The sequence below is a fragment of the Chelmon rostratus genome, chromosome 6 (genome assembly GCF_017976325.1).
Source record: "Chelmon rostratus isolate fCheRos1 chromosome 6, fCheRos1.pri, whole genome shotgun sequence".
Taxonomy (NCBI): domain Eukaryota; kingdom Metazoa; phylum Chordata; class Actinopteri; order Chaetodontiformes; family Chaetodontidae; genus Chelmon; species Chelmon rostratus.
The window spans coordinates 17,732,995-17,804,903 of NC_055663.1; the positions used below are offsets into that span (position 1 = coordinate 17,732,995).

At 40.6% G+C, this 71,909-nt stretch overlaps 4 protein-coding genes across 4 annotated transcripts; 3 read left to right on the plus strand and 1 right to left on the minus strand.

Moving 5' to 3' along the window:
- The first annotated feature begins 6,079 nt into the window (after window positions 1-6,079).
- On the plus strand, window positions 6,080-16,962 carry smad3b (SMAD family member 3b). The gene is made up of 9 exons (XM_041938473.1): window positions 6,080-6,512; window positions 10,723-10,916; window positions 11,009-11,143; window positions 11,378-11,452; window positions 11,550-11,600; window positions 12,949-13,161; window positions 13,284-13,421; window positions 13,560-13,704; window positions 15,173-16,962. Exons 1-9 carry the CDS (start codon window positions 6,310-6,312, stop codon window positions 15,294-15,296), a joined length of 1,278 nt encoding a protein of 425 aa, XP_041794407.1. The 5' UTR covers window positions 6,080-6,309; the 3' UTR covers window positions 15,297-16,962.
- On the minus strand, window positions 16,878-20,502 carry aagab (alpha and gamma adaptin binding protein). The gene is made up of 10 exons (XM_041938474.1): window positions 20,347-20,502; window positions 19,828-20,018; window positions 19,636-19,732; window positions 19,454-19,543; window positions 19,273-19,356; window positions 19,085-19,170; window positions 18,823-18,919; window positions 18,557-18,661; window positions 18,295-18,344; window positions 16,878-17,935 (listed from the first exon to the last, which is right to left on the minus strand). The coding sequence occupies exons 1-10, from the start codon at window positions 20,438-20,440 to the stop codon at window positions 17,858-17,860; spliced, it is 972 nt and encodes a 323-aa protein (XP_041794408.1). The 5' UTR covers window positions 20,441-20,502; the 3' UTR covers window positions 16,878-17,857.
- A 605-nt stretch (window positions 20,503-21,107) lies between these two features.
- Window positions 21,108-42,093, plus strand: iqch (IQ motif containing H). The gene is made up of 21 exons (XM_041939508.1): window positions 21,108-21,158; window positions 21,759-21,881; window positions 21,986-22,083; window positions 22,249-22,324; window positions 22,443-22,562; window positions 24,632-24,734; window positions 24,906-24,992; window positions 25,329-25,525; window positions 25,672-26,211; window positions 27,823-27,889; window positions 28,801-28,884; window positions 28,999-29,180; window positions 30,142-30,414; window positions 30,578-30,766; window positions 35,240-35,360; window positions 35,600-35,886; window positions 39,041-39,193; window positions 40,501-40,623; window positions 41,238-41,299; window positions 41,761-41,869; window positions 42,010-42,093. Exons 1-21 carry the CDS (start codon window positions 21,108-21,110, stop codon window positions 42,091-42,093), a joined length of 3,129 nt encoding a protein of 1,042 aa, XP_041795442.1.
- A 1,469-nt stretch (window positions 42,094-43,562) lies between these two features.
- On the plus strand, window positions 43,563-44,919 carry c6h15orf61 (chromosome 6 C15orf61 homolog). Its single transcript, XM_041939707.1, has 2 exons — window positions 43,563-44,300; window positions 44,398-44,919. The coding sequence occupies exons 1-2, from the start codon at window positions 43,958-43,960 to the stop codon at window positions 44,523-44,525; spliced, it is 471 nt and encodes a 156-aa protein (XP_041795641.1). The 5' UTR covers window positions 43,563-43,957; the 3' UTR covers window positions 44,526-44,919.
- Window positions 44,920-71,909: the final 26,990 nt, after the last annotated feature.

A 71,909-nucleotide genomic window follows, 5' to 3' on the forward strand; every position in this document is an offset into this window, starting at 1 on the left:
TGAAACCACTTTGACAGGAATGGAGTTGGGCCTTAATGGAGACGTCACAATTAAATTAAATTTCATTACTACATATATCAGTCTCTAAAAACTTGACAGCAACTTGACGACGTCTTGAGAATGTCTTGAAACTTGATTGTGTATCCAAACAGGGGAAAGATGTGCATGTAAAAAAATCTTCTCAGGAACCTGATCGAGATGACTTAAGTGTTGTTTTTGTGTAATTACATCTTTTACTGGCAGCCCCTCGGTGTCACAGACATTCTTCACTTCAACCACTGAATGAAAAGAGGCGCTTTGGTTGTGTGGGAGTTTTTTAAAGACGCTATTTTATGTGACACATAATTAAGGCAGTTTGGTCCTAATCTGGTTGCCCCTCCACCCCCTTCAGACTTAATCCCCTTTATCCCCAACATCTGCGGCTCCCAGTATGCATCCGCTTTTGAGTTGAGAAACAGTCCAAACACATTTGACAAAAGAAGTAAAGTAAGCTGTCTCTTATAGACAGCTTTTCTCTGACTTGCTACATCACTTGCTCATCAAGTCCCAGTGGTCCAGGCCTGCAGGTATGATGTCAAGTTCTAAAATTATTAACCCCCTGTGGACCGGGTGGCAGGTAGACAGAATGGGGAATGGCTGCAGCGAAGGACACAGATGATGCAAACAAGGTTTACATAAAAACAACAGCTGAGGGACAGGAGCAGTCTCTGCTGTCATCGGCCAGTCCTGAGGAATGTGTCTATTTACTTCCTTGAAACATGTCCTGTGGGAGTTAATGCAGGTCATTTGGCTCAGAAATGACTGCCTGGAGGTCGTTCACCAGCTTGTTGGAAGTACTGGTCACAATCACAGGAATATGAGTTGAAAGTGTAAAATGCATTTACACAACACTGCTGAACACTGACTCCAGCATTATAGGCATCAGATTAAATATCTTGCTATGACTTGTTACACATGTGTACAAAATAATACAACACTTTTGTTAAGAAATTTTAGGACAATTGTATTTCTTGGTAGTTCAGAAAACCATAGAACAAAATAAAAAGTTTAATGAACTAAAAAGTATTTTCATGCACGATTAGATATGACTGAATCAATCCTTTCAGTGAGGTGATACTAATACGCCATAGTGTGCAGCTGAAAAATGTATGTTTAAAAATGTTTTGCAAAGATTACAACTGTTAATATACTTCCACTAATGAAAACCCATTTTCAGGGATACAGTAAAAGAGAGATCAAAAAGTTTACAATTGCTCGCATACTAATGCTAATGAGAACACATTATAGGGAAACACCAAAAATAGTGATGAGTCCAATAAGAATTCTCCGCTGCCTGCAGCTCTCTGAAATAAGCAAGTTTTAATGTTCAAGTGTAATGCTTAATTATCCATACATGGCCATTTACAAGCATATTGCCACAGGGCTCCAGCTTCACAACAGTCCCCAATCTAATAGAAGATAGCATTATTGCATGCAGTCAGAATTATTCACTGCATTACCCACGATTCATAGCATGTATTAACACAAGCAATTTCATGCATATGGATACAGTGGGTCTTAGCAGGGGAGCTCCTGATTGCTCTGAAACTAATTTCACAATCATTAGTTTTGGTGGTGGTGTGAGTGACAGAGTGTATTTACCAGATCTCAGAAAATGACAAGTTCCACAAGCTTCATGGAGGAAGTTGGAAGGATGAAAGTCTGTTCTGTGCGATGCTTTTCCAGAGAAACTGTGCAGTGCCTGTTAAAGGAAATCTGCCTTGAGTTCCAAACTTTTCCTTTCGAAACACAAAAATAGACAAATAAATCATAAATAATTATCAAGAATCTATCACTGATGATATCAATGTTCACCCATAAAGCAGAGTCGCAGCCGGGGGGATCCTTTGTAAATACTGGGCTAAGTACTTGAGGTACAGGCCATACAGAAAGCCATTTTAGCCTGGGGGTGAACTTAATGAATCATGGCCAAGTGCTGCATTCCATCCATATGTAAGATGAGGAGATATTCTGCAAAGCCTCTGAATCAACTTAATGCTGTTATGGGCCATTGTTCACAATAAACATGTAAATTGTGTTTATGGAATAGCATATAAATCAATTTCACTGATTCACAAATAAATTATAATCACAGTGAGTCATAACCGTACTTGGGCAAAGGCCAGAAAACAAAACAAGACAAAAAAAACAAAACAAAAAAAAACATACACAGACAAAGAATGTCCTGTGGTTCATAAACTAAACTAAGAAAATACTGTATATTTTCATGATATAATAGGCCTTTTTCTCTTTTTGACCTGTCAGAATAAAGAAAAGCACTGGTGTCCCTCATAACAATAACAATGGCTCTGTTCTATTTAAGGCTCCCAGTAAACCAGTGGTGGAAAGTAACTAAGCACATTTACTCATTTGCTTAGGTACAAATTCAACGCACCTGTATTTCACTTGAATATCTCTATTTTCTGTGACGTTAAACTTCTACTCCACTACATCTCAGAGACAAATAATTTACCACCAGACACAATATATTAAAGTGATATACACTTGATCCATCAATAATTATAATCTGATAATATATTATACATTATTCTGAAAACATGGGCCATTCTGCATTATGAGTACTTTTGTTACTTTAAGTATATTTTGAAGCTAATACTTTAGCACTTTTACTTACAGTGAGTCAAGTTGTGAATGCAGGACTTTTACTGCACTGTGGTATTGCTAATTTTACTGAAGTCAAAGATCTGAGCACTTTTTCCACCACTGCAGTAAACTATGACAGAGACAGTGAAGCATTATGCGCAGTAGCAGGACGCCAAAACTGAAGCAGCTAAATGGAATTCAGCCATCAATCATTTATTTACACCTGTGCTTTCCTACTGTAACATGCCAAAATATGAAAGAGGAATGTTCCTTCAGACATTTAAGATGGTAGGTGTGATACATGATGCACTAGGACCGCACACATCAGCTTGGTGCCTTGGTGTATGAAAATACCGCATTGAATGCTGTAGTAATACTTCAAAGCCACTAGGTGGTGATATGTTATCTATATTATTGATGTTTGCTTGCATTTCAGGCAGTGTACCAACTTGTGAATGCAGTGGATTGACGTTATAAATCAATCCTACAGTACAGATATTTTCGTGCAACTTTGGAAAATATATCATCAGGATAATATTTTAGATAATAACTCACTCTTCTTAGGTCTTATGTGTTTATGGTAAGGCAAACTCGCCAACTAAAGTCACTGTTATTGGTTGATAAATCATTTATTAATGCTTAATAGATCATTTAGAAGCCAATAAAAATAGTTAGTTGTTACTAGTAGTTTAGGGTTGTTAGGCAATAAAAAATTTCTTAGGGTTATGTTGTTAGGCTGGAAATCTGTTAATAAATTCTTCATAATAAATGGATTCTCACCTTCTAAAAAGCTGTCATGTTGGCATGTGTAAATATTGCTGTTATGTTGTAAATAAATGGCTTTTGGTCCACATGGTCTGCCAAGATGTCCCTGCAGTTAACAGTCCACTGGAGGGGTCTGCCTGATAAATCAAAAAATGAATGATAATAAGCAATAAAAAGCCAAAGCATTATGCTGGACTGTTTTCATAAAACTGCCAACCTTAAAGTTGTTTATGTTGTCACATGACTAATACATAAAACATTAGTAAATAATTATTAGCCATTCATGAGTGATGACTTGCTAATCCTTTATAAACAATAAACAAACTTTATCAGCAAACTAATATCTGCGTGTCAGAGGCTTTAAATATACAGAATGGAAAGAAACACAGTAGTGTATCACCTCCATGGGTCTGCAGCCATGAGGAAGAGGATCTGAGGGTGCTTTGGCTCAGGCCAGAGGGAGGGAGAAATCAGGGAGGTCACTCCTGCCCCAGATTTGGAGGTGCCACTGTCTGGGGAGAGATTGATGGCTGCAAGCAACAGATAACAGCTTGCAGTGTGAAGGGTGATTAAAAAAAAGGCATAGATTGTAGGGAGAGCTGGACCCCGCCCGTTTGGGGCTGTGCTGAACAGCCACGTCTGATTCTGACACACTGCAATTAGCTGCTGAGGCAATTACAGGTTTGTGGAGGGTAAATGTGAGCTACTTTTTTTTTTATTATTACACAATACGGTGGAAGATATCATCCATCCTACAGAAAGTGTATTTATAGCAGAACTGCTATCACAACTGGATGAACAGTTGCTTTAAAAGAAGTCAGCGGTCTTATAACACTCGAAATGTCACAGCAATTTGTCCATATGGACACACATAAAGCATATTTACTCTTAATTGCTACTCCATCCTTGTCTAAGTATTGTTGTGACAGCAGCCCAGCTGATCAGGCCCCTGCATCACATCCCGCTTGTTTCCCACGTAACCTATGAGTGGTCCATCACAATGCCATTGTTATCCATCAAATTGTCTGCAGTCATTACTTATTCAGCCAGCCTTCGTGCCTTTTGTCCAAAATCATTCTTCACTCTGTCCCCAAGACCTTCTCCTGCCTGCTGCGGCCCATCTGCCCCCCTGTCTGACACATCCTACATGAACCCCCCATTTTTTCTCTTTCTCTCTCTCTCTCTCTCTCTCTCTCACACACGCACACACACACAGACACGCAAAAACTCTCCACGCCAGCTGTCCAGCTCGTGTCCCCCGGCAGTAAAAGGTGCCGACCGGCCCTGAGGCAGACCAGCAGTACACAAGAAAGCAGTGCTCACCGCTCTCCAGCCTGTTTCCTTCACTGATGACAATTTTAAACATTAAGTAAGCCACTTTCAACGTTAAAATGATTTGAGCAGTATGACCAAGATAAACATATAAGGAGTGTACCATATATGCAACTTAAATCCTCTACTGTGAACAGAAACTCAGCATATTATATTCTGTCTGTATCATTATGTGTCAGCACTATCTTATCCTGAATAAGTAAGATTGAAATTGAGTTACAGCTGGAACATTGGTGGACTAATCAATTCACTGAAAATATAACTGTCAACTGTTTTGATTATTGATTGATTGTTTAAGTAATTTCTCAAGCAGTAATGCCAAAATTTCATTAAAATTGTGAGGATGTGTTGCCCATCTTTGGATTTCAGACTGCAGTTTACGCAAAAAAAAAGAAAAAAAAAGAAATTTAAATACAGACATTGCTTTGAATGGGGGCCTAGTTTTAGATGCACATAGTTACCAAGTGGCTGTTGTGCAGAGAGCTATGAAGTGTCCTTTAATATTAATTTTCAGGTACCACTGCCAAGATAGCTATAATATTTATTTAGGAAGAAGGAAGTAAGAAGCCATGCCAAATACTTGCTTAAAAATAGACAGCAGTCATTGATGGAGGTTATAAATAGGGAAGGAAAAGGGGCTGGTCTTGGACAGGGATATTTATAGCACTGACACACTGCTGTTTACTGGAGGCAGCAGCCAGGGGTTTGCTTATCAATAACATCATAAAACCCCCAAAAGCACTGAATGAACAGTCACCTCCCTCGTCCATCTCTGGAGAGATGCATCTGAGGGGAAATTAAATCACTTTTATGAGGGGATCAAAGGGATTACTCCTGAGGGTCTTCTATTCATGGACACAGTAAATGCAAAAGTTGGATCACTTCTCAGAGTCGACATATCTCTCATTACAACATTTTTCCCATTTCTTGCCTCTTGAGTCTGACTTTTGACTCCGATGTGACACCGATTGCTCAGCATAAAGAAAAACTGAGTTAAGGAGATACATTCCTCTAAAAGATGCAAGACATATTGTGTCTTAATTTAGAGTGAAAGCAAATAACCACAACCCAGTGGCGTAAAAGTTATTTATCAGCGATAATGCTTTTATCCCTGCATTTTGGTTTTGCTGTTGTGCAGTTTATTTTCCCCTGCAGGCTAGTCGGGGACATGGACTTGAAAAGTAGCTGGTGTGTGTATTTAGTGGGGATGCTGTAACGTGTAGAGAAATAGACATAAGCTGCATATGTTCTGCACACTTGCTCGATACAGGTGGAGGACAGACCAGCTGACTGAGGAGCAGGAGGAGGGGCAGACACACAGCCCGGCTGGCGGAGGAGCTGCTCCACTCCGACAGACGGCCAACTTGATCGGAGGGAACCAGCGACGCAAGCCGCTGCTGCCGAGTCCCCGGCAGCAACCAGCCACTTGTCTGTCTGGGAGTTTAGCTAGCTAAGCTAACGAGCTGACTTAGTCTTGGTTATACAGGGGCGACAGATGTGCTGTTAGAAAATCTGGGCGGTAGAGTTAAATCAGAGTACTGTAATATTTTTTTTAAGTTTCAATTTAAAATGTCTATATTACCGTTCACTCCCCCAATCGTGAAGCGGCTTCTTGGCTGGAAGAAGGGAGAGCAAAACGGGCAAGAGGAGAAATGGTGCGAAAAGGCTGTCAAAAGTCTTGTCAAGAAGTTGAAGAAGACGGGACAGTTGGACGAGTTGGAAAAAGCCATCACAACACAGAATATCAACACGAAATGTATAACCATACCCAGGTAACGACACAAACAGAGCTAACTAGCTGCCTCTTAGTTAGCTATGCTGGCAAGCTAGGGTTGATGACAGCTAACGTTAGCAAAGTTGCTTGCTAGTTAGCTTGAGCGAATATTAGGAGCACATTGCTTTGTTTGTGCAGCTGTTTTCTTTGTTAGCGTATTAACGCTAACTTGTACAGGTTAGTTACCATATTTGTTGGTGAGGAGATGATAAGTTTGATGCTGTGCAGTGGGTTTTGATTGCATTGGTAGTTAGCTTTAGCTGCCATAGTAAAACAAATACTTCATAGTAGAGCTAATATTAGCTAATGAGTACAAACTTAACCTGCTTTTCGGCTTAACGTTATTTGTCTCATTTTCTTGTGCACACGAGTAACTGCCAAATGTCATTTTATCAGTCTGACATACCGGTACATGGCAAACTGAATTTCAGTTATCGTTACTGTAGATGTGGTGCGCCTCTGCCTGTCAACCTATACATTTGTATTAACGTTATGTTTTCTGTCGTTAGTTTGCACAACTAGCATGACCTGCGGACGAACTGTGCCCTGAGGTGTAAACACAGCTGGAAACTGTAGGAATGCCCAAACTGTTAAGTTTCACCTGCTGACGTTGTAGCTGTGGGACATCTAGTGCTACATAAACAAGTGTCCACATTTCACACGTGTGACGAAGAGGAGAAGGGGTGGTTTGGCGAGGCAGATCTCTGACTCATAGAGGATGTTTAGACTGGAGTTTGTGTACTCTGGGAAAAGTTGGAATAAGGTCTGAGTTTGGGATTCCCCATATGGGATACCCATCTGTCTTAGACCAGTTACTCATAGTTTTGAGGTAGATTTTTTTTTGGGTGTGATGCAGAACTGTGCATGCAAACAGTTGTATTCCCACAGGTCTGAATGAGTCAACAAGTGTTGATTGTGTGTTTTCACTTGGTTGGATGCTGAATCAAAGTATTGTGCAGTTGAATTTGTTTACTTGTTTGACACAGTAACTCTGTAAATGAGACTGTACCGGGTCTCAAATCCTTATTTTCATCTGCTGTCCTGGCTTGACCTCAAAATGTAACTTTAAATAAAAAGGACATTTCTTTTAACCAAAAACTACAGTGATCACTTAGTGAGAAAGTTATAAAGAGACACAACATAGAGTTGACTTTAAATATATATAGTATAGTTTCTTTAGTGTGAACTATTGCTGTTGGCATGACTCTTTTCATTTTATTGATTTTTTTTTCTTTCTACCCTTTATTCGTAAATAAAATAAATGAGGCAGGTACATGTCTTGGCCATGCTGATATAGGCAGTGTAGAAGGAAATAGAATACACCCCTCAGTGACTTCTGTAATTTTTAAGTATCTTTTAGCCATTGAATATTCAGTTAGCTAGCTTATAGGTCTGATTGCTAATAAGGATAATACTGAGTCCCCCATGACGGTGTGTAGAGAAGTCAGAGCATGGGTGTTAACCTACACTAATAACTTTTTCTCTGTTTATGGGAATGTGCTCTGGGCTCTATGGAGGGCGTGGGCCACTGTTTGGATTGTGGTTCAGTTGGTGGATCCAGGGACTGTAGGTTTACAGAATAACAGCTGTCCTGCTATCTGTTGGAGATACAGAGATTCAGGAATTTTGTGCGACAGCAGTCCAACTGTACTTTTATCACCTCCTGTCATGTGACTCAGGCAGAAAGGGGTTGTCACCATTTAAAGGGGTCAAATGCAGGCCTGAGGCACTAGAGTTAACTCAACCAATAGAAAATTATGTACTACAACATCTGCATTGTGTTAACTAAGAGCAGATCAATTTTCTGTATCTCATGCAGTGTGTGTGTATGAGAGACTTATTACACCAATGACGTTCATGTTTTGACTTTTTTAGTGAAAAGAAAAACATGCATATTCTTGTTTCAAGCTCTCCGTGTTGACTCTTGATCGTAAAATATTTATATAAATTAAATGTTTTGCCAGTGTTTCATTCTGTAATTTCTACAGAAGGTAATAAGGCATTGAGCTTGGACCCTCCATAACTGCCTATTGTAATCTATGGTGTACTGGATAATTTACTGGCTTTAAACTTTAGTGATGGACTGAAGTGATGTGGTTTTTTTTTCTTGGTCCAAATGAACCAAAATGATTAAAAACAGTTTTTTTGAGGCTTTTTTTTATCTTGAGGGGAGGGAGAAAAAAGGAACAGGAAGCGACAGAGGTTTCCAGCTGGAGTCAAACAGGGGACATTGCAATCAGAGCGTGTGGCATGTGTTTTGCTGCTAGTCAACCAGATTCCCGAAAAAAAAACCAGTGGTTTTACCATTTTTCATATGTTTCTCCATATGCGGGCACTGGACAAACACACACAAGTGCTGGTAGAAACTCTTTAAATGGAAGTGGTTTCTTTCCCACTCAGGATAATCACAGGATAAGAGGTGCTGCATTGGTGTTCAGATGCCTCAGTCCAGCTGGGTGTCAGAGTGGTCCTCATGTGGCAAATCTGAGAGACAGGACATAGCCCAGGCCAGTCTCAGCCGAGGCATGGGACTGCTGACCTCAGCTGACCCAACAAATACACCCTCTATACAGGAGGCAGTGCTGGAAGATGAGTCTGAACCCATCTCTTTTGCGGTGGTCTCTGATGCAGTCTGAAAGCTTGAACTGAATTGTTTGAATAGCAGGTAGAGGTGGTTGTGGTCTCTGGTGCACTTCCCACCTAGTGCCTTTGCTTGCCTGAGGTAGATACATGTTTTGTTTTTTTGTTTTTTTCATTATGGTGAAAATTGTGTCAATACCTGTTGTTCATTTAAAACACAGCATTTGAAATTTAAATTGTTATCCATTGCTTAATTTGGCTGTTGTTTCCAATGCATGAAACTACATAAATTTTTCATATACAAATACTTGATTTCATGAACCACTAGCCAGCACTAACAGACTGAATAGAAGACACCAACACCAACCAGACTAATGGGCCAATCTTAATGTCTAACAACATCTGACCATGCAAATGACATACAATTATGGCATATTATTTAAAACAGTATATATATTTTGAGCTTTAAACCTGTGAGTTAAGAGATTGTGTTTTGTCTTGGATCATTTTGCCAGTTTGTCATTGCAGGTGTCTCTTATCGTTGAAATGAGATTGTCTGACAGGTCTGCACTATAATTGTAATTTCAGCTGCAATGTATCTCATTCCCTCTGAGACTAAAATAATGGATAAAGCTTATTCTAATGTTGTCCTGATTTTTCTAGATTTTGTCAAATGTTTGACCTCATTATCAGCTTACTCTAAGTATATATAAAGTTAATGATTAGAAATGATAATATTTTGAGTGTCATTCTGTAAGTTGCCTTGTTGGTCACATGGAAAGTAGCACCAAGCAAGTTTTAACTTGTCTGACTTAAACCCCAAGTCCTCTGTGACATACTTTGCAGGAGGCCAAGCCCTTGGTAAAGAATGAGAACCATATGTTTCTTGTCTGACAGCGCAACAATGAGCTGTGAGCTGGAGTCTATTTGAGGGGAGAGCTGCAGAATCTGCAGTTCCTTCTTTCCTTTTTTTTAGTCATGTCACTTTCATGATGGTATATGTGGTATGTGACTGCACTTCACAGGTACAAAACACCGTTAATGTGAGGTCTCATCACTTTGCTCTCTTTCTGTAGTCACTGCAATTCTAAAACTTGATAGTTGGAATGTATCCTGGCTTTATTAAGAAATACAGCATGTTTGAGTAATAGTAGACAACTTTTGTATTTGAACATTACCACCACCAATTGCCATCAGTTTCCATAGACTTTGTAGCTAGACTGTTGTTTGAAATGATTATTTGTTGTTGGTGTCTGCATCTTAGGGTGGTTCAGACAGCTGATGTTTCCCTGCCCAATGCTGCTGTGTGGGAAGGGCTGAGGGAATGGTTGGCAAAAATACTGTCTTTCATACTTAAAGTATTTTAATACAGTAAATGAAAAAGCAAACATTGCGTAAGCAGTATTGGAAAAAACAGTTATTTTGAACTGGTCTGACGTCAGTCAAATGCTTTTGGTGTTCTGCTCTCAGTTAATTTTAATTTGGAACTAGGAAATATTTTAAAGGTCAAAACTTATAAATCAAAAACACAGTTTCCATCATAGTCAGGGCATAGAGCAAATCAATATATTGACTGATTACATTTAATGTGCATGTACTGCTACAATCTTTTTGGTGGTGTCTTTCAGATCTTTAGATGGCCGTCTCCAGGTCTCCCACAGAAAAGGTCTTCCTCATGTCATCTACTGTCGCTTATGGCGCTGGCCAGACCTGCAGTCCCACCATGAGCTGAGGGCTGTCGACCACTGTGAATTTGCCTTCCACACCAAGAAGGATGAAGTCTGCGTCAACCCCTACCACTACCAGAGGGTGGAGACACCAAGTGAGTGCAGTTAATAGCTACATGATCCAAATGACTGTATTTAAAATAATGCTTTTGCATGCAGTCTGTAATGAATATCTGCATGTCTCCAGTTTTGCCTCCTGTCCTAGTTCCACGACATACAGATATCCCAGCAGAGTTTCCACCGTTGGATGACTATAGCCCATCCATCCCTGAGAACACCAACTTCCCTGCTGGCATTGAGCCCCAGAGTAACTATATTCCTGGTAACAGCCCCATTATTTCTGTGCACGGAACTTAAATGTCTGTAAACTCATTCTTTGTCTCATTTAATGCTAATTGCATTGATATTTTTGCCTCCAATATTCAAGGCTGGCCTAAAATGCAAAGAAAAAACAAAAGGCCACAAAGCAGTCATTAAGTTTCAACATCTTGTTTCAGCATTTGAAAATTGGAATGGAATGCTGAGATCAGGAATATATGCTTAACCTTTGTTATAGAAACTCCCCCACCAGGGTATCTGAGTGAGGATGGTGAGACAAATGATCACCAGCTCAACCACAGCATGGACACAGGTGAGTCACATGACAGTACACACAATTCAAGCACATACTGTTCTAATTATGCCTTATCGGGATCATGAACCAGTCCTCTATTACTGCTCTATTTTAGGTTCACCCAGCCTGTCGCCCAATCCTGTGTCACCCGCAAACAGTAATCTTGGTAAGCAAAACCAGAGGCTTCAGCTCTGCTTACAGAGCATATCATTCGTTAAGTGCTCTTATTTGGTTGATAGCAATGACACTGGGTAAGGTATGATACTGCTTACACCATGTCCTTTTCCCAACAAACTGGCATATGTAATGAAATTACATGTATTAGTCATTCATTTACTACGTTATTTATTTTTGTTCTTGCTTTTCTGTTTTATATATCACAAAATATAGGCTGTGTCTGAAATCACTGTTTACTCTTTCACTACTTTCTATATAGTGGTGATGAGCAGTAACTTGAGATTTTTAACACTTACTTATCAACATCATTTTGCATCATCACTGACAGTTGTTAAGTTGTGCAACTGGAATTTTCTCAATTATAAAACGCAGTGCAATGTGTTGTGGGATTGCAAGCAGAAAGTAGTGAACATGCCACGGACACTACTTTTTTTAATTCCATTGTAAAATTTTTTAGTGCACAGTGCAAACTAAACAACACAAAGTCATAGCTCTTTAGCTAAAAGCCTAAACTGTAACTGTCGTTACCTACAGTTAAATACTGGTGCACTGATTTAAAATGTCAGAAATATCTGTTAGAGGTGTCTAGTTGTACTGTCTTGTTACTGGAATGGCATGACATGGACATGGCCATGGTGGACATAAGAACTCATGTTGGTGGTATCCTGGTGGCTCAGCTGGCTAAGATACTTACTGCATACCATGTACATATGCTGTAGACAGTGAGAGTATATATGTAGGACCAGCTCTGCAGACCGTTTAATCTGAATCATCCTGCAACAATGGACCCATCCCACCATAGTGATGGTGCTGTTCATATAAAGTGCTCAGACAGTCAGATTACAATATCTTTGTATGGCTGAGCGTGTTTGTGTCTGTGAGACACAGAGGTGCAATTTACAAGAATAGTGGACTACGTCTGAGAGGCATAGCCTCAGGGCAGTAACAGAGTATGGTATGAATGGACTCTTTGTCTATGGTCTGTCCTTGTCTGTGGAAAAGCCAGCGACTCAAAGCTCAAGGTAATGCAATAATAATAATATCCGGTTGCCAGGTTATTCTATCTATGTGGAAAGCCACCAGGAGGTCATCGTTAAAAAAATAAATACGTACGTCATGTCTTGGCCATTCATGGCTGGGGCCATGAGGGTCATGGGAAAGAGCTCTTGTAGAGAAATCAAAGGAAATCTTTATCAGCAGTGTGCATCTTCACAATCAGATTGCTTGTTTGACTACAAAGCCGTTTACCTGTTCTCATGATCTTTATTCTTTCACCCTTTTTTCTTGTGTTTCTGGCAATGTCTCTCCATCTACCCCCCTACCCTCTGCTCACACAGACTTACAACCTGTGACGTACTGCGAGTCTGCCTTCTGGTGCTCTATCTCCTACTATGAGCTGAACCAGCGTGTAGGAGAGACCTTTCATGCCTCCCAGCCCTCCCTCACTGTAGATGGATTCACAGACCCCTCCAACTCTGAACGCTTCTGTCTGGGCTTGCTGTCCAACGTCAACCGCAACTCAGCAGTAGAGCTCACGCGCCGACACATAGGTACTCATTTGATTGCAGAGGGGCCACATATGCTCTGACCTGATTTGCCTTTCATATTTGAGCTCGACATAATCAGCAGGCAGCTGTGAGCTGAGTGAAAATCTTCTCTCTTCCCTTTCCAGGACGGGGCGTGAGGTTGTACTACATTGGGGGAGAGGTGTTTGCAGAGTGTCTCAGTGACAGTGCCATCTTTGTGCAGAGTCCCAACTGCAACCAGCGCTATGGCTGGCATCCTGCCACTGTCTGCAAAATCCCACCAGGTTAGCATGAGAGGATACACACAAACACATGAAGCCATTAGAGGCTAAAGGACAAGAGCACCACTGTGTTCCAGTGACCCATTGACATTGATATCTTTTTTGTTGTCAGTGTGAGCCAAGTACATCTTTATTTTGCAGGCTGCAACCTGAAGATCTTCAACAACCAGGAGTTTGCTGCTCTGCTCGCCCAGTCAGTCAACCAGGGCTTTGAGGCCGTCTACCAACTCACAAGGATGTGTACCATTCGCATGAGTTTTGTCAAGGGTTGGGGAGCTGAGTATAGGTAAATAAATACATTTCAAACAAATTAAGATGTTTAATACAGTTACATGAATGCATTGCATGTGTTTTGGAAATGTACTTGTTATTGACTGAACATGTGTTTATACAGTATACACCAGTTAAAGGTGTAAAGCATTTGAGAGGTCAACCAGTTCATGCTCAAATGATTGAGGGCCTGTATAAGTTGATAAGACTTGCTGTTGGCTAAAGATGCCATATTAACGTGATTCAGATCGACTCCATATTCAGTGAGGTAACTTCCAGTTTAATAAAAGTCAGCAATGTTTCTCAATTCAGCTAAAAGTATTTCTTACTTTTATAATATAGTACTTGAAATTCCAACAAAAATGCCAGCATATAGAATTTGGCTGGCAGATTCTAGACTTAAAGCAGAGGCCAAAAGGCTCGAACAGTAACATTGAACTGACTGAATAAGTGACCACAGCCTCCTTCTGTCACATTTGCTTTTTTACTTTCTTATCTCATACGGTGTTGTGTACTTGGATAAACACAGAGTGGATGTTGAGGGAGGCTGTCAGGTCTGAGTAATCCCCAGAGTGTGGGAAGGGGGGCTGAGAATTTAAGGGGGTCTGAAGTGAGCCCTCTGTGAACCGGCACTTCTCTGCTTAGGGCTACTCTTGGTAGAAGACATCATGCTGCAGACACAGCAGCACATAAAACCATTTAAAGCCAAGACAAGACACACAGTGTACCCTTTCCTTCTCACTTCTTGTTCCTTGTGTAAAAAGCCCATCCATATTTAAGTGTTCACTTTGCTGTTCCTGTATCAGCTTTCCAAGGTGGAATAAAGTACACAGGCCCTAAAGTCAGCCTGTTTAAAGTTATCATTAAACAAAAGTTCTAAGTCTGTTGGTTTTAAGGGCTCATCACACACACGTAGGATGCAATTGTTTCATTACGCTGTTTGCCCCAGACTTAAGAAGAAAGGGTAAGAGGGCCTTGATGTTTATGGTCAGGATAATTAAATCCAATTTCGGGGGTGAAAAAATGAAGGAGTGTTATGCACAGACGGGAGCAGACTTGGAAAGGAGAAAGAGGGTGATGGGGGAGGGTGCTGCTGTGAGTCTGCAAGAGAGGGTTGAGTAACAGAGGAAGAATGCAGGGGACATGGAGTGGGAGGTGAACACATTTCAGACACTCTTTGCAAGGGGGATTCCCACGGACCGTCAGTGGCACGTGTTAAATTTCTGGCACCAAACACCTTGGAGAAAAACATCTCTGATAGAAACTTGAATGACTTCAGAAATAGCCTGTACAGTTGGCTTCAGTGCTGCTGCTAATTCTACTAAGAAAAGTAATACTGAGTAGACTCTTTGGATCGGTTATAACGAGGTTACATTAACAGTGACATGTCTGAGGGATTTTAAACGTATGGTACGATGATGTAGTATGAAAAGCTGTCATTAATGACAAACTGTGTTGACCCTCTCTGTCTCTGTCCCCTGCAGACGTCAGACAGTGACCAGCACCCCCTGCTGGATAGAGCTGCATCTCAATGGCCCTTTGCAATGGCTGGACAAGGTCCTCACACAGATGGGCTCTCCCAGCATCCACTGCTCCAGTGTGTCGTAGGAGCAACACATGCTTCCCAGAAACCCCTTTTCTCCTCCAAACACTTATACACAAACCACATAGGAAAACTCAAGCATCTCTTGGTAATGACAGAGAAAGAGACGCCATTCATCAAATCAGCAAATCACTCTCCTCACTCGCTGTCTAACATTTCACCTCACATCTAGAGCACTTTCCTTAGTACCATTTAGTGTCTGCATTTGATGGTAATTTTAGGACTTGTACATGTTTTGTTTTCATGTGTTCAATGGCAGCAACAGGGTATTTACAATAGGTTTCAAAAGACTAACCACATTTTCATCATTATTCATTCAGGCATCATGTCTATGCTTACTGTTGTATTTCTTTTTAATAAGGGAGATTGAAATGTTTGTCTCCCAAGTTGAAGTTATGGTGCATTTTCAGCTTTGCCACCTTTTACATGTTTCAAAACATTTTTGATTCTATGAATTAGCTAAAATTATGAATACACTATCATCACTGGTGTTTTCAGTGTCCCAGTACCACTCTTTGTGATCGCTGAATTGGGTGGCTTATTTATCAATTGAACCATATACTAACATTAAAAATGCAATTCTGAGTACCTATTAAATAGAATATATTTAATTAATATTTTAAGTACATGGTACTTTGCCCATACTGATTTATCTGTATTGATGAAAGTGTCAATTATCTGATTGATCATGTAATTGGTATTTTATCTAACAAAATATAGACATTAGCACCATTGTTTCTTGAAAAGAACCCTTGTATGAAAACTATTTTGCTCAGTGAAAGAGACATTTTATAAGTTATTTTTGCATACTGTCCTGCATGGGAATATATTTTTTTTAATGCCTCAATATGATTGTACATAAATATTTATAGCTTGTGATTTCTTGTAGTCATGCATTGCTTGAAACAGTGGACCTGACTGACCTCTGGCATGAGTAGATTCACAAAAGGACTTTGCTTTAATGACCCAAAACTTGGCCTACTTAAATGCAGGCTTTTCTAACCCGGTTCAACTGATTCTTAAGTGTGACACATAGGATTACAATACCAGCTATTACTGTTGTGCATAATAGCGACATAGAGTACGAAATACAGTATGAGTGATCATAGTGGACTGGTTGATTGTGTGACTTCAGTGTGAAGGGTACTCACTAGCAGTAACCAAGGCTATGGTAAATGCAGGTCTTTTCACATATTACCAACTATTAGCCAGTAGTACACTGTGCTCCTTGTAGGTACATGATGCACTTCCGACTTAGTGTGTTGATCAGTGTAAAGCTTTAGTTCTAGTGGTAGTTTGCTTGTCCAGTAAATACTGTATATCACATGTACATTGCTACAATATAAGGCATGTAATATGCTCGCAGTCTTTGGTCATTGTCTATGAAGCCACCATATTTATCCTGCACTTACTTATAGTACATAAGTCTGAGTCACCATGTAATCTACTTTAAACGGTTACATGGTGCTAAACTGAAATACTGTGTACTACAGTGCATTAGGTAGTTGGTAGATCTGTATCAGTACATGTGTTCCTTGATATTTTTAGTTGGTGGTATTCAATTCCAAGTCTTATGTACATGTTTGTTCATGTAGCCTAATATTTGTTCTCAAATGACCATTGTTTTGTTATCTGTGAAAATTTAATAAATTGCAACTGAGTAAAAAAAACTTTTAAGCCAGAGTGTTTTTAACCATGACTTGTTAATACACAGTGACCAGGACTGCCATCCTGTAATAAATGCTGTCATTGTGCAACTGTAAGAATTAAGGATTCAACCCTAAGGCAACTTTTGAGGTTGTAGTTTGTGGTGGTATTTTTGTTGGATGGCATATTGTAAGCGGCACATACATGACAGACAAAATACTTCAAACATCCTTCAGTATAATTCTGTCCAATACAGCAATGGGAATGAACATTTCATTTATTGGAGAGGTACTCCATTGGAGCATACAGGTGTTCCTATTTTTCTGCTCTGCATATTTTTTCTTTATAAGAATGAATTAGCTGTCTGTAACCATGTAGTGCAACAGTCTTGCGTTCACAATAAATACGCCACACTCACAATACAGAGCAGAAAATTTAAAATTACAAGTCTTTATGTTGATTGAACAGAATGTGCATTAAATGTCTTACAACTCTAAGGATAAGGCACATTATGTCACTTGCAAATATACATGACAACTGTACCTAAAGGACGTATACATAAATCAAAGCCCACATCATTTAATTTTGTTTTTCCACCTGCATCACCATTATGTGTTGAGGTGTACTCGGGGCTTAAAGCATAGCAAGGGAGCCAGGGGAGAAGACTGAGGGTCAGGGCCATCAACTGGCTCTCTTCTCTCCCTAATCAAGATATTCAACTGTTTTTCACTATACATCAGTATTGCAATCATTTCATTGAAGGATCAAAAGTTTCTAAACTGATTATGCCTACAGTACCATCTGTAAGCATCTCCACCTTCCAGGTGCAAAAAGCAAGTCAAAGGGCGCTGGATCTTGTGGGAGCCCCGGGAGAGGAGGATGACGAGGAGAAAAGAGACCGAGTCACAGGTAGATACTTTTAGCTTTCCTCACCCGATGATAACCCGTCTATCTCATCATCATCGCCACCGATGGCCATCCAGAATGCTTTTGCTACCTGGAAAGCAGATTAAGTGTAAATACTTCATATGGGATATACATAAACATGTTCACCAACACAATTCACGGAGTCACTCAAGGATTCACACTGAAACATAGCAAAGGAAACGTGCTACTGCTCCAAAAATTTGATTTGAACAAAAGTAACATTTTTATTTGTCATATTTGTTTGCCTTATTTAGGCATGAATTGACTAGAATGGCAATGATGGGAGGTTGTAAAGATACTATTACCAGTCTGTGATACACATGGGACAGTAGATGATTACTATTGAATACAACCAGGATACACAGACTACGAACATATACAGGTCCTAGTCTTGGTGTCTTAAAATCAGGGGTGAATACTGTTGCTTACCTTCTCTGCATGAACCTTTCTCTGCTCATGAGGTAATGAGGACGCTTTGTCTGCAGGTTGAAAATCAAAGAAAACCAAAACATCATAAACAACATCAACTGTAAAAATATTTGACCTCCACAGCAACAATCAGAGCAAGCTACACATCAACACATCAAAATCATTAGGTCGTGTTAAAAAGGGCCATCAGAGGCTGTGGGGTTGTTTTGTCTCTGAGTTTTTGCAGACAAAGATGCACAATTGCTTTTCATTTCTCAAGTACCTTTCATCTCTTTCAATTTGGTAAAGAGACGTTCAAAGTTGTCCACATCTGCATCTCCAGCTGTGAGATTCGCAAGCTCCTGAATGTCCAAATCAGTCATTGCATCTGAGAGACAACACACAAGTGAATGTTAATAACTTTACAACATAGCACCATTCCATCCCCAGTCATTAAAATATCCATCCATTGGGTGCACATACTGAGGAAAATGTACCAGCAGGATCAATCTCAGTAGCAAAAACAGATTTCATCCGAAGTTCACTTACCAACTACTGTGTCTCCCTGTGTGTCTGTGTTTGTACTACTCTCTGTATGGTTAGCCTCCTCACTGACAAGTGAGCCCTCTATTGGCAAGCTGGAAGACTGCAACAGAAAATCAACTGGGTTTGCATACTTCCTCAAAAACAGTCAGACTGATAACCCTGTTTAGATAAACATGGATTGATATACGTGAGGAAAAAGTAAGAAAACATTGAAGGACCGTTGCAATTATTATAATGAAAATGGTTACACAAAATTGCCACTGACTGGAGGATCTTGACAGTTGTGTGGGCGTGGGTTGTTGTGTCTGGAGGCCACCAAACTACTCATCAGACCAAAGCCCTGATTGTGCCCTATCAAGCAGAGATATAAGCAGTCACTTAGCATACATGCACAGAGATAAATTAAATTGTCAGAGGAAAGTGCAAAAGCTAAACATATTGATGTCATCTCACCATCCTTCATCTCCACACTGGTCCACACGTTGGCATTGAGGGCCTGGACAATCCTCTTTACTCCTGTGGATTCTGGAAAGTCATCTGATAAGGGCAACAAAGACAGTGGGAGTGAGAACACAGAAATTAGAAAAATGAACAACCAAAATCTAAATGTGTGCAGTGCCATTGTAGAACTCACCATCCTCATCTGGCAGCTCCTGCGGATTGAGCTCCACCAGCTCAAAGGCATGAGCCAAACACCACTGTTGTGCTTCGTGCCTGGTGACCCCTAGAATACAAGTCAAATTTCAGATGCTATATAGTACCCTGCAGAATTGTATTGCAGTAATGTCTGCTTTCATACAGAGCTGGACAATTTACCATTTTCAGAGACTCTGTCACACACCAGAATAAGCACCTCTGGAGCAAGATCTTCCACCACCGATATCCAAGGACGCAGCTGTTCCAGACCATCCTTCTGCAAACACCATGCACATATAATAAACGTTACACATGTATCACAGAATATACTGCCGAGATTTTCATGCTATACCTCGTTGTTAAGTCGCATACCACTGTGCTGTCAAAATAAGCGATGAAAGCCTGCATGGACTGGGCAATCTCCGATGACATTTGATAAGTGCTTGGTACAACACATAGCCCGACATCTGCTGTATAATATTTGTTGTTGATGGTCCATGGGTACCAGGTTACTGATTCTTCTCTCTTGATCGGCTCAGGTAAAGTCTTCGAATTGAGGATCTCTGAGGTAAAAACCACATATTATAAATCGCACATACAAATATAGACATTACGTTAGGCTAAGTTGCTCAGCTTGCTTTCATTGTGATCGACGCCGACCTTTAGAAATAAGATGTACTTAACCTCCGTTAGCCTAACTATTGCTGATTCTATAACAACCCCACAGATGAAATCACTGAACTAGCTTGACAACCTGAGACAAATGGGTTATTAACCCGTATTAGCATCAATCGGCGCTATCAAATGTAATCTATCGTGCTAAGAGTAAGTTAGCATCGTTAAGGGTTAGCCTGTTTGCCAATCCTGCACGTTAAGTTTAGTTAAACTTACGTTGTATCAGCTCTTCTTCTTTAAAACCACTGTCACAGCTCGTGATGACCACGCATGGAATCGCAATCTCTGTGTTTTCTTCTGTATCTGACATGTTTACAATATTTCAGACAAGCTTCTGCAGCTGCTAGCTTAGCACAACGTTAACCAACTTTGATAACCTTTCAACTTTGACTGAGCCGCTGCGAGGGTCTCTTCCGGTGCATCGTTACCTTGAAGAAACGATGCTCACGGCTTGTTTTAATAACAACTTTCAATACATTTTGTGTGCATTTCCATTACATTATTTATTCACATAATATAGATACTAAAATGTGATTTTGTTTTTACATTAATTGCGCTTCCTGTACTGAAGTGTTTTAGATATATTCAGGGATTTACCCCCTTATTGTGCCTTACAGGCAAAGCACCACCCCCGAAATCTCCACCAATATATCGTTAATGTAAGTTTACGTCACTGCCTAAAGTAAGATTAAAGTAAGGCCATAGTTGAAATTTGATCCGCTAATTGTAACAGACGTTTTGGTGGTGGTGTGCACACAGGCACTGACTGTCTGACAGTTCATACTCAGGGCAAAAAAAACTAAAGAGGATTTCTGGGTGTCTTTCCGTTGTTATAGTTACGAATACTGTTTGAGTAATTTTCATCGATAACTTGCTAGCTAACTGGTTTGACAACTGTAGTTAATGTTAGCTATTACAAGAATTCATTGTTGATATCGTGACATGTTCTAGTTCTATTACACCCAATGCTAAGAAAAATGTCTTACACGGTTAAAAACGAAGATAAATTGGGAGCAATTTTATTCCAGGTAATGTTGTCTACCTACCTTGGCTAAATGTTAGCTAAATTAGTGACTAACTAACTACACGCTTCTCTAGAGAAAGGCTACTTTGCCTAGTGCATTTATCTGTCTTTGGATAATTATCTAGTTTTAGAGATTAGGTCAAGTTAATGTTATTATTACCAGAGTTATGACTACAGCAGACAATCATAATAAGATCTTAATATGCAAGAACACGCACCAAAATAAAAGTTAAATTCATGGTTGTTGGTAGTCCCACATGTGATCGCACGGGTCTTAACTATCTCCCCGGGATAAGAACATCTTTGCGCATGTTTACATCTAGTATTTCTATAAATTGTGCCCCAACTTTTCAGAAACAAAACTACAAACATGGCCCCACTGTTGAGTAATTCGTTGTACGCCTCCATTGTCCATGCCGATTAGAGGCCCCGCCATCTCTGGTCGGCGGATGCATTACACTTTTCTTTAATCCTTCAAAAAAAAAAAAAAAAAGGTTAAGCCTGTAAAACCAATGGTAGAAACAAAATAAGTGTATTGATTGGAAGATTCAAACCACTGTCTTATAAGGTTAAACAATCCACATCACAGAATTATATGTTACAGGTTCAGGATGATCTGAAACAACTCAGATGTAATCTTGAGGAAATCGCTATCAGTGAGAAGGGAAAAACACTGGACGTTCAAGCCTTGGACACTGCCATTCGCAAAACGGAGAGTAGCATCAGGGTGAGGATGGTTCATGCAGAATGAGCACTGATAACAATAAATATACATCAGAAAAAATGTAGCATCTTCTTCTTCTAACTTTTGTGTTTTTCAATTGTAAATAGAAACATGCAGAGGATTATCTGAAAACAGTGACTAAGCAGGTTCTGGTTCTCCCAAGCATTGAAGACTTACAAAAAAAGACAGTGCAGCTTCCCAAATGGTATGTACAGGTAAGCAGAAGCTGACATGTGTTGTTACTGAATAACTTTCTGAATTGGGGACAGTTTCATTCCCCACCTCATGGTTAGAGCCTGAAGAAATGTGTATAGAATTGCATAAATTCTGGTGATGGGTATTGTGAGCCTAAAAGAGACTCATTACACAGGAAACCTGCTCTGGAAAGTATCCCAGATATGCATCCACAAAGAGAAGACATTCCAGGTGCTTCACCAAGGGAAAAGGTAGATTGTTATTCATGCTCACAAAGGAATGCTCATTTTTTTGCTTAGAAATATAGAGTACAAGCTGTCTTATTATAATCAAAGTTCTGTTCTGTTTTCCTCTATCTGTCTTGTGCAGCACAAGTCAGCTTTGACCATGCGTTTGCTGTATAATCCTGGTCACCCAAACAACAGAGCCATTATGCACCAGAAATTTGGGATATCACTACCTAATGTCCACAAGAGGAGCAGAACTGCTGTAAGTAATCTGGCTAAAAATGCAGATAAATGTTACTTTAGGATAACATTTTTCTATGCTTTGTATGTTTTTCACAGAATTGCACTTTACAGAGAAGTTTGATTAAGTACTCTGAAAATACAGTATGTTTTTTGGGCTGTCAACATCATGATAGTTATAAGTATTGTTACATTTATTACTGTTAGAAATAATGTTAAAAGTATACTGTGATTTTCATAAGAAATCTATGAAAAACACATTACCTCATTGTGATATACTGTGTGCTCCAGGTGAGTTTAAAGTAAACACTATAAACTAAAAAAGGTTCTTGAGTCAGGTCTGCTTTGAAGCCCTTCAGGCCATCATGGAACTGAGGTAATAGCTGACTTTCCCCCCATAATTGTGTACTGCAATTTGATGTCAGATTGAGTAGTCTACATGAATATCACCGAGCAGATGACAGTTAATTCAACTGTCTTTTTGTAAAACTGAACACCCAGGAGGTCTTGCGGAAACCAGGCCACATCTGGTATTTTGGTTTCCTTAGGTATGTAGCGAATGTTCTCATCATACTTTAGTCTTACTGTTTGAAAATACTATAATCAACTATAATAATAAACTATAATCAAAATAATGCCATGTCCTGCAGTTATTTGGTTCATGCAGTGAGAAATTGATTCCTCTGTCCTGAGTCTTTGTTGATATTAATTGTAACATTCAGCACTTGCCTCAGGAAAGGTTTGATTAGGAAGCATTACAAGAGATTCTGCTCCAACTGAGATGAATTGGATATCATTGTTCCTTTCTCTGATACTCACTCCCTTAATCCCCAGAATAGACACTTTATGCTGGAGTGAAGAGTGATGGTACAGGTCTGCATTAATAGATAGATCTCATGCTCAGAGAGACAGTGACATAAAGGTCACTTGGCTTAGTGATGACAGCCAGCACTTATCACAGAAAACAAATTAATCTTTGCAAAGGTCGGCATTAGTTTTAGATATATTTTACGCACTTTCTTTTCCAATATGTTTTTGGGAATCTATACCTGACATGAGAAATAGCGGCCAAGACTGTCACTCTGATATAGGAGAGATGGAAGTGCTGGCTGCAGAAAGCGGAAAGCAGCAGATTGCAGCACATCAGCATTCTTCTAAAGAAACAGGCGCCTGATTGCTGTGCTATGGGCTACTGGTTTACAGCTGTCTCAGGACAGAAGTGGGTACCTGGTCCAGCATGCCAATAAGACAGCCGTAGCTTCTCCAACTGCTAACCACTGGCTCCCTGCCTGCCGCCTCCTCCTGCTACTCAGGCCAGCTCTTCTCCACTCCATACCCATGCCAGGGAATGAGCTTTTGCATTTTAGCAATTTCACAAAAGGTGCCACCTTTTCCCAACCCCATCTGAAACAGATGTGTGCCTTTGAGGGGAGATTCTCCCAGCACCTGGCTACTACCTGTGGTCTGTCAGAGAGCTCAGTGGTCTGAGGAGAACGAAGGAGAGGACATTAGGTGACAAGTCTGAAGGATCAGCAGCACAAACTTTGTGTTTTCTGAGTAATGAGACAATTGAATCTGTTTATATTAAACTAGGTCATTAAATCTACTTTTAATTTTATTACGGTGCAATAGTGCATGTTCAAAAAATGTAGCTTTAATCTTTAACTTTGTGATTAATTGCTGTAGGAGATGGATTACAGGACAATTTACAACTTTGCCAGTTGCAGGTTTTTACTCTTCTAAATTCTTGATGAATACAGAAAACCTATTGTTTGTAATCATGCGGCCCACTCAAACTTACATCACATAACTGGCACAAGTCTGACTGGTGGTTGGTTACCTCCTATACTTTCAAATGTTTCTCTAAAAGAAACAAAATCTAGTTCCTGAAGAAAAAACATAAGCCTCTCGAGCTCTCGGTGCGTAATTGTTGCATTTCTTTTGATGAAGTTAAGGCTAGGCTTGTTTTGCTGTAGGCAACAATGTTTTAGGAAAAGAACAGGAAACACTGGACCAGGATCTGGTAGCACTGCTTTGATTTTATTTATATTGGATGTACAACTTCTGATCTTGTAAACATGTTCTGTTCAGGCAAAACATCATGGAATAATCACCGGCCCTGTTGTGAGTCTTCAGGCCATTGAACAAAAGGGTCGTCATAGTCTGACAATGCTCGAAGAAGAGATGGGGACAGGTAAACACTACCTCATCACTAACTCACCACTGTTGACTGTCTGTCAGCTACTACTAACTGTAGTTTACATGGTTACGTTAAATTATTCAGAGTATTTATCTCAACTTAGCTTTCTTTCCCCCCTATTGCTATCTCACTCAATGTTTTGAAAGGTATTTTTTCTCTCATCAGTGCCAGATACAAGTTTGCTTCACATGTCGCTCCAACACAAGGCTGCTTCTCTTCACCCCAGAGAGAATTCATATTCTTCTAAGACTGGTCAGTGCTTCTACTCTACAGAAGATATTTACAGACATATTTGCTGGATTCTGTGTCACAAATTTTGTTTATTTATATCTATATTATTTCAAATAACACATAGGGTTTGTGCAGTTGTGAAAGTTTGGAAAATGCTTCATCTTAACTGTATGTTTTCAAGGTTCAGAATATAATACTGCTTGAAAAATGCTTGATTTTTTAACATAATCTGGTGTTTCATCTACTCAGTCACACATGTAATGCATATGATTTGAAATGAAATGATCCTGTCTTCATACTTGGTTGTCCCCTGGTGTCCCCATAACTAAATAAGTCCTCTGGTGATCCCTCACTCAGGTCTGATAGGCTCGAAGTTCAGGTGTCTCAAGCAGCTGAAATGGGAAACAGAACCTGGATCCACCTGCAAAAGAATAGGCAGAGAATGTACACCCCTCTGGACCACCAAGACACCACCTCCCTCCACAACCTCCAAGAGCATGGACCACAGGGGTCTGATGCAAGGCACCAACGGTCTTATCCCTAAAAGCCCTCAAGTAAGAATACTGCAATAGTTTTAATAGATGTTAAATTAAATTAGGAAAGATATCCTGATATCATTAAAGATAATATTTCAATTTGTTTAAATGTATTATTTAACTCTAGGTTGGTTGCCTCTCACTTGTTTCTCTCTGTTTTGTAGAATCTACCTGTTCCTGTAAACGTCAGCAAATACCCCTTTACCATCATAAAGGGACAGATCAACCCAATGGCGACAGATTTCTGTCACTTCAAGCAGAGCTTTCGCTTGTGCTGGAGCAGTGTGGTAGATGCTCTGGAGGCCCTGGAAAAGCTGCTCAGGGACTTTGCTGTGCCTCTAGCCAAAGTGAGCGGAGAACAGCTAGTGGAGTTTGGCCATGGTTGGGAAAATGGTTGGAGAAAGGCTCCTCCGGTGATCAGCCTCCTCTCAGTGCTTGAAAACCGGGAGGAGGTACTGGGTCTGGTCTTATGCCCAGGTCAGCGCTACAAGGGAGTGGGAGGCATTGAGGCAGCTGCCATCCACATCCAGTCCTGCTGGAGGCGCTACTTAGCTCGGACAGCCTACCTGCGCCACTGTCAGCGCAAGTGGGCGGCAGGGACCATCGCCATCTCATGGTTGATGCACACTCAGATGCGTCGTGTCAGGAAGGCCCTGCAGGCCCGGCGTTTCAGACAACTGGAGAATTACCGCAGCAGAGCCCAGGTGATGTTGCTCATATCCAACATGTGCTTTCTCTCTCTTTCTCCCTCTCTCTTACTTCAATTCTTAGACAAATCCTAAATTTGAATGTACATGTTTCCATCTGAGTTTTTTTTACTATCAAAATTAAATGATCTGCATAATCTTTAAGTGTGACTGTCTATTTACAGTATATGTATGTACTCTATAGAAAAAATGACAGGGTCATTGTTTAAAACATTTTTTAGGTTAAAAAGAAAGCTATGTTTCTACATCTCACCTTGTTTTGTACTTCTGTGTCTTACAGAGGGCCAATTAAAATCTGTGTTTCAGCGACATACTTTCAGACATGCCAAGAGTCTCTAGACTCTGAGTAAATTATTGTAAAAGTAAGAACAGAAATTGGGTAATCCCTTGTCTACTTGTCATTAATCATAGTATGTAACTTTAACTAAAATGTGCAGCTTTAGTAGTTCTGGTTTGGATGAATAGAAACACAGAACAGCAGAGGGGAGCAGTGAGACAGAGTAGAACAACAAAAAGAGGCAAGATAAACATAAAACATCAGAGGATGAGCAGAGGGGAACAGCAGAAAGAAAGACTGAGACAGATCAACAATAAAACTGCAGCCACATTGATAGCAAAAGGAGACATACAGAGAAATAGTGATTATGAGGGCTGGAGATCAAGGGCAAAAAAACCCAATACCCAATCTATTCAGATGGTCGATTACAGTACATGTAGCAGTAACTAAATATAAAATGACATGCTATGAATATTATTATTTAAATATTTAAATTTAACAATATATTGTGGTGATATTACATTTTAAAATGAAAACAGCTAGTAAAGGGAAATTATTGTGAATGCAGTGGCAAGTTTTTTTATGTAGTAGAGTGGGACACGTGGAGCTATTGGTTTGAGTGGGGAATTTACAAAATGTAAACATGCCAAAAGTGATTTAATTTAATGCAGTTAAAATTGACATGATTTCAATTAGCGTGATAATTAAACTCAAATTAAACAAATTTTCTGGGTATACACCTTGTTAAGTTGTGAAGACCAATTTCAAACATTTCTGCTATAGCAGAACCTTACAATCTTAAGCTCAAGAAATTAAAATGTGCTCCTATTTAGCTCTTCAAGAGAGCAGTATGACAGCACAATTTTCCTCTATGCGTAGTGCGCTGTAAATTTCTTTCCCATTCAGCATAGATGTCATGTCTGTGCTGTCATCTGGGTTGTACATCTTTAGAAGCGCTGACACAATATTAATTAGTGCCTACAAGTTCATTTAGTTTTAACATCGTTGTGTGTGTATACATGCACTAAATGTATGTTCTCACTCTTTAAACATTCATACCCTGTTAATTAAGCCTGCTAATCTTCCCTTGGCAGTGGCATCATGTACACTTGCTGATTGAATTAATTGTGAGAAGATGTTTCTAAAGTAAACGCTTAATTTAATTAAGGTGGTATTTTATGCTTGGCTTGCTTCTGTTAGCCCAGAGAGATATTGCCTTGATGTGTTTTTAGCTATGCAGTGATGTGATGATTTGTGTGTGTGTGTGTGTGTGTGTGTGTGTACATGCTCAAGCAGTCCCCTCTCTGATCACTCCTTTTCTCCTTCCCCAGCATCTGGCAGCCAACTGGAAACACATCCAGTCCACCAAGAGGACCATTATCCACATCCCTTCATTAGGTAGCTTTCTCTGCCTGATGCACACACACACATCTGATCTAGCAGCAGCCACCCCCTGTCTCACCACTCTGTGCTCCAGTCTGTGGCCCTGGTGGAGGCACTCTGTCTCGTTCAAATGATTCTCTGCAGGAAAGCACTCACAGGATGATGACAGTCCCCATGCCAGGGAACTGAACAATTTAGTCTCAATCGCCATTTAATTTGCAGATTAAGCAAATGAAAAGCCATTATGTTGAATATTTGCAAGAGGCACAAAGGTCTTATTTTATTGCTGTGCAAAAAGAAAAAAAACACTCAAAAGTGGAAGAAGCTGCTGTGTTTTTGCACTTGACAAAGAGTGCAAGCCATGATCTGTTCTTGTTCTAATTTCACCATGGCACTCACATTTAGACTGTAATCAGGCATGTGCATTGTAAATCATTGAGCGATTGTCTAAAATTATTAAGCCTAATTACTAGCAGATGGAATGCTTTATTTGCACTTGGGGTGGCTACAGAGAGTGCTGTGTGAGCAAGGATAATTAGAAAGTTGAACCCCATTGTTGTTAATTAGCATGAATCCAATCATTTAATTACCTTGATTCAGTTGAGGATTCTCGCTCAGGCAGATATCCAGACAGACATTGAGTAAAATCCTGGAGGTGCCACTGGATGTAGCTCAGTGGTGGCTGGACATGATGCAACAGGACTCCCGGCACACGACAGACACTGCACCTGCTAATTATTAACATAAATGAATCGTCATTTTGCACTACTTTGTGTTTAGACTTACCTACCCCATTCCCAAGTCTAGTAGCCCGCACCTCTCAGGGTAGTTGTACAGAGCTTCATATTTTGAGTAAAGCCAATTACAGAAGATGTAAATATCCATTTGAAAATCTTTTTCAAATATTTGTGACCTTGTTTTGACAGGATACTCTCAGAGCCAGCGACTGAGCTTGAGGGGATTTGACATCCTACAGAACATCCAAATAAGCAGACTGTGTGATATTAGAGGTCGGAGCTTTTTACAGTGTCACCGCCACACACACACACACACACACACATTTACTTTCCCTGTGTGCTTTACTGTGGACATGTAGTTTGTGAAGTCCTCCGTGTATTTTTTAGATAAAAATGTGGAAGTGATCTACGTATGTCCGCGGCATCTGGAGGAAGACATCTTGCACTATTACACCAGCCTCCTGAAGTGTGATGGAGCCACAGATGGGGCTGACACCGGAGCAACTCAGGCCTCATCCTCCGTCAGACGTTTTGTCATCCTCACACCCGAGGCTGTAGATTATTTCCCAGTAAGATCAATCACTTTCACATTTTTTTTTTCAGATGTAAACTTTAAATGAAAAACTTTACAGTGCATGCTTTCTATAGGATCTTAGAAATTACTGTTGAGAAATAGGTTGTATTGTACTGAAGAGGTACTCCAAGCATCTGTAGTTTGTGAATTCTCCTCTAGAGGGTACTAGAGGAGATTGTTACTATACAGTTGTCTTGTGTGAGCTACACTCTGTTATATTATTTTTCATTCCCTTTTACTACTTTTGAAATTAAACGTATGTGTTATTTTGAAGTAAACACACTAAAGCTATAGTTATTAAGTTATACTTAATTAAAATACATTTAATGGTCTCTTGCTGTTGTTCAGTAAATAATTAAATTCTATATTAGTTGCTTTAATTATCTGTTTATTCCATCTAACTGCAGCACTTTCAAACATTCTGAATTGTTTTGATTACCTCAGTACAATAAAAGCAAGGTGTTGTAATTTTGTCTTTTACATCCAGCAATTCTATCCATCTTTTTACCTCCTTTTGCATTAGATTGAATGTGCAACATGACATGGTCTTCTTCATTTCTTTCTATTGATTTTCCTGCTGTTTTGTTGTTAAACTGTGCCAGACGTGTTGCTGAGATGAATCACTGCTACCCATGGCTGGCAGCGCATTCTGCCAGTGACAGAAGGGATAATTCCATGTGGATCAAATAAATACAGATGTGAAGTAATTAGTTATATTCCCAAGGAGCTCATTGCTAGCACACATTAAAGATGTGAAGGATAGGGGAGGCCTCCCACAGGCAGCTTTTATCAATTCAACCTGCTAGAATACAGAAGAGGTCAAAACCCTGCTGGCTATTACAATAATAGATCTGTTGTGTGTACACAGTGATAAATCAGGTCAAGGAACAACCCTTGGAAGACACACTTAGAACTCTTAGCTCCAGCAGTAATCCTTTTCCCCTCTTGTCTTCCAGACCCACAACATGTGCCTTTCCACACTGCTAAAGTACAGTCCACGTACCCTGAAGCGCATCAGGAACCTGATCCAGGGGAAGCAGACCTATATCGTGGGTGGAGTGGCCCATGTGGATGACCTGGCAGTGGCTGATGAGCTAGGAGTGCCAGTCCTGGCTCCAGAACCGGCCATTGCGCAGCTCTATGGCACCAAGTCTGGAGGGAGGAGGATCTTCGCCGGGGCAGAGGTTGATGTATCTCCTGGTCAAGGAGACATCTACTCGCTAAACCAGGTCAGAGATCAAAAACTTAAATGCATACACAGACTCCAATACAGCATGAGGTCCTTTGTACGCGCCTGATAACACAGAGCACATGTTCATTTTCAATTTAACTTTCACTTGTAATTAATTGTATCATTTAATTTTTAATTCAAGTGTCTGTCTCTTGGTTTAGCTTCATGAAACACTGGCTGAGCTCATTGCTCAAAACATTGGTGTGCAGCGCTGGCTCTTCAAGATGGACTCTGAGCATCGTGGCCATGGTACAGCATACTGTGATATATGCCATCTTAGCTGCCATAACTGGGCCCTGAAGGAATACCATCGTTATGGTCCTGAGCTATGGAACACAAAATGGATTCAGGTAAAAATGTGGCTTAGAGAATTACGTCATTCCCTCCCTGTCATAAACTATAGGACCACTTCTTAAAGCACATTTTCTACACTTACTTTTATGCAATGTTTTATTGAATTTGCTTGAATTTTAGGTTTGTGTTTTTATTTTTTTTTTATTTATTTCCCTTATTACTTCTCTCTAAATTGAGGTTTTTTACTATTATGTCTTGTTTTTATGGCTCCCTGCAAAGCACTGGTTTTAGAAAAGTGCAATACAAATAAAGTTTATTGCTATTATTATTACACTCATACCAATGAGGAATCGGCCATTTAAAGTTAACATGGTAACAACTAGATGCTTAACAGATAACATTACAGTAACAGCTAGATATTAAAATGGAGATTGTGCTCCTTGTTGAGATAAGACAGCTCAAAAAAGGCTTAGAGCCACTTCAGTCATTGATGAAACAAAAGCATAGGTCACAGTGGGGTCAGAGAGATGCCATCATTTAGCCCAGAGTAGGGTGTCTTAATGTAGCAGTCACAATGCTGGTCCCTGTAGTACAGTATTTTGAGCATTGTCCCTAGAACCACAGAACATAAAATTAGTACATAAAATATCTGTTTATACACACAGCCATTATCCATTCTCTGAGGCACACACATCAAATAGTGTCGCTGTGTTGAGGAGAATAAAAGCCTGTCCAATGGCAGGAATGCCCTAACTCACCTGACACTTAAATCACAATGCAGACTTTTTGGTCAACAGAGCATTTCTTTCTCTGTACACATGTATATATTTTTATAAAACTATTAATGTCACACCGATTCACCCCTGATTTGATTTGAATTAGTATTTTGGTGTAGAAATGACACTAAACACTTTAATCCTTAATTGCAGCTGATATTGATGCTGGATGCGTCTGAGCATTGTAAACAGAACATTTTAAGACAAATACCATGTGCAGGGTTAAAAGTGTGATATTGTCATGATATTAACATTTGCTTTCTCCCTAAAAACTAAATTGAGATATAATCTCCTCGACCTATTTGAAACACATAAAATGTACTTCATCATTGGTAAACCATTCATTTAGTACAGATGCAATCTGTACACAGCGTCTAAGCCTCTGGCTCTTATTTCTCATATGCTTACAAAGTAGCCTTTGATTTCCTGTCATGTGTTAATTACCGTATTTTGCCATTTAACTGGGAGCTTTGTGTAAACTAATTACTGGCTAATGATTGTGGGCTTGGAGCACAACGATTTTACTTTTTATTCCATTCGAAAGAACAGCAGTCATCTCAAGCTTCTTACGGCTCACTCTGTTTTGTTCCTATTAGCCTGTTCTTTGATTCATAGTGTATGTGTGGTGCAGGGCTGTAATTGTTGTGGCATTGGTGCTGTTAATTATGGCAGAGAATGGCTGAGCCACAGCCAAGGTCCATAATGGTGGCTGAGGCAGCACAGAGAAGTAAATGGGGTTTGTTTCACCAGCTGGGGTCCCATGGAGAGGGAAGAGTGCCGAGGCCCCCAGTGTAGGGCGACAGCCTCAGGGCTTCTGGGCCATATGGACACAACACTTTAACTGGCCTTTATTCTACACCTTGCTCTTTTAATCAAAGCAAAGCCCCCATCCTGTGCTTCTCATTGCATGATTTTTTGTTATGACATTGTTTTCCCCTAAAATGTGTTAGCCCCCTAAATGTATTACATCGACCTTCTGCTGTTGTACTTGTGTATATTAAAGATAGCAATTTGGCTCTATTTGTTGAAAGATTATAGAACATTGGTGTTGATTAGATAGAAGCATATGAATATTTTATATCAGTGTATCTCCTTGCTTTCCTCTCCTCACAGCAGAAACTGTAGATGGATGTTTAAACATGGCAGTATATTTTGAGATATAATACTCATTAACATAGCAATTTGCTGAAAAGAAGTAGAACTAATTGCAATGGCATTGACAGCTAGTGAACAGGATATATCCTCACAATGCTGAATATTTGCAATCATTTAAGCAATAGATGTTTATGAAAATAGGGGCAATTTAATTATTAATGAAGCACAAATGATCAAATGAAGCATTTTAAATATTAATTCATAATGTAACAGTTATTCACCAAGATTATTGTTTACCAAAAAATAACAAATAAGTGTTGATTGAAGTGTATTTTATACAAATATGTTTTACAATTCAGTGGAATGTCTCATACCCTTTATAATCACCGTAAAGTAGGGAGGGAATTAGAGAGTATACTTGACCTTAGTTTACACAGATTGTGTGCGTATTTCTTTTTAATTATTGCTCATTCTGAAGGGCTCAGCATGAAGGAGCCTGACTCATAAGAATGCCATTTGGTCTTTCAGAATAATACCAACAATCAGATCCCTTCTGGCTATGCCAAAGTAAGCCTTAAAGGCTACAAAATGAAGGAGAAGGGATCGCATCAGCACTATAGGTCACAACAGAGGTCTAGTCGATAGTGTGTTTCTCTGAATATTGTGAGGCCCACAGCCTCCAGCACAATGTTTCAGGCTGCAGAAAGCCCCCAGGCATCTTTTAGCATTTACACAGAGAGAGGTTAAAGACATGTAGATCTGCACCCATGCAATGCCTGAAGGGGGCCACACACACATTTAAGCGCTCACACAGCTTGCATATGGATCATTAGGCACAAGAGGGTAAAAATTACACCTAATAGCGTCAACAGATGGAGTATTTCTTTTTGTCATGCTGTGTACAAACAGATCTTGAGCAACACCTTATTTAGGTTAAGTTTGTCAACGAAATGGGTCATTTGATAATCACTACCACTGAAGAGGTGCAGGCACATTTTATACAGATGTTTCTAAATATTGTGCAGTCTGTAATTGCACAAAGGAGTTTAAATATATGATGTTCCGCCTGAAAATAATTAACCCGAATTTCCTTAATAAGACGTATTCTGTGGTTCACGTTTGATAAGTGTTTGTTTTGTGTTTTCTGTGATTTAACTGAAGGTCATAAGTGCTTTTTGTGCAATTTTTAAGCAGAGGAAATGTTGCTGTCCTTCAACCATTGATGAAAATAATGTGTGAACACATTTGGTGGGACAGTTCTACAGAATGAATGAATATTCATACAAAATATGTGACTAGTCAGATTATGTCCCTCTATTCCCGAGACTTACTGTAGCTTCTAAGTTGTTTCACCATGTAATGGAGAGATGAAATGGCAATCAGAGACAGGGCAACATCTATTTTATTTATGACCAGATTGCTTGGCTTTATGTGGACACCAAGCAAAGCTTGAATCCTATCACAGGGTACTGTACGCAGTTTAAGTCCAAATAATTTATTGCAAAATACCTCTCTTTCTTTTCTTCCTGTCCTGCTGTTTCTGTGAACTGCATAGGCAAAGTCCTGGGGTGAGCTTGCTCTTCCGTTGAAAATGACAACCGTTCCCTTACACTTTTTGCCGCACCATTGTGTGCTTTATGGTTTGTATAGGGGGAATCACTGTGTAGCATTTGACCTCGCCTCTTACAGTACTTGAATATGATGATGGCTGTTACATGACTGGAATATCAACAGCATAATCTCCAGTCCTGTGTCCAGTGAAGCCAGACAGCATCTACTCAAAACAAAGTAACGCTCTGGATAGAAAGACGAAAGAACAAAGACTATTCTCACTCAGAATTTACTCATCTTTCAGACACTTTTCACATATTTTATTGTGTATGACCAAATTAAATTCCTGTCTAATAGTCATGATTTCATACAGAAACTGTATTTAAAGACGACTCAGCACTTGGAGTCCTCATACAGTCATAATAAGTTATCAATTGTAGTTTTATAATACAATATAAATGGCATAAAATGACAGCTAAAGGTTTAGTAAAGTCAATGTTGTTACTTTAACTATATCAGAGCATTGTCAGAGGAAATAGTGTACATGAGTTGCCAAACTGTTTAAGAGACACCTAAAACAAAAGTTAGAAATTAACAGCGTAATTAAGTGGTGAAACCATTATGGCGTTTCCTAGTTACAGAAACAAGAGTGATATCGATTCCAGTCAAGCCCTGATTGATCCCCAGATAGATGGGGCTAGCTTAGGCATTCATCAGCTGCCCAGTGGAGAGAGTTGTTATTGAGGGCAGGTGCTGTCTCTGTGGCTGCGAGTTAAAGCCATTAGACTCCTGAGGCCTTCTGATAATAGGCTGTCACTCAAACATAGTCCCTCCCGCAGTATCCATCAGACACTCACACAGAAATTGAAGCAGCCACCAAAGGTCTCAAGGATAACAAGCAGACACTGGAGTCATCCGGATCAGACAAGGCCATTTCCAATAACGTAGTCGACACCGAGAAAGCTTTGATAATGGGACAAAATAAAGTAGCCAGGACTTGTTACTGACTCGTGTCTGAGTAAACAAACATACACAATATCTTCAGATATGTCACCAGTTAATTTTCAGCAGATCTCTAATGCATGCACCTTAACTTTCTTCCTGCAGGAGTCTGTCCTGCTCAGATATTTAGATGAGATCCCTGAGTGGCTTGCCCGTCACGCCCGGCCTGCTAAAGCCTCCTTCTATCCTAGCTGGGCCTGCTTCCTGAAGACCTTCCTCAGGCAAGGTCAGATAAGTATTGTCAGGCATAAAATCCTATTCACCCGCAAATACAGCCGTTTGGAACAGTCATTTTCTATGTCTGCTCTTGCTCCCAGATGTTGCCTAAGTGAACTGACAAATAAAATGATTTTCATGTTACTGTTGTTGGTGGTTTGACAGCTGCTAGGAGAGTTTCAGCTATGTCACCTGTAACTTTTTGTTGTCTGTACTGTAGCCATTCTTCTGCTGTCACTGTGTGTCCAGGCGGTGTGGTGGAGGCCTACCCCCCATCAGACAGTGTCACCTGTCTGACGGTAGATCTGCTGTTAGAGCCCGGGGGTGAGGTGACCATGCTCTCCTGTGGAGACCAGCTTCACGGCTCCTGTCAACTGGAAACTATAGGCTCCACTGTTCCTCAGACCTCCGTGCACCCAGAGACCTTGCACTCCATCTGCATGCGTGTGGGCCAGTTCTGTCTACAGCGCCTCATTGTAGGTTATGTCTCCGTGGACTTGACTACCTTTCTGAACCACAACACCATGGAGCAGAAGGTGAGACACATGGCAGGGCAAGAGAAGCTTGTGCTACCACGATAATTATGTTCTGGGCTGTTGCAACATGTGGTGTCAAAGCTTTCTATTTCACCTTATTGGTGAAGAGATCAATTTTTAGGCTGGACCATGGATCCATATGAGCAGATAGGTGCCTCCCTTACTGCTCCCTTGGGATTTGAAAAACAGGCAAGGCAAACAGTGGACGCAGGGACCAAATGTGTCACAAGGCCATCTAATAAACTGTCAGGTCTTATTGTGTCGATACACTGATTCCACCATTTAAGGCCTGCCCTTTAACCTTACAATGCCGAGACAGTCAGAGGCTCCTATCTTTCAAACAATAGGTCATTCTAAAGTGATTTGGCAGCTTCACAGGGATGCCCTGTCAGTGTTTAACCCCTAGCTGGTTACCTGCAGTGGTCTGCTGAAATTTCTCTCATTGTTATAGCAAGCGCCACGGAAGCCTCATCTCATTTGTCAGGATTAAGTTTTGCTGAAACCTTCTTGATTTATGATATTGGAAATGGACTGGTTTATGATGGTTTAACCTCTGCTCCTAACATGTGGCTACATTGACTGCTTATTGATCCAGAGCTGTAAAATGAAATGCTTTGTTTATAATATGGTCTATAAAATACTAAACCTTCAAAACAGAATAACTATTTTACAGTTTTACAAAAGAGGAAAGGGACACTGAATGTGTTCAGGGTTTTCTTTCATTAAAAATCCATCAGATAGCAATACATGAAGTGAAATCAAGCTTTGTTTATGTTAGCATTCATAATGAATATAGTATAGAAAAAATGCATTCAGTGTAGACATGAGCTAAGGGCATGATTGCCACTAGAGGGTAGTATCTTATGGATTACATGTTAACACACAGTGTGAGCAAAGCAGTGTTAAGACAATACAGATTGTATTTTAAAACTTAAAGTATAATATTTCTATACATTTCTATAATATTTTGTGTTTTATTGAATTTTTATTTTAGTGCTTTGGTTTTCTTGGTTCTTTTAAAATACAGAAATATTTCTTGTCAGCAGTCTCTACATGGGCTGGATTTTACCACATTGTATTCATTTTTAGGTAAAACGATATCTCACAGTATTTATTACATTTCAGGCTTTAATATAGTTAAATGAAATTGTAATTTCAGTGACACAAATCAGAAAATATGATATTTCTCAAATTCATCATAGGGACAGAAGCTGCCCCTTTCTTTAACTGTTTAGAATGATATAATGACAGCCCTAGAATTAATTTTCAGGTTCAGTGTTGACCCAAAATTGAATGGGATTCACTGACAGCATAATTAAGAACAGACTATAAACAGCATTTGCTTCAATAGAGGCAGGAACATTAAAGACAGATTCTTAACCATCTCCCCACACACACTGCTCAGACAGAGGAGAGCCACATGGGCAAACCTGTCTGGATTTAAACATCAATTTAGATTCAAACCTGTTGCTAAAAGCTGCCTACTTTATTTGATGGGAAGAAGTGGGTCACATATGTTTGCCCTTGCAGTCTTTCCTCACATTGTGGAACGGTGGGGCCCCAGCTGCAGCATCAGGGTTTTTAATGAAAATGCAAGGCAATAGAAAACAGGTACAATCCAGGCTTACATTTCCCACGGCTTTGTTAAGAGCGACAATGAGACATTGGAGTATGATTTTTAGTGAGTCGGCTGAATGGTGCGGTGTAGTGTGTCTGTCGCCCAGGTCCAGGTACCAACCGGCTGCATAAAGACTAGCATCCATCCAGTGGTGGCTACTATGCATCTGGCAGTAAAAGTGCAGGTCAAACTACAGAACTGTACTCACTTTACAATGGTTTCGATTGTTTTGACATGTAATGTTTATATCAGTTTTGAAGCTCGGTCAAAATGTTGAAATTATAATATTTAGTAATGCAATTACAAATTCTAAACACTGGCTTTTTCACTCATTGAAAACTGGTCCATATCACTATCTGAGACATTATAGCCCAATTCATAACTTCTGCCTTTTTATCAGACACCAGGTTGCCTAAAATGATCTACAATATCTTAATACATTATTTTGGATATGTTGGATATTTCTCAGTGGTTCTCTGGAGGTGTTGTGAAGAACATTTATACATATGTTTTGAACTTGATCTGAACTTATGAGCTATAGTTCAGTTATTAGATTGACAAAAAAAACTAATCTGCAACAATAGTCGGTTCCATTACTTTTTAAAAATCTTTTCTTAATTTGATTTTCTTTTTTAACAAAAATGCCAAACCTTCTTTGATTCCAGCTTCCCATTTGCCAGCATTGTAGTCTAAATATCTTCGGGTATTGGACTGTTTGTTGGACATAAAAAAGACACCATTGAAAGTGTGACATGCGTTTTTTCTGACATTTTGTTGAAGAAATGATGACTTGAGAAAGTAATTGTCAGATTAATCTCTAATGAAAATAATTTTTGCAGCCCTAGACCATGACCCATGTTTCACAGAATATTTGAATTTAATGGCAATAAAAAATGTAGCCTATAAGAAATGTGTTAGTGGAGATAAAGTGCTCAGGTTGCAGAGACTGCAGGGTTCAGACAGGCAGCGATTTGCATTCACTGGCAGGAGCGTTTACTTTGACAAATAGGAACAGCGAAAGGAGGCAGCCGACTGCCACTTAGTTATTAACAACTCCTTCACTGGTGATTTATTTGCCACTTTTGAAGAGAGGGCATAGCTATTAGGTTATCATTGGGAAAATTAGCCCTGTTTAAGAATAAGGCTACGACCATACCTGACCCCTTAATATACTTATAATGATGCCATTTACCATACATATCTGAACTTAGCTTCTCATCAGACCTGAGCCAAACTAACTAGCCCAAGGCAGACTGAATCCAAATACACAGGGAGGGATCTACATTGTGTTCATGTCAGTCTACAGCTGAAATACCTAAATCTGCCGAGCACACACCATTAACCGTGTTTTTCCTTTCCTCTGCCTCTCAACATGGATAACATGGTTAGGATTAAAAGGTACTGACCCTTCTCTTTATAAGAATTGGTGGGTGAAATACTTTGATGTTCCATTTTTGTGATTAAATTGGAATTATTAAGTTCATAGTGTCTGTTTTCCTCTGCTGTGACACAGGGTTCACGATGTCTTGTTTGCAGGTGTGGGCTATTGATCTGGACTTCACATACAGTGACCAGCTGGCCATGACCCAGATGCTTCTGATGATGACTAGAGGAACGCTGAATGGCCGCACAAGCTGTTTAGAAGTGCCAGTCAGAGAGAAATGCTGTGAACACCAGATTGCAGCCAAAGTACCTTTTTATATTTGCTTACATAGTTCTATAACAGTTCTGATAATGTTACATTTTTCTTAAACATGAGCAGGTCCATTTGGAAAGCTGTATTTGAACATGCTTTACCACGTTTTCTTCCTCTAAATTATGCTGTTAATTTTTTTTCCGTCACAAAGAACCACCAGTTCTAAAGCAAGCTGAGACTTTACAGGATATTATTACACCACTACAGTAATCACAAAGATAGATCAATGTTTTGCTCTTCATTTTTGTTAAATACAACTAAATACTGTAATTACGCACTGAGCTCAATTGGTGTTTAGGTGCTGAATTCATTATCATTTTGATAGATGAGCCTAAATAATCAACACATTAATAATTCATACCATTTTCATTATGCATGTGTATGCATGCTTGAACACCTCATCAACCTGGTGCCAGGCCTTAAACAATAGAGATCTTTTATTAGCAGTACGCCTGAGTTTACGCTTGTTAATCTGCGACTTGTATTATTTTATCAAACATTCATTTAGTTGGTGGCCTGGTGCTTCAGTACGGCAGTTGAGCCACCGCAGTGGTTAATGGCTTTAGCAGTGGCCATCATTAGGGTCCTGCATATTACAAACACAATTAAATCCCTGTTGGACACTTTTATTGTTGTGTAAGGATCCTGTGTTTGACAACTGCGAACGCACAGCCATCGCAGTGAGTTATGGGCTATCTCCTGAGCTCACAGGGGCTTAGGCCTCTTCTTTTTGTCTCCCAAAGGCACCTGAGAACCAGGAGCATTTTTATCCTCTTCAGTCCTGCCACTTTTAAGTAATCAACCTCTCTAGTGTTACTTATGACACTCACATGCTTAGAACCGCTCTATTATGGTCGTATGTGTTGCTCGTTGAGTGTTCCTTTTGTGCATTCAGTAGTGCTTTTGTCTCAAATTGAATGCAAACATTTTCAGTCCCGAAACTGTACTTTCTTTGATTGGCATCGTACAATTAAGCTCGTCTTTTATTTGGCATGTCTTCTAAACATTAATTGTTCCTCCCCGCAGTTAATTAAGAAAGGCCCAACAGTTTACCACATGTGCCCCACACTCATCATGTTTACTAATCACGCACACTCCCCAAACTCAACAGTGACCCTAAGGACATGTGTATGGGGTTCAGCCATCTCTTCTCTTTCCATTTTACACACAGCACCACCAACAACAGTTTTACCCCAAATATAATAGAACATAAAATGATTTTGTCTTGTTTTAGATTAATAGAGAGGCTAATGCTGACAATCATACACTTTCTCTTTCTTGTTTTCTTGCTTTTTTACAGCCTCCTGTGGTTAACCGGTATGCAGTCATTGGGAGCCACTTGTCTCACTCTAACCTTTCCATGTTATACCATAATGTGTTCTTTAAAATGTGTAAGGCTCATGGCATAGGATTTAACCGGAAGGTAAAAACTCATCATCTTTACATCTTGTTCATTTTTTTATCATAATACATGATTGATTTAAAGGGGAACTCTACAGATGTTATACATCATCTGTTTGCAGGCCTATGATGTATTGTATTGAAAAAAAATGTATAAAGCCTTTTGGAGGGAACTGCATAGTCTGATAAATTGCCTTGCGTGATGTCACTTGAGTCAGCATCAGTTGGGCCTGAAGACTACAAATTTGAAAATTAAAAAAAAAATGTAAAAAATTTGTGGGTGTGGATTTAGAAAGAAATGAAGTTACGAGACCTCTAAAGCCCTGTCCTAATCTCAAGCACCTTGATGCTAGCAGCTCAAGGCTACATTAGCTGCTACTGGCATAATACACCCAAACCTCTGACCAAGCTGTTGTTCAAGTTGCATTGTGGGTAATGTTGGCACCATGTTTTGACAAGGAAGACAGTATCTCTAGTTCTGCTACATCAATTTTGATCAATTTTTTTAACTGTGCATCAGGAGTCCAACTGTTATAGGACTGCAACGCCGAATCAGTGGAGTGCTCTTTAAATCTGTGCTATGTGATGATGGAGGTTTTTTTTTTTTTGATTGTGCGTTTGTGACTTAAATTTCAGATGCAGCAAGGCACTGTTTTTGCTGTTTACGACAGCAGTGAACGATGCAGGATTGGAATGATGTAAGTCTTTTTTATTTCGTCAAATTCATATACTGTACATACAGTGTTAATGAAATGTAGGGTTCGTTGCTAGGGGAAAGATTTCTGAGCACATTTAGGTTTGCTTTACTTCTCTCTGTTCAATTAGACATGCACATAAAAAACAGAAGAGGATTCGGTGGAGGATCTCCAGACTGAGAGTAAAGTCAATTCTTTTAGAGGATTAAGATGCCACCTCTGGCTTTGTAAATGCTGTTACAAACTTAAGCAGAGGGGTATTTAACATATTTATCACTCAAATCCTTTATCTTACACAGTGCTTTAACAGTTAAATCAAGCTGTGCTCATCCCCCTAAAGACTGAAGATGTTGTCTGCTGAAAGTTTCATTTAACCACCACCATCTGATGAACAAGGTGATTGTTTCTTAGCTGGCATCATGGGGAACATTAGTAAACTCGTTTGTTTGGGGTGTCGTTAATAGAGCAGTCTCCGAAGATCTCCAGGGAGCTCTGGTGACCTTTGCTCGGAATCTGTCAGTCATTCATCAGGAAATATCAGCCTGTAAAACGCAAGGAGAAACCAATTTTAAGGTACTGCGTTAATGACTTAACGATCTCTCCTCATCTATGTAATGAAACTTGCATATTCAGTGAAGCCCTGGTCAGGTGGGATGCTTTTGCTGAATGGGTAGTCACTTAATTTCACTTCTTTTATCTTTTGTTCTTTGAAGGAGCTGATCAAGGACATAGAGGATGTACTGCAGATGACTGTTCAGAACAAGATGCGAGCAGTGGAGGATAAACCCGCTGCTTAGTCAGCTGCTTCACTGATAAACTTGCCTTACTCTTGCAAAGTTAAGTCAGCATGTCTTTGCTAGCTTTGGTGTCAAATTACACTGTGAATACAAAAAAAAATAAAAAAAAATAGCCAAATAAATTCCTGAAAAGCACAGTCAGAATCTGTCATGAACCTTAATAAATGGATTTGTCATCTGTTTCAACTGCTTGAATATAATTAAATATTGTAAAATGACAGCTATCCAAGCCATACAGTCAACTATGCACAAAGTAATTTGTCTAAGGTTCCAGTCAGGAATTTATTAAGTATTTGTGCATTCACATATAAAGCAGCTGTATTTTGTGTTGGAAACTGCAGATTAATAATGCTCACACCAACTACAAATGTAACGTGAAGTTAATGTCTGTGTTTATGCACTGCATAGCATGTTGACTGTGTGTCCAGATGTATACATAGATAAGTGTATTGTTTATGTTACATAATACATCCCCCACATTAACCTTTGGCCACACATTACTTTGGTGGGTCGATGGGAAAGTTACTGGTATTGACTGTAATTTTACTGTCAAAGTACTCCTTCTGTAAATCATATGGTAGTAAGTGTAATGTTTTTAGAAGTAATTTTTTTTTGGTGTTGAAAATGTACAAAAGGATGTGCTAACTTCCCAGTGTTTTAGGCAGTTCATAATTATTCATTGTTGTGATTGTTTTCTGCTTCCATGCTTTACATATAACTAGTGGTGCAAATAAGCAGTAAAGTTAAGATTGCAAAGAAATGCTTTAGAATAAATATATACATATAGTATAAACATTTGCAGGAGGGATTTGTGTTTTTTATTTCATGTAGCCTGGATTTCACTGCTTCTCCTACAACTCTGCATCCAGAGAAAAGGATGGACATTGAAGTAGCTTTTCTGTATGAAATAATGAATGTTGTGCATTATTTTTTTATGTGCGTATGTGTATTTTTAAGCACATGTGTATAAAGACATACTTGCTGAGTGGATTTAGTTTGCACTTGAAACGAGGATGTGCTGGTGGTGATCATGTGGTCAGAAACACAAACATTTGGGGTCAGCGGAGGTAAAAGTTGCAAAGGGTTTATTTGTAGCAGTGGTAATGTGGTCATACTTATCTTGATAAGTGGTAAAAAATAAAAGCAGATGTAAATCTCTTAACAACAGCGTGGATAAGATAAATATTTTCAACCGCACGTCATTAATAACATTCACATATATTGATGTGACTTGTGAGTCATTTCTGAAATAATGAATGATAGAAGCTCATTTGGATTTTAACCTCGATGTTTTACAGTGTGGTCTGGTGTGAGTATGCGGCAAGCTTCACTTCACACAGGACACGTGACTAATATCCGGTGAACAAGTGAGTACATATCAATTAAATGCAGGTAGATGTTGCCCACCTTGTTGAAGAGGAACGACTTCGCCGTGCTGCATTTCCTACCGGATGACTTTAGCGGGAGTACCAGGTCAGAGCAAACACTACAGTACATAAACCCATACAGAGCTGTGCTGTTTACATGTCTCTCAGCTGGGTTAGACATATATTTGTGTGTTTTCGGCATGTGTGTCCGGACATGTAGCGGAATATCTTCAGCAGAATAACTCTTTTTTAGCTCACAAACAGGAGCCGTCTAGTTTGCTAACATTAGCTAACGTTAGCTGCTCATGTTAACTGTCTTGTGTGCAGCCTCGTCCTCCTTTGTCCACAGCTTTGAATGACCCTTTTCTAAATTATAACATGCTTTGTTACTGTGAATCAACTCATTTAGAGTGTCACTACATTTCATCTTATCAGAGCTCCACATGATAAAACACGAACAGCAGCAAAGTTGAAGCATTCAGCTGTTTGCTTAAGTCATGAAAGAGCTTTTGAAGAGGATACACAGCATATTTGTGAAGGTCGCCCTGCTTCCGAGCACATTTGGCAGGACAGGCCCGCGGCCAGCTGCCTCAGAGGTGCTGACCTGCCACCTGCTGCAGCGTCAACTCCCGCCGTGGACTTCATACTGTGTCCGCTACAGCTCCGTCCATAATGACCAGTTTGGACTGTCCAACTTTAACTGGAGGGTGCACGGATCCAACTACCAAATACTGAGAACAGGCTGCTTCCCTTTTATAAAATATCACTGTACCAAAGCGCCTCCACAGAACCTGGACTTTGAGGACAAGTTTTTCACTATGCTGAAAGTTATTAATCTGGGTCAGTAAATGCATTTAATTCTCTACCTTATTCCTATCAGATACAGATGATTAGAATATTTTTTATGCTCCACATAATCACTGTCCTTTTATTGCAGGCATCCCTTGTTTGGCCTATGGCATTGGCTGCTGGATGGTGGTGGGAGCTGCAGAAACAGTGCAGACAAGCGTTGGACCCGTCACAGTCTTTTTCGCCTACAAAGAAGACGAAGGCGCACAGTACTAAACCATGAAGAAAACACTATCTTGAATGTGTTGTCAGGAAACTTGTCTGCCAAGCTGCTGTATTTCCAGCAGCTCCCGAGGTGATGTTCTAGTGGACCTATTGACTGAAGTGCCATCTTGTGTCATTAGTGCTCCTATTGTCTGACTGCACAGGTTCATTTGTGTTTAATTATTTAAGATTTAAAAGTTGCAACGGAGGAGTCAGTTATGCATGTTATTACACTGACACTCAATACTGAGGGTGTTTATTCGGAAAGGTGACTTTCCATTAAACTTTAATGGAAAGTTTAGGATTTCTCGAAGAATAGACTATTTGACACTGCACCTTTTCCCGGATATCTTCACCACAGTGTCTGTGAACGTTGCATCAGCCTCCAGTGCATATTTCTTCCAAGTCAGTACACTGTATAAGTGTATTTTTTCAAGAAATATTAAAGTATAAGAAATGACAGCAACAGTTGCAACAGTTTTGTTTTTTTTATGCCACGTGGACTTAACATCTGTGTTGGTGATGAGGGTCAGCCAGCTTCTCAAGAAGAACTCTTGAAAAGATGTCATAGTCAATAAGAATAAGTCCTAAGAATTATTAATAATTAATGTAAGTGCTACCAAGTGGCATAATTTATGCAATACTACCATGTCTTTAGCTTCATCTTGTGTGACAAATGCAGGAATTTAAATAACCCTGGCTCATTTATTTAAAGGTAAATTAGTGATCACTCTGCATGCAACAGATAGTCAATAGTGTTAGAGAAAAACCAGTGACAAGACAGGTCTGATAAAATAGGTTTTAATTACCAAAGTGTGGCCTTTGTATAGGGACATCTACATCCTTTCCTTCAGGCCCTCTCCAGCCTTTGATTTCTGGTAATGTGCACTGCTGACAGGGCACACTTACCTCTGCTGCGGACTCCTGCTCCCTCTGAGAGGCAGGTTGACAAACTGCCATATTGATTTCTTCGCCCCTCAGCATCTCCTACTAATAGCATTTATCAGCGACCTCAATTTTCTGGCCTTGGCCTCTTCATTTTTAGCAACAATGAAAGTGAGCGAATAATTTCTTGTCGTACATGTTAATCAATGCACCTTTTGACCTTCTCTGCTCTTGAAGGCAACAATACCAGCCTGCGTGCTGTTCATGATGTGCAGCCTCTTCATTAGTTTCCTGTTTTGTAAAACCTGCTCATCTTATGCAAGAGCATTTAGCCAGGTAATTGAATTAAACATAAAAGAACATCGAGCATTGTTAAGTGTTCCTTCCTCATCGCCTTAAGATGAGTCTGCATTCATTTTGTGGCCTAATTAACACTTACTAGAGCACCACCATCACCACTTTTGCCCCCCAAAAGAAAGAAAAACTGCCTTACTTTGCTGAAGCAAGTGTACTAATTCCTGAATGAGACATTAAACAGATATTTAACCTCCCTGAATGTATTTGCACAGTGATTTGCGCAACCACTCAACCACATTTCAAAGAAGACTTTCATAAATAAGCTTTTGTTTTAAGTAATATGACCTTTGTCATGTGCAAAATTTCTAAACCTGATGCAGAATTCATGTGCAAAATCCTCTTAAACAGTGTGATGACACCACACTCTCTGTTAATCATACTAATTGCCTTGAACAAGGAACATTTAGACACACTTATGGAAATCTGATCCATAGTATCAGGCTGCACTTAAATCCCCCTCCTTTCATTTCCAACCTTTCATCAGGGCTGAAAGTGTGCATGGGGAATGCTCAGGGAACCATGTCTTAATTACTCATTGACCCTTTGACCCACGGGCTGCATTGATACCACTGTACAGCCAGACACAACTGACTGCAGCGTTGTGTGCAGCTATTACAGGATGATGCGAGTCAGTGAAATCTAAACTGTGGAGCATGTGAGTACATTGTATTCATTTTCAGGGCTTCACCTTTGAGTCACTCTAAACTGCAGGGGAGGGCACCCCGTCCAGCTCGGGCAAAGGCTTAGCGTTACAAGTGGAACCTCAGGCACCACCAGTTCAGGTCTAGGGTATCTGGACCACAAATGAGCTGCTGTAAATTAACAAAATATATCAGCATTTGGTGCACGATTGATGCCTTTTAATAGCCGAAGTAGTCTTGTCCTGTATTGAAGTTTTTAAATTACCCAACACACATCTAACGTGGTAATGAACAAAGAATTAATGCCTGTTTGGTAAGTTTAATTGCATGCTGAAGCTGGTAATAAGTTTTGTCAAGGTGAAATCTTTAAATACTTGTACTGTTTAGAATTTAGGTAAGTAAAGCAAAACAAGTGCTGAAATTGAGTGTAGTGTTGCTGTAAATTGTTAATGTTCAGCAGTGAAATTGCTAATCAACTTGCAGAGACTTGTAATTATCTTCTAATTAGCTAATAAGTTCTCAGTTTCTTCAGTGCCAGAAAAAAAAAACTGAACAAACCATGTTCATCTCCTTGAAATAGTTGATGCAGCCGATGCTTAAATCAATTATTTAGCAGGAAAGTCACACCAGTTTTTTTCTCCGTCATATAGATATATGGCTTGGCAGAAACAATTATTGTGTGAACAACCCCTGCAGCTACTGCTGGCGAGGTTATCATTATTAAGCCTCTGGATCGGCCACCAGCGCTGTCTCCGTGCTTGCTCCACGAGCAGCAGGGGTGCCGGAGCCATCACTCAGATCACTTTAAGGATCACACATCTTAAATGCAGAGGTGTCATTGTCACAATAGTCACAGTGAAATGGCACTTTTGGAATTATTAATGTGACAACTGAAACATAGAGCTCATTACTTTTCCACAGGAAGCGTCTCCAGCTGCAGACATATGCACACCGTGATCAGAGCGACACTTAAACAGAGTGAGACGCGTCAGAAATGTTGTTCTGTTCATGTTAAAAGATTTTATCAGTAGTTAATAATTGCTGACCTCTTGTTGTTGACACTTAAATCTCTACCTTTTCTTTTTCTTCTTCTTTTTTTTTTTGGGGGGGGGGGTACATGCTGAAGCCATTAAAAATCTATTATGCTGTATTTCTTCACCCAAGGGATGACAAGAGGTGTCATAATTCTTTTCTTTGTTTCCCCCCCTTCTTTATCTTGTGACGTGTTGTATATGTGTGGGTGTAGGGGGAAGGATAACGCTATGCCTGCTGTGCCAATCAGTGTTGCCAAAGCTGCAGTCAGTGGGTGGCTGAAATGTCTGTGTCAGTCATATGTTCTGACTTTTCTGGCTCAAGACCAACTGACATTAGGACTAAGATGCAGTAAATACAAACTCTGGACAGTCTTATCAAGATTGCTTATGTTCTATTGTATGCTAATTTTGTCTTCTTAGAGTGGATCCAAATTCATATAGTTTAATATGTCATTGTCATTGCTTTACTGTGTTTAGCTGATGCCCTTGAGCTATGTGCGCTTAACTTTATGCACAAATCCTGATTTTCTTTCAGTTCAAGTTGATTATTGTTTTGTTTTTCTTTCTTGTTGACGATGCGGTATCATGTTCACTTCATTCATACTTAATGCTTACTCTGTTGACATTAAAAGAGTAACGGATTTTAATAGTTTTTCCACAACGTATCGGGAGAGTTAAATGAACTATCCATTTTTATTATATATTATGCAGTATTTAAAGTTTCAGCTCATTAAAAAGCAGACACCCTCCACAACCCCCCCCCCCCCCAGGCTGTCTTTTACCCCCCACCAGCATGCAGTCAGGCTCCTCTAGCCACGGGCTCTGCTTGATCTGTTTTTCCGAAGTCAAAATTGAAATGTTCAGAAATATTTATTTATTTGCTTATGCCTTTTATTTCACCAGCGCACATCCTAATGTCTTTGTAGCTTAAACAAGTGGCATCAGTGGATCTGAAAAAGGACGTGATGCATGGTTTTGTTTGATTGATACCATTTGTTACATTGTGTGTGTGTTTTAGCATTCAGTTCAACACAAAATATCTTACATACAAAACCCTGCATGTACCTTCAGTCTGCACCACAACTGGCCTCTTGCGGTATTTGATTGCCCTGCTTCTTACTTGCACAATAAGCAGCAACCTACGCAGCAACTCAATGCTAGACTGGGGATTTACATTAAATACACTGATACTGATGCTGCATACAAACATAGAAATGGAATAAATCAATTTTGTTCTCAGAAATGCTTCACATACTTTTTGATGCAGCGTGATCTCCAATCTTTCTGCAAATGAGCTGCAGTCCCTTGTAATGGTTTCTGCTCCTCGTGGGAGGCCGGTGTCTCAGAAAAGCTGCTGATTGAGGGAGAAATGTAATACAGGTGTAAAGCAGACTTGATAGGGGTCTTACACGAGGGTTATGCATTTTAACAGTGATATACATACTGTTACATATTTATCAAAGAATATGGAATGTGCTGGGTTGACTCTTTCTGGCCTGCAGAGACTTGCAAGTTTCTGCTAGAGTGTTGTTAATTCTGGCAGGGAGGGTGGCTATTATGTTGAATTAATAGGAATTAAGGGTTTAAATTGGTTAAGTAAGCACTTCATTAATCGTGAGTGGATTGCTGCGTGTGAGAGGTTTATAGGTTGTGTAGACCAGTAGTGCTTAGATGAAAGAAAAGGAGTTCTGAATTAAAAAGCTGGTTGGTGCTCAGCGGATGTAGACAAGACATAGCAAATAAACTATATAATGCAGAGCTGAAATGATTCATCAGTTGACAGAAAATAATCATTTCAGTCATTAATCCAGCACAAATGGTACCAGCTTCTCAAACAGGAGCATTCGCAGCTTCTCTTTGTGCTTTATGAGAACAAGACGTTTGCAGACGTTACCTAGGACGCTGGGAGGTTTGATCAGAATTGTTTCACTATTTTCTTATGCTTCATAGACCAAATCATTGATTGAATATGGTCTTCAGGTTAATCGATACTGAAAGTAGCCCTAATATAATGTCCTGTACAAGTTATGGCAAATGTTCATTGATGTATCTGTTTTCTAACACAAATGTGGTAGACATATTTAAGCCAGTGTGAAAGTAAGACTCTTGTGGTTCTTTCAGAGCCTCGCTGACTGCATATCTACAATATAACATGCTGATTGTGCATTGTCCATACTGTCCTGAGGCTCTTTTCCGTACACTTTCAGTTCTTCTTCTTTTACTGCACAGGCCGACAATTAAAGGATTTAATTTAATCCAAGGCTGCCTTTGAATGGCGACACCTTTAAGCAAAAGATGATTTTCGATAATGTCATCTTCGGCCCTCAGTGTGAACATGGCGGGAGCTGCTGTAAGTGAAGTTATGGCACAGGTCAGTTGGAAGCGTCTGCCTTGCTTGATGCGGCTCCCCGAGCAGAGGTGGACTAATTGAGGTGTGTTTTTATCTGGGCTTGCTAATGATGATGAGGGTGCAGGAGAAGTAGACTGTCCCCTTAGGCTGAGGAATAGCATGACTTAGCCAACCTTCTGTACTTATTGTCCAACAAAGGGGGAATTCACTTAATGCAGTGCTTCAGAAAAGTGGATAATTGTAGCCACAATCAATAAAGTAACAGAGCGGAAAATGAACGGTGTGTGCAGCGTAGCTGCGTTGTAGATATTTGACGGGAATCGAAAGGAGCGAGGTTCTTGTTTTTGTGTTTGTTTCAGCCAAGTCATCAAACGACAAGTCGATAGCGGTTTATGCACACGGCACATATGCAAGCAGGCAGAGCTACACATGTTTACTTTGCGTATGCGGAGCTGTGACCATAAGCGTGTGTGTGTGTGTGTATGTTTGCATGTGTTTGTGTATATATGATAGAGGGGGTAGGTCTGGTTGGATGAGCCACATTGTTCCTGTGCGGCCTAGTGACATCGCTGGAGGGCAGAGAGGGATGGAACCTGAGAGGGGTGACAGTGATAAATAGCCCTTTTAATAACAGCTGCCCCACTTGGCCAGCGAGTCCCAGTCAGTGTCCTCTGTGTATTTATGCCTATGTTTATTTATGCATCCATAGCATGCAGGAAATCACCACCGCAGGGGTACAATCATTCTTTTTTTGTGATGGGGGATTGCGTTGGTTTAACTTTGAGAGGAGGTAAGCTAGCTCGTCTTAAACTGAGCAGATATTCATTTAACCCTCAGGCTGATCCGTTGGTATGTCTGTGCTGGAATATACGGATATTCGCGTCTCAGAGAGGAGTCTCACCATGATCCTTACAGCGCAAACAAAAGTCTGCAAAGTACATGCAAAGAAAGGATTGTACTTTAATGCGCACGTCACAGCTGTGGGATCTCACTGCAATGCCAGCCATGGCCTTGGCTTCCATAGAGATGAGGACAGGCTCAGGATTTGTATATGCATTAGAAAATTCTGCAAATGTTTTCTTCCAGTTTCTGAGGACCGATTCAATGTTCTGAATTCCATTTTCTTAAGAATGGATATGCTGTTGCTTTGTACTATAATGGCTTGTCTGATACAGCCGTCAATCTGTGTGGCTTTTAAATTTTTTGGCTCATTGTCGCTGTATGACTGAAGTCAAAAACCTTTTGTCTGCTGAAATATGACCTCAGGCCCAGGTCTGTGAATAGGGAGAGCGGAGGCTGTAGATCAGAAGTGTCAAAGCTTCTTCCCGGAGGGCGACGCCGGCGCTGTTCTCACTCAAACCAGTTCCCTCCCTTTAATTGGTTCAATTAGTTAAGTATCCATATACATTATCGTGTATGCATTTTTCATGACTCCTCTTAACGCTCTGTTTAAACAGAACAACTTCCGGCTATGATTTGCCATTTGGATGAATGTCAAGGAGACTAAATGATTGCGCTAATTGAGTAATTAAAAGCAGATGTTGGAGCAAGAGCCAACAGCATACACTTTAAACACTTTGCCCTCCAGAAAACCTACAGTGTTTTTGACACCCCTGTTATGTATGGTTATCCCAGAGGTGCCTCTGTAATAGTTACAGTTTCACCCTTGTGATTATTCAGTTGAAGTCTTTGCTATTGAACCAAAATGGTGTTTTTATGCTATTTTGACCATGGGAAATGGTCTGGAAAAGAAAAGCCCATCATGCTGCCTAATGGCCAGACTCAGTGGTGCACAGATTCAACACAAGCTCTAGACAGGCAAAGCACGATATCTCCACACTTGTGTTATCACTCTTACCTCCCGCTGTCCTCTGGTGGGACACTAGTGGCCTGTGCGAGACTCTTTTGAGGGAGATGATGTTATGTTGAAGGTAATTAACGTTGGAAATGTGCCAGTAATGGGAATCGGTGTGCCGTCAAATCGCAAAGGAACGGAGTGTATTTCCATGGTTTTGACAGCTGTGGTGATTGGAGCATTGCTGGAAGGCTTCACAAAGTGTAGATCAATAAGTAACAATTTTCCTATTAAAGAAAAATTACTTGGACATTGCACTAAGATAGCTCGTGGCTCTTTCACTTCACACCCGTTATGGAGGGACGGTGTGTGTACTGTTGTCTTTACTCAGGTGCTATTTGCTTTTCTGAGAGTGGGATTCTGGATCCCCCCACCCCCGATCCTACTGGGAGAAAGAGAACTTGGATGATATTTATTGCAGTAAATAGTTTTTTTATATATATTTTTTTTATGGCACAACAAATATGACATCAAATATTGTATCTGGTTGTTGTTTTGTGTTTTTCTCAGAAATGTGAGGCCACACAGAGCTCATACAAAATAGGAGCAAATAGAATGAGTTACTTATTTTGAGTGACAATTTTATAATTATTAGAGCTGAAATAACTGATTTATTGATCACCTGATTTGTAGAAAAAATATTTGGCAACAAATATCAACCAAAAATGCCACATATCCCCAGACTCCAGCTTCTTAAACGTGAGGATTTGTTGCTTAAACATTACTTAGAATTTGGTCCAGTATAATCTTTGAGTTTTAGACTGCTGTTCAGACAAAACAGGAGATTTGAAGACTTCAAAGATCTCAGAACTTGTAATGAGCATTATTCACTTTTTGTAACTACTCATCGACTAAATGAGTTATTGAAAAAAAAGTCAACTGCTCAATCAATAACAGAAATAATCGTGTCACAGCCCTACTAATTATACATTCATCCACATTACAACAGGACAGGAAATGACCTAAAATACTTTGATAACATGTGATTTGTGTGTGTTAAAATTAGATCACACACACACACACACACACATATATATGTGATATTGTGTATACCAAAATGCAGTCAGGGTATTCAAAAGCAGTGGAAAAGCTGATGACAAATCTCGTTTTAATAAATCTCTAGGCCACTAGCGTGGCTAATGAACTTAGTAATTACTCATCACTGGTTGGAAGAGTTTAGCCGGGGTGAGATGAGAGCAGTGGCTGCTGGGAGCCACAGGAATGGCACAACAGGCAACAATCAACACAATGTCTGCACAACAATCAATCAAAACTGTCGGGCCCTGAACAGTCAGAGCAATTTACTGGTGTTTTTCAGAAATGAGTACACCTTGTAAAATGTAGCTAAGATCACTTCCAAACACCTTGAAGCGCAATATTTTTAAACCAATGAGATTTGCGTCACATGATTTATCACGTTGCTCTCAGAAAAATTATTTTTAGCTAAGGAAAGGAACTGTTCTATGAGCTCCAATTACTCCGCTCGAGCCTGGAGTCACTTCCTCCTGCAGTACAATGTGCTGCGTGGTTGAATGTTAACGTTTCTTTACAGTTTTTTGTTTCAGTGTTACAGCTCAGCAGTTCCTCTTATTTGTTTGGCTTGGTGTTGATGTCAGGAGTGTACTCTGGTAGCTCAAGAAACAACAAAATAAAAAGTGTGAGTTTATACTTTATTTTTACATATACATACATGCATATAAAAAAACTGATATATACTCATATGCTCATCATATGTCATAAATAATATATATATATATACACACACATATACAAAGTGACACACATACACAAATGTGTGTGTGTCATATATATGCATACATACAAACCCATATATATACACACACATATATATATATTTACAGTATATACATGTCTGTGTCTATATATGTATATATCCGTGTCTGTCTGTATCTATCTATCTCTCACAATTTAACATTTAAATAGGAATTGTCAAATATTTAAATATGAATTGTGGTGTTTTACTGAACATCTGTTAACCCACAGTGATATTTAAATACGAGTCAGAGCAGGGTGGTGAGTAACACTGGACTATTCACAGATGCTCCTTTCTGCAGAGCTCTAAATCATGTTTCTTAATTCCCAGAGCCACATCTCAATCATACTCCTTGCTAATTTGAGAGTCACCCTCATTTCATTTTAAACGATTCATTTTTGGCAAATTTGTAAATGGCCCCGATGTGTTCTACAATTTAGTCAATTACTGTTTCAGCCAGCAGGACTCCCGGGACCAGGAACATACATCGCCTGGAGGTACCATCTCAATAATTGTTTCAGAAAAGTTGGGAATGGATTGCTAACGCTCTGTTCCACTTATTGAAATGTCAATTGGAGCCAAGACCCTTTTACTTCTCTTCTCACTCTTTCTCGATATGACTGCCTCGCCTTTCCCTTCCTGTCTGACTATTGCCAAAAGAATAAAACCCAGTTTGATAATATTTAATCCTAAACTGTATTTGTTCTTGTGGTGATTGTTCTCACAGAGATTATTTACCAGGAACTCAACTGAATCTTAATATCTAGACCATCTTCCTATTGCTGCTTTGAATTAATCCATGACTTGCGCTTTTCCTGTCATTTGTAAAATAAAAATGTAGCAGATAATTTGAACTCTCTTGTATACTGCAATTGTAATTAATTGTTAATTAGCTGGATAAAAATTAAGAGATGATAATAATCTAAATTAGGCCTTAATGGGTACTAATTAAGAGGAGAATCCTTCTTCATGGAGCCAAACACCGTGACCTGCAGACCCCAATTAATTAAGTTATTATTAGCCACTTCCCTGTGTTTGGCTGATCTGGATCTCGTTCAGTTGGACGCAAAATATGCCACAAAACTCTGGAAAAATGTGCTTCTGTTTGTTTTGCCACAAGGTCCCTCACCCATCATCTGAGCCAATTAACCTGTGACGAGCCTGTTGGTACAACGCTGATTAATTAGAGCAGCAAAGGGATCTACACATGATGCTGTGGAGGAGCCCTCACGTTAATATTCAGCCGTTATCTGTTGCCTTTTTTCCCACCCTGCGTGTGCACCGAAGCACCAGGACCTGCACGGTGAACTTTCCACGTGGAGGTCATCTCGGTCATCCGCACACTCCGGCGCAGGGCGTGCTTTGAAACGTCGATCAGAATGGCAGCGTTAAACAAACTTTCTTCCACGGTGTGTATTACAGTCATTGTTGATAATAGCGAATAAACAGGTGTGCTCTGTATGTCTACACTGTGGGTCAGCTGCAGGTGTCTGTTCTGATTACTGGATGGGTAATTCTGTACTTCTGTGTGTAAGACCTTGAGCTCTATTCTATAATTAACTTTTGCCTGCGCCCATCAGGTTCCATTCCACACTTGATGTGTCCATAGTGACTGTTACATGCAACCAGCTTGCCACTCAGTATGTATTAAGCTGTCAGAGTGGGCTGCTCTCCCAAGCCGCCTGTCTTCACTGAACAACCCTGCCTATTAACTCCTATTGACTGTGACACACATGTCCCTCCAAAATGAGCGGTTCCGTATTGATTTTTCCTGAGAGCTGCTCACTTCCCCCTTTCATGCCGCCAAGGGTGAGATCTTTATCCTGACTGATTGTATATGTTCATCGTATCAGAGCGCTGTCGTGCAATTGCCATTTCAGACCCATGAACCCTCCTCTGCTCCCCCCCTCCGATGTATCCTGCCTACTTGTATGCAGCCTTGTCTCAATGAGACAATTAAAAGGCCTGACTCCCCTGTGTCCCCTGTAACACTGCGGTCAGACGGCGCTGGAGACACTCCACGCGGCCCACGGTCTCCCACCAGCTTTAATACAACGCACAACATAAGACATAAAACATGACAGCCGGCTCCTCTCCCCCCGCTAACACGCTGCCTCCCAATCAATGGACCTGAATAGAAGGATGCCACATCCTCTCAGCGACGCTCTTTCTAAGTGCTCCAGCCAAAATGAACTCTGACAGCACGTATCGACGTCATATCAAGCTCCACCATTGAGAGAAAAATGATTATCTGCTGGTGAAATCAGTTATTGACATGTTGTGGAATAGCTTCCCCTCCCCAAGGGATTTATTGATACAGTTTATGGCATATAAATATTTATCTAATATGTGTCTGAAATAGATTTGTCTAGTTTAGGTACACAGTGCATGTGTCTGGTCTGGGATATGGTTAGCCCACGGAGGGCCATCAACGCCTCGCTCCCTCCTCTGCCACTCAGCCACGACTCTGCCTTTACTTCTCGTTGGATACTGTTTTTACTGGCAGCATGAAATTGCTTTGGCTGTTGCGAGTCCGTCTTGAAGTCAATAGTAAAACATGTTGTAATTACATTTTATTGCCTCTGACTCCAGAAAATCAAAATGGCTTTACTGCGGCCATCATATTGTAAACGCATGTCGACGTGCTACACGTCACGCCGTCAGTGGAGGCGGTGCTTCAAACCGTTTACACGAGTAAAACTAAAAATGCCTATGACACATGACTACACTAAGTGCATGTAGTTCAGGTTTTACTTGCTCTGTGTGATGATGTTTTTATAGTGATATATTACCTTTTAATTTTTACCAGCGTTGTATTTTATTTCTACTGGATATAATAAGGCACGCAGCCGCAAGATCCTTCCGAATCTAGTTAAAGGCTGCAGCTTGAAAGAGGAGCAAAAATGATTCAAATGTACCCGAATATGGGCTGAAATAAATGACGCTTTTCTGCTCACAGCTGAGCTCAGACTGCTCGCTAATATTTCCAGTGAAAGCATGAGATCCAAACCTCACCTTTCAGCTGTACACACCTAGCTACAGCTAGCACAGCATTTGTGGCTTTTCATGGCTACTGTTTTATAGTGTTTGCAATGGAAATGTGTGACAGCAAACACAGTCATATTACATGTACCATTACATAACAGGTGATCAGATCGGGTGATCAGATCGTAATCGCTCTGTTAACTGGCTACACTAATGTTCTGCTTCTGCTTTTATCATCTTATAGCCACAGAAAAAGGCAATTTTACATTGCTGGTCATGAACAATCCCTGGAATGATGTGCAAAATTTGGATTTAGTTATTGTCAGACCTCATCTTTCAGCTTAATATTTGTTGCGTTAAACGGCACGCAGCAAAAAACGGGCGACTTGACGAGCTGTTACAGATTTTCCTCCACACATTACAGCATGATGTAGGATCAAAATTAGCAAAGCGGCGCTTGAGCAAATGCACATTGTCACTTTGTCAGTCATACTGTTTGCATGTAATTTCCTAAGCCATGCAAATGTAGCTGTGGAATGGTGGAAAAGGGCCAGGTCTTATTGGTGCCCTCATATCTGGAAAAATACGTTCAGGCATTGCCGTTTGCTGCTTTTTGTCAATCAACAACAAAGAGAGTGATGACTCCTCTCTTATAAATGAGCTTTTAACCAGACTTCTTTGACCAGAGACTGAACACTCACCATTAACACCTTTTGCTTGGTGGTAATTCTAACAGCGTCAAGTGATGTAAAGGAAATTAAAGTGACTCTGAGCTATTTCGCAATATTCTTCTTCTCCCATAATGCCAGTATAGAGGCCTTGTTTTTTTTGTTTGTTTCTGTAAATCTCATTGAGATTATAAATCTCATTTTCAAGAGAGTTTCTGTCCTGGCAGCTTTTATCAAAATCAGACGCAACAACTCTCTCAACAGATTGTCCACCAGCTTCCTCTCTCTGGTATTATGGTTTTATTGTACAGCAAATGTTTTATTGATCTTCCACTTCTCGTTGAGCTGAACTTGAGGTGACCTGCTTTGCTGCTCGCACATTTGGAGGTGGGGAGATGCGTCCTTGGCACTTCAATCACACAGACTGAGCGTTGCAAATTTCCGTTGTTAGTTCCCGTTTCTGTAAAAGTAGATGCATGGGAAAGGGTTGCCGGGTCAGTGCTTTACACGGCAGAAACAAACTGAAAGGCGAAAATTCTGTGATTTTTTTTTTTTTTTTCTGATGTTGCAGGAAACCGATGACAGGCTGTGTTATTGTATCATATTGATTTCTGCAGACGAGCACATGGCACACTGACTTTTTCTCCTTCATGATGCACGGCCGCGGCCTCGCGAACATGACAGGCAGTCTCAGGTCAAATTCCTTTGTCTTCCCATCCTCTGCTGTGTCTCTATTACAGTCTGTTGGCTCTTTGGCTGACTTATTGACCAGCTCTCATGCTCGTTACTCAACAGAGGAGTAGTTTGCTGTGATTGATACCATGACTGTTCTAAGACCTCTCTTAGCCCCCCTCCTCTCTCCTCTCCAAATCCTATCTGCGGGTTTTAAAGCCATGAGTGGGTTTCATTAATGGTCTCTCCTGTTTATGACACCATAATTAGAGTTGAGGAAAGGCACCTAACTACCACGGTTCCACCATACTGAGAAAGTCAATAATGCAAGCCCAACAACTTCTCACACAATTGAGCCCGGTGGAAAATCTATATGCTCTGCTGCTCTGTATCTTTATGGTGCTGTTTTAAAAGACGACACCTGATTTGTTGGTGTTTTGCCTTCCACTTTTAACTAATCCCACAGAATTGATTATTAACACCAGCAATATCATTTAGCTTCCAGCAGCCTCCACAGAATGGATGTCGTGTAGGATGTATCCTCTGCGTGCAGCAGGCGTGGGACACTGTGTTCAGCATAGCGTGCGAGGCCGAGCCTTGTGGCCATTTACCTGCTTTATAATTTGTTTTGTGCGCCACCTCATGTACATGCAGCGACTCCTGTAAAAACCCAACCAGGCTGACCGCTATACGCCTGGGTTATTTGTGTGGAGCAGGTCATGGGGGACATTACATTAGATTGCTTTCCCAGAAAATAATTCTGCCATGTGGTCTATTGGGCTTTTCTCTGTGTATCTGCCAGGCTGGATCGCATGCAGTTACACAGAGAAAGAGAACAGTTTGAATGCACACAAATACACCCTGTTTTTTTTGCTCACCCATCTGTCTTTTTAATTAAAACAACAACAAAAAAAACAGCTAAGGGAGCACTAGTGCTTGCAGAAGAATATGTACTGTTGCAGGCTGCACCTCAGATGATGAAAGAAATATGTTGCCTTATTTTCAAAGCTGGTTTCAACTGAACATTTTTTATCAATGTTAGCGTAAATTAAATCATTCAGGAACCACGCCGCTACTTGAAAATAATTTCCCAGCGTGGCACTCGTGTCAAGCTCTTGATGTGTGTTCTCTGCTCTCTCTTTCACAGGTTAGTGTGAGACAACAGCTTTTAGGGAGGTGGTGTTGAACGGAATAGTGTGTATGGTCTTTAAATGCTCAGCAGATGGTGTTCCTTTCAACTGAAGACAAGTCAGGTTTATTTATTTATAGGAAAGCATGCCTCAAAGGGCTCCATGAAAGAAAACAAAATGACAAGAATGACATAAAGCAAAAAAAGAAAGAAAGTTGGAATTAAAACAAGATTCTGTTCTTGACTGCATTGAGCTGGGACATCCGTGTTTGTAAAACAGCCCCTTGTTCTCACTGTGGTCGCTACTGTCATCTGATGGGTGCTTTAGAAAGCAACATGAATAGTTGATGTCGTTCACTGCGGCCCGGACTTGAATGTAAATAAGATGCAGTTGACTGGGACACTGTTTCAAGAGTCAGGCTCACCTCAGCTCCGTTTCATGTGGCTTTGCTGTTTGCACATGTCCTGAAGGCCCTGCAGAGGCAACGCTGCCACACTCGAACCAACAGCTGCCCTGAGTGAAAACATGCAACCCTCTCATCTGGTTGAATGAAACCAGTTTGTTGTGGTGGGTGCCAACGCAGAGCACTAAACGCTAAGTACAGCTGAGGCTGAAGGGAACCCTATTAGTTTAGCAGGCATTTGAGGGGATCACCAAAGTCAGTAGGATTCATCCTCTGTGGCCAATGAATGTCTACACAGAATTTCATTGCAATCCATCCAACAGTTGCTGGGCTATTTCAGTCTGGACTGACCGACAGGCTGACATTGCCGTCCCCAGTGCCACACCGCTAGCAAGGCTAAAAGCTCCTCATCAAAAATAACTCCTCATTAAAAATGCTAATAGCAAAAGTAACCACTCCTGTAAGTTTTATAGGTATAGGTAAGAGTCACGTTGCAATATGAGCAGTGTTAATGAGGCCAGGAAAACATGTTGAGATGACAGCAGTCTAATGACTTTGATGACAGTATACAGGCACTGGTGTAATCACAACTAAATGTCAGACACCATAAGGCCTGGCGCATAATGGCTCCAGATTGATATCTCCCTCTTGCTTTAATTAAGAAATGCAGTTTTTGCTTAAAAGGTATTGATTGAAGTTCAAAGGAAGAGCAAGCCATCAAACTAAAAAGTGAAGAGAGGACCCTAGAGTCTTAACAGACTGAACCACTGTTTGAGGAGGGACTTGCTCCGAGAAACAAAGGACAGGAAACCCCTAGCTGGTTGGTTGCATTGCAATACCTTACCTTGGATGAAGTTAGAGGTTACATAGTCATAGCTGTCATGGTTGATTTGATTATTAGTTATGATAGTTACCAGTGAGGTGCGGACGTCTGCCATTAATCAAAGCAGCCTGTCAGGAACCTGTGAAACATTTTTGTGAGTAACTGAATCCCACAGAGTCAGGTGCGTCACTCACTTTTCCGGGCAGGAGATGAACCGGAGCAGGTAGCAAGACAGTGGATAGTTATATATCACGAATAAACAAGGCCTCTGAGAGCAGAGCGACAGGCTTAGCTACACTGAGCGGAGTGGGACGCCAGGATGGGACGTTTCCCCCCCGAGACCCCACACCCTCTGGCTGGCCTTCCAGTGAGATTAAATGCTATCGGCTTGGGATCCAACATGTCCTTCTGTAAACGTAAACCAAACTTGGCTCATATCAGCTCACCCTTGACAGGAAACCTAACCTCTGTGACTGAATGAACCAGTATCATAATTAAATCATCAGCGCTTCGCTTTTGCTGCGCCTGCAACCCAAACCTCGGCAGGAGAGGGGTAAGAGGAGCGTGGCTCCGCTGGCCGGCGATGACAGCAATACCAGGAGCTGAGAGCCTCTCTGAATGATCCAGCACGGCAGGAGCTGGTGGGGCGACAGCCACCCACCTAACACCCACTTAGACCTTATCTGGATATCTGTGCTATCGCTCTCTTAGTTACTCCTACATTACCCTTACTTACCGCACTCCTTTTAAACATTCTTCATTACCTTTGAGAGGGAGGGTGCAAATATAGTTATTAACCTGCACGTTACCTTCAAATTCTTAAACCTATATAAGCTTTTATATTGCCGACAGACAGTGAATGATCTTAAATCCCCAACCTCCAAGATGCAGTGCTGTTCCTCGAGTCATGCAGTCATTCTCCTCTATGTTACCCTAATGCCTAGTGGCTTGTTGCACCATGTGTGTAATGACTGTGGACCTAGCAGAGCTTATCCTGTTGAACAGAGGATATTAAAGGGGGTAGTTGCAAAGGCCAGACTTTAATTTGACCTCTGCCTGCCCTCTTCTCTGGTGAGGTGGCTCGGAGAAGCAGCATGGTGGTTTGGGCAGTTGGTGATGAATGACTGTATTTGGTGGGCAGATTGTTACAGTTCCACACTAATTGAGGGGTCAACACAAAGAGCAAATGTGGTAATTGAGTCACTTGACTGTGCCTATAGAGCTTACTGCGGCTCTTTTGACCCTGCAGCCTGCCCTGGAGTCGGCAGCAGAGCGCTCTCCTGCCTCTGTTTTTATTGTGCCGTCCAAAAGACATTAATCTCTTGTTTATTAGTTCTTTTTGCACAGGTCTTAGGTCTGAGATAGGTTTAGAGCTACAAGTGCAACATGACTTTTCTTGAGAATAACTCTTTAAAAGCAGTCTGCAGGTCAAGGATTTGTTTTCCTTCATCTTGTTTGACTGGTGCATCAATGAGACATTGTCGGAATATAGTGATACCACACTACATGCCAGGAAGTTTGCCACATGTTTGCACATGTGCTGTAGTATGTCTAAAATCTGCTCTATTTGTACATCGTGATGTGTTAATGTTCTCCTTGGCACCAGGGCCTGATAGCCCTATTTAGTGTCTTGCTAAATAATTAATCAATCCAGTTCCCTTGCTCCCCTCTCACCTTATCTGTTTTATCAATAGAAATATAAGTTGCACATTGAAACAGAGCAACAACTGACGATTACTTTCATTTTCGATTCATCGGCCATAGATGAACAATGTTCATCGTAACTTTCCAGAGGCCAAGGTGACATATTCAGATATCGTGTTTTTTTTTTTGTTTTTTTTTGTGGGATATCTGGCACAGCTTTACTTGTCTGAAGAAGTCAAAACTCAACAACATTAACAAGATACCTGTGTAAGATGACGGTGACCCTGCTGAAGGCTACAAGCTAAAATCTGCTGGTCTCAACCTAAACGACAAAAACACCTGTTTATACTTACTTACTACTTACTATCCTTTTGCTCCAACCAGATGTCTAAAACTCAAAGATATAAAATTTTTTGTGGCATAAAACAGAGAAAAGCAGTAAATCCTCACACTGGAGGAGCTGGAACCAGACGATCACGGGCATTTTGGTTTGATAATTTACATAGATTATTAATATATTGTCGAAATAGTCGGTTGTTCATTTTTAGTTGATCGAACAATCGATTAATGGACTACTAGTATCAGCTCCAGAATGAAAAAATCAATTTCTGCTGTGATTATATACACTGTAAGTAGTATCTACTTCTGCTCATAAATACCAGTATAATGTACTCACTGGTGCAGTAATTAGTTTTTACCTTCATCTGTGGAGATATTTTGTGTGAGCCTCATATCGGCATCATTTTGCCAAAACAGCATCCTCTGTGGTCGAGACAGAGCCGTGTGTTATTGGATGGAGTTTAATGGATCTGTTGGCCTTTGCATTTTCTTTGCTCCTGAAGCATGTGTTCAGCTGAGACTTGGGCAGAACACCATCCATTTACACCTAATGGTCGTTGCCTTTGAATGTGGTGAGTTGTGAACAGCAGCGCATGTGTGAGTGAGTGTGTGTGTGTGTGCGTGTGTGAAAAGCTACAAGGACAAATGCATTCTGCATTTAATGAGTGTGGGCCAAAGGGAACCTGGGTAGTTAAAACTGAGAGTTGGCGAGACTATTTTGTCCCCTGTTACCTGACTCTTCTGTTGCACCTTTAAACTGCAACATGCCACTAAACTACTCTGATGGTCTCACTGGACAGATGTGGAGGCTGCAACCCTGCGTGAACGGGATTGATGGACCACATTAAACTCTGAGCTTCATCCTGCTTAAATGCTTTTGCACTCTAAATCTTTTCTGCAGTATCGCTGTCAGAAGACCGCGGACTGCAGAAGATTTATCCGTGGGACTGTTCGATTGTCACATGAACTGTATATTTGAATGATATGTGGATTAACAACCGTCGCCAACTTGCGTGTCTGTTTATTTTCTTGAATGCATGGGTGGAAACAAAGATGAGATTTCTTTGTTTGCCTCGGCACGTCTCCCAGCGGTCTGTTTAAATGTCCGCCATTCTCTGCTCACCCTCCTTACTCTTGACTAAGATGTGATTGTTTTAATGCACAAAAATGTGGATGTTGTAATTACCATTTGCACAAACAAGACAGCGGCTTCATTGATATGCTGCCGCTGATAAGGCAAGAGCTTGGCAGCGAGACAATGGCTGAGGCCACCAGGGGCTCGCCAGCACCAGGGACACGGGACCGTCCTGCCTCCTCCGTCAATGCAGACGACCAACAAAAGCGGCCTGTCATTCACCGCACACTAGCGTTTTTAATTAATTTTCAGTCAGCTCTCCTCGGAGTGCTCGTTTGGTGATTTGACCCCCAGATCTGCTCATGAATGTAGCTTTCTCCTCGCCCTGGCTGTCAGAAGGTCAGCAGAGCAGGCTTTCTGAGCGGGAGACCCTTTTTCTATACTGCTGGACTCAGGAGGCTGTGACCATTGTCCTAACCAGGAAAGAGCATGTGTTTGAGAATATGGACGCGATAGAGGTCAGTGAGGGAAATGGCAATTCATTTGGACTTGCATACAAGCATGCTAAACACGACGGACAGTATTGATTCTGAATAACAAGGCAGTGTGTAGTGTTCAGCAGTGTGTGGCCTTTATTTTGGCAGTTGCCTTGCTAATTGTCTTTATCACGGTTGTATCAGTTATCCATCAAAGCAATCAACCTATTAAGCTTTAGGAGTACGTCATGTATGGGCACATTCTCAAGTTGCATTAAGGCTCCGCAGTGAGGAGTCTCATGCCGCGCCCGCTCGCCATGCAGTACAAATCTGGGCGGCCTGTGGATAAGCTGGATCAGAGTTGATCAAATTGCTGTTGTCTTAAAGCCATTCTGATTTGGATTAATCCACAGGAGTGGTCACACCCGCTTGGTCTGTAAATCTACAGGTCCTTATGTTTCCATGTTGCACCCCCACCAGGCTTTGTGATCTGCAGAGGCTTTGGAGGATGAAAGGAAGTGGGACTAGTTATTTTTGTTGAATCTGCCAACTGTGTTCAAGGAGGCTTTTTAAATAAGTGCCCTTGACCCATTCTTAGGTTTATCCCTGTCGTCTTGTTACCCCTCTTTTGTCTCCACAGGGGGCTAAATTTAGTCTGATTAACTAATGGCGACAGTGTTGTTAGAAATGGGGTTTTTTGGGTGACTGCAGAGCTGTCTTCAAAGTCTTGTCATCATGCGGGTTGCTCTTCATCTTGGCTTCCGAGGAGGAGATTAGACCTGTAGTCCACCTGATCTGCTCACTAAAGATGTGTTTTTGAGCACATCCTTTTTGCTTTTATCACTTTTTATTCCACGTTTTTCCCTCTTTCTACAGCCGAACTCTAGACTGACATAAATGCAAAGGCAATGTCCACTGAAAATGTATTTGGTTTAAGTTTAATTTTAGCAAAAAAAAAAAAAAGGTTGTAGGTAAAATTTTGGCTAATCTAGGATGGAATTATTTCAGCAAGCTTTTGAATCTGGCCCATGTGGCTGGCTAAGATGTCCTCTGGTCTCTAAAAGCATTAGATCTAATGGTGGACCATTTTGCTCACAATTAATAGAGCTCCCCAAGAGACCAGGAGCCTATAGACTTGTGGAAATACTGTAGCAGCCTTCAGGCAGCTGGCTAGATGTGACTTTCTTCCCCGTCACTCACATTTGTCGTAATGGCACGAGAGCCTCACTGGCTATTCCCCAATGCTGCGTGTATGCATGAGTGTGTGTGAGCCCACTGCCCCAAGCATGTCTCATTTCAAAGTGCTGTCACTCCCTGCTTCCTGGCATCTATTAACACCCACCATTATCATGCTAATCTACATTGTATGATTACATAAAGTAATTTATGCACAGTTCTATTCCATGGCTGCACAGGGATGCGTGCTTCTATTGTTGAATGCTTCAAAAAGAACATTTCATGATCGTCAGACTCCTTTTATGGTCTCTTCTTCTTTGAATCTGTTTTGCTTTCTTGCACTTTTCACACTTGTCTTCGTACTTGATCAACAAAATCTGTGAAAGCTCTCGCGAAGATTTGAAGGCCTCTGCCTACTGAGAAAATAATAGCTAAAATCGCAGACTGAGCCGTACTGCTTTGTTCATGAGGAGACGATGAGTTGAGATCACTTTCCTCACAGTCCTCGTTAGCTCCATATCGGAAATGGTAAGAATGTGTTTTGTGGTGAAAGCAGAGGGCAAGAGATGAGCTCTCTTCCTCATTTATTCACAGCTAGTGGAGTAATTAGGAATGCAGAGGGCTGTTAAATTAAAACTGAATTGCACTTATTAACATTTTAACTACCAACCCCACCCTCTTTAGACACTAAACAAGGACAGTTTCAGCTCTAATATGCCTGAAGAATCCCGCTGAGGGGACTCTTTATGTATGTCTAAAACAAAGACGTTCTTTAAAGTAAGATCTCCCTTTTGTTTAAACAACCAAGCATTTAACATTCAGTGTAATATGCCAAGGCTTCCTCCATGCTGTCAGGAGACGCACCACCAGAGCTTCTCAAACTCTTTGCTTAATGGAACACTATTTGTGGTCAGATTGGAAAGCTAATGGTGGTCCCTTTGAGGGTAACTCTCCAAATTAAATAGCATGGATTCACATCTGTCAGACAAAACCAGGAGGCTCTTTGTAATCAATGACCCAAACCAAGAGAGGCTCCACGGGGGGCGCCTCCACTATGATGGCAGCAAGCATAAGGAGCCACCAGGGACGGAGGCAGCTCACCTGCACTAACAGCCACTGTGCTGGGCTCGTGGAGCAGACTAGAACCTGGGAGGGAGCACCAGCAGGGTTAATGTACATTTATAGAACAGGTCAAACTACTTAAGCCAGGCACTGATTTATAATGCAGGAGTGCAATGTGACTAAACTGTAAAGGGAATTCTTGTTTTTCTGTGCAAACATTGCCGTCGGTGTTGTGTTAAAATGTTGAACCCCATTAATTTTATCACTCCCCCTCTCTTGTTTCTCTACGTCTTTAAATTTTGTTTGGAGGAGAGACTAGCAAGGCCTCCCGCTGTTCTGGAGAATTTCCTCTCGTTGTTAATTTTCCCTGCTCCATATGGCGCCACAGACACTTCACCTGCAGGCTGTAGCAGGCCGCGCGGCAGCCAGCAGACATCCTCGGGCTCAGGCTGTCATTTACACAGGCCTGTGCATCTGTCTGAGCAGAGCAGAGCACAACAGAACAGAGACAGCTCTTCCCTTCACCTCGCAGCCTGAGTCCGGCACCATCCACCTGACAAAATCACACGTCTGTAAATGCAGTGAAATATAGAGTCGGAGGCAGGGAAAAGGCAGAACTCCCATCGTGCAAACGGCTCACGTCCTCGCCACCGGTTTGGAAAAGTCAAGCTGGAAAATAGCCAGAGATATCATGCCAAATGTGTATGTGAGCATGTGTGTGTCCGTTGGTCTGTCTTTGAGTGTGGGCACACATGCACACAAGTGTATGTGTGTGTGTCTTTTCAGGGGGCTTGAAGTTTGCCTATGGCAGAGCCATGGAAGAGAGGGTTTCATCCTGGCTTGTCATTGATTAGAGAAGGGTCTTTAATTCCATCCCACCCCATGTTGTGATTCATTTGCATTCTGTGTCAGGAGGTAATGGAGTTTTGCTCTACGGTTTGCTCTGAAAATCTTGAAGACGTGGTCTAATGTGCATGCAGCCGCTAGCAAAGAGCTTTCTGATTTATTATGTCTCTTGTGTTAGCTCGTTTTTTTCCCCCCTTCTTCCTTGTCTTGGGGTAGGACTATGTGCTTTCAAATGGCTTGGAGAGAGGAGAAGTGCAAACACTGCGAACACTCCCAAGATATTTGGCATGATTATTATTCTGCACACTAGATTTGCATCCCAAACTGAGACATTTGTAATGGAACTGTAGTTTTCTGTTCACTTTACAGTCACCTTACGTGTTCAGCAAACATATCATTCTCTGCATTATTTAAACAGATGCTATATATTTTGTGTTCTATCATTTTAGGACTCTTTGTCTATTGCAAAACTTAAGATATTAGTATGTTTTAATTTAAAGTGATTTATGATTTAAAAAATAAATTTTCACCACTTTGGTCACTGCTATTTAAATTATTTTAAAACAAATGTCAAATTATTGTGTAACTGGGCTAATTACAGCCTGATAATTCCTAAACTTTTTGCTAATTTTTTCTGCAGGAAAGGCTGCGAGCACTCACTGTCCCTTGTCATTCCAGCACATGCCCTTATTTTCCATGAATCTTAAAAGATTCCTGTTCACAGAGGTCTGATTTTCCCATTATGTCTGAGATGAGATATGAGGTTAGGGGAAGCTACTGGTGGGGCTGGATTGGCTGTGGGTTGGCGAGTTGGGCTGGTATTCTGAGCAAAGTTGGGAAAATGTGGTGATAAAATTTGTCAGCCTCTAGGGGAGGCCGTGCTCGGGGTCACGGCTAAATCTGTGCGCCGCGGGCAAAAGGCTAGCCCGTAATTCCAGCACAGACGAGCAGAGAGCTGACCTCAGTGCAGCTGAGGCCAAGCCACACCGATTTCTGCCCACCTGCAGGATCGTCAGTGGGATAACAATGAAGGCGAGGGGACAGACGGGGGTCTCTCTCCCTCTTTCTCTTCTTCTCTACCTTTCTTCTCGGCCTGTGCGTGAAGACACCCGAACGTCCTTGCATACTGACCACCTTTTCTTTGCTTTCCTGCATCCTTCCTCTAAAGAATATGGCTGTTCACATAAGCATGTGCTACTTTTGGAGTAGCAAATGGAATTTTCAAGGCATCCTTACAAATACTTAGTCCGTCAAAGAAATAACTCAGTGAATATCTTAAATGACAAGAATTGCACTCTTACAGTTGCTATCCATTATCATCCAGGGATTTTCTATTATATTAAAGTGTTGTATCAACATGCAATCATGTTAATACATCTTACCTATTGTGAGTCATGGTTCATTCAGCTGATAAATATGTAAATTAAAATGTTTTATAGTTGATGGCCAACATTAATCTCATTTGGATGTCTTAAACCAAATTAAATGAGAAAGTGTAGCACATAGCAGTTTGCAAAGTGTGTCGTGAATTCATCTCTGAATTAAAAAGGAAATGAGCAGGGGACAGAACTTGCTTTTTTTATTACAAATGTTAATGAAAAATGTTATTGACTTGAACAAATGGAGAATACACCTGGAAATGTATATTAAAACCCCTTTCCAATTTCTCTCTCTGTGTAGTTTGCAATTATACTTATTTCAGCAATAGTGGGGGAATTAATTTTGCGTGCAGACTGATAATGTTACCAGTGTAAGAAGAATGGATATTGTGTTGGATAGGGGGTCTCTAGGTATTTACAAGGAGTGGAGAGAGCAAAGCTTTATTTAATTGAAAGAATGAATCAATAACAGCTGTAGTGCTTTGTCAGAGAAGGCCTTGAGAAATGAGCAAGTAATTTACTGCGGACAATCCGAGGCCCACCGGATGGCTGATTGAAGGGGTGCATTCTGGGTGTAAGATCGTCAAATGTAGGTATATGCAGGTGGGTATCTTACAAACAAATTACAGGGACAAGCTCTTCCATGGATGGTTAGCTTCAGTGCAGAGGAGTGACAGGAGTGATTTGTCAGTAAGAGCTTACAACATGTCCTTTCTGCTGTCAAGTGATCCATTTTGATGCAGCCATTAACAGTAAAGCAACAATCCACCAATGTATGTGTGCGTGTAGGTTTCAGAAGTTTGTAACTTTGCAGAAACTCTTTTCCTCTCTTAAGAGAAGCTCTTCAACTGTGCATCAGTGGAAGCAGAATTGGCTTTTCCTCACTAGTTACATCTTACAATCCAGTTTTTCATTGCTGCTGGATGTTGGTAAATGTTTTCTCAGATCTCACTTATGCATCATTGCGCTCACACCATCACCGAGATCCTTGTTTTGTTTTTGTTTTTTTCTTTCTTAAAAAAAATCAATCTTTAAGGTAAATTAGTCTCTGTGCGCACTGGCAGCCGTCCCAGTATGTAAATTCATGTGCTAATTCACAACATGATTTCATTTCAACTTCAGAGCAAATGAGATTTTAATTGAAAATGAGATCTTCCATAGAGTCTCTCACTGGAGATGTGCGGCAGGGGAATGATACTTTTCACAGATTGTTTTAAGAGACAAGGAGACTTTCTTTTTTTCATCTTTCAAGCCATTTACAAAAAGGTTGTATGTTTTCTCAGCCCGCTGTTTCCTCACAACCTGCAGGTTAGTGAAAATGCACTGTGAAATTAGCATTGTGCTTCAGCTCCTCGTCCGTATGAAGAGGCAGGCTATTAACATTTGTGTATTTTCATTATGTTAATGGTGTTAACACATGCCCACAGATTGCCACCAGTGGTGCAGTAATTTTGCCTTGCTGATCATAAAATGTCCGAGTGGGTCATTTTGATTATGACACACTAATTACATATTGCCTTTCCTCTTTGTGTAACCCCCCCTCACCCACCCCACCCAAACTGAGAGAGACCTACCGTCTTTAATGGTAAGCTTTTATGAGTTGGAGGAAAGAAAATAGCAGAAAAAGATCTCTGCCTATGTTCCTGACGGCTATGTTGCACGCATGCTTCACTGCCTCCCTTTAAACTTCCTAAATTGTGTTTCACAATAAATAGATGCCCAAGCCTTTAACTGCCAGTATTAGATTAGATACCATTAGATGTAATAGAAAATTCTCTCCCTGTAATATTTTCATAAGAGTTTGAGGCATTTGATTAATCTGACCACATTTTATTGCATTAATGATTTTTTTCCCCTTTCCACTCTGCTGTAAAGACATTGTATACAGGCTAATGCTGTTTTCTCTCTCCCCTCTCTGCTCACTCTCATTCATCCTCAGCCGTTATTGCAATGCATTGTTGATGAGGTGAGTCGGCGTCTTATGTGCTTTCAGTCCTAAAGTCATCCCTAATGGAGTGGAAACCTTATATTTTGTTTCCTAATGAAGCACAGGAGTGGCAGACAGCTCCGCTTGGGCTGTCCTATGGCTGCCTGCAGGTTGAAGCCACCCGCCCGAGCCAAGCTGCTCTGAGGGAGCCAGCAGGGGATGTTGGGCCGGGGCAGCAGACAGCATACACATGAACTTATGCGCAGACCACAGCAAAAATCTAAAAATACACAGTGGTGGAGGAAGTATTCAGGTCTGTTACTCTAGTAAATTTAGTAATGCAGCAATTTAAAAATACTCCATCACAAGAAAAACCTCTGCATTTAAAATTTCACCTAAGCTGAAGCGTGAAAGTGTTGTCAGCAAAATGGAATTAAAGTATTAAAGTCCGCATTATGTAGAATATGGCCCTTGTGAGTGACACCTTGTGTTTATTAAATGCTAAAAGAATAATTTGACTTTGAGGGGATCACCCTTGTTTGCTTAAGGGACCAGTGTGTAGGATTTAGTGGCATCTAGCTGTGAGGTTGCATGTTTCACCCAACTGAATACCCCTCGCCTCACCCCTCGCTTTCCAAGTAGTCGCAAAACTCGCCAAAAATGCAGAAGGTGCTCTCTTTAGAACCAGTGTTTGGTTTGTCTATTCAGGGGTACTGTACAAACATGACGGTTCAACACAGCGGACATGCGCCCTCCATAGATACAAAGAGCTCATTCTATTGTAATGAAAAACACAACAATTCTGATTTTCAGGTGATTATACACTAATGAAAGACAACTGTGGACGTTATGTTCCATTTCTGCCATACTCTGCCAACAGATCAGAATTTGACAGTGAGGTAAGCATGCTTATTTTCTCAATTGCCAAGACTGTACGGTAACTATGAAGCCACAGCCGGCAGTTGGTTCGCTTAGCTTAGCATAAAAACTGGAAACGGAGGGTATCGGTTAGCCTGGCTTTCTCTGAGGGATGACCAGCTTCTCTACAGCCCGCCTTTTAGCATGTTAGCGTGTCTGTTTAATCCGTACAAAAGCTGTAGGGTAAAAATCACGTGCTGTGGTTTTACCGGTATGGGCTGTACTATTTCTTGGCAGTATGGCTATTGCCTTTAGAGAGTTTTCCGCCTTTGTGCTAAAATAAGCTAAGCTAAGATAACCAGCTTGAACTCCATATTAACATATTGGACAAATTGGAGAGTGGCCTCAGTCCTCTCGTGTAACTCTATGAAAGCATGCAAGTTTATTTCCCAAAATGTGGAATCAGTCACGTCTGCAAAGTAACTAGCAGCTATAGCAGACAAATAAATGTGGTGAATAAAAGTAAAGGTCACGTAAGATGGAAGTACTCCAGTAAGGAAGTACAATGATCTTTAAATTGTACTTAAGTGCAGTACTTGAATAGAAGTACTTAGTTACATTCCAGCACAGAATAAAAGCCGGGATCTGCAGTCTTTGTCCTGCCAGTTCAACAGTCCAGCAGCATTTGTTTTCACAGCACATCAAAGTGTAAAATAGAGGCACTGAGGCTGTAACCGGTCTAACTGTGTGACGCCATTCCAGCACTGCTGTCTGACTGAGATTATATGCTTTCAATCAGCAGAAGAATGTGAGGAATTTGGTGGCCTCGTTCAGTGCTCAAAGCCCTGTTTAACCAGAACCTGAAGTGATAGGTCTGTGCACCGAGAGTCCGCGGAAAACTATCTGAGCTATTCTGAGCTGAGGTTTCACAGCAAGGTCACTTTTAAAACAAAATGTCTCCTCAGCTATCTAGGCCACAGCACATTCTGCTACTTTCTCCGAAACTTCCTTCCTTCCTGCCACGGCTTATAATTAAA

Coding starts and splice junctions, on each gene's coding strand:
- aagab (XM_041938474.1), bottom strand. CDS start 20,440: ATGTCAGATACAGAAGAAAACACAGAGATTGCGATTCCATGCGTGGTC. Junction 19,171..19,272: donor CAGTGTGGAGATGAAGGATG/GTGAGATGACAT, acceptor TCTGCTTGATAG/GGCACAATCAGGGCTTTGGT. Junction 17,936..18,294: donor GAAAGGTTCATGCAGAGAAG/GTAAGCAACAGT, acceptor TCTGCTTTCCAG/GTAGCAAAAGCATTCTGGAT.
- smad3b (XM_041938473.1), top strand. CDS start 6,310: ATGTCTATATTACCGTTCACTCCCCCAATCGTGAAGCGGCTTCTTGGC. Junction 6,513..10,722: donor AAATGTATAACCATACCCAG/GTAACGACACAA, acceptor GGTGTCTTTCAG/ATCTTTAGATGGCCGTCTCC. Junction 13,162..13,283: donor GCTCACGCGCCGACACATAG/GTACTCATTTGA, acceptor TTCCCTTTCCAG/GACGGGGCGTGAGGTTGTAC.
- c6h15orf61 (XM_041939707.1), top strand. CDS start 43,958: ATGAAAGAGCTTTTGAAGAGGATACACAGCATATTTGTGAAGGTCGCC. Junction 44,301..44,397: donor GCTGAAAGTTATTAATCTGG/GTCAGTAAATGC, acceptor CTTTTATTGCAG/GCATCCCTTGTTTGGCCTAT.
- iqch (XM_041939508.1), top strand. CDS start 21,108: ATGTCTTACACGGTTAAAAACGAAGATAAATTGGGAGCAATTTTATTC. Junction 35,361..35,599: donor GAAGACCTTCCTCAGGCAAG/GTCAGATAAGTA, acceptor CTGTGTGTCCAG/GCGGTGTGGTGGAGGCCTAC. Junction 39,194..40,500: donor AACACCAGATTGCAGCCAAA/GTACCTTTTTAT, acceptor GCTTTTTTACAG/CCTCCTGTGGTTAACCGGTA.